This window comes from Humulus lupulus, chromosome 4 (genome assembly GCF_963169125.1).
Source record: "Humulus lupulus chromosome 4, drHumLupu1.1, whole genome shotgun sequence".
NCBI lineage: Eukaryota > Viridiplantae > Streptophyta > Magnoliopsida > Rosales > Cannabaceae > Humulus > Humulus lupulus.
In genome coordinates this window covers 114,396,225-114,468,313 of record NC_084796.1, presented here as the reverse complement: position 1 = coordinate 114,468,313, position 72,089 = coordinate 114,396,225, and positions in this window count along the sequence as shown.

Genomic DNA, 72,089 nt, shown 5'->3' with positions numbered 1-72,089 from the left:
TTTTGGGATCCCATGTACCAAACATCTATTTTAATGAAAAATTAACCGTTTATGTTCAAAATCTTTTAACCCTAACCCGATTGTTGACTCTAGGATCACATTTTTATTCAAATGACTTGATTAGCAAGACCTGCACTATTTTAACTACAAAATGTATCGGTCGTGATTATCCAGGGAGTTGCAGTATTCGGCTTCCATGGTGGAGTCTGCAATACTGGATTGCTTAATACTTCTCCAAACTACAACACCTCCTCCAATTGTGAAAACTTATCCATATGTCGACTTTTGACTATCTTTGTCTGATTGAAAATCAGAATTAGTATATCTAGTGGGGTTCTGGTATCTACCTAAATACATAAGCATGTAATCTCTAGTATGTCTAAGATACTTGAGAATATTCTTTACTTCTGTCCAATGACTCAATCTAGGATTAGATTTATAACGGGTGACTATCCCTATTGCATAACAGATGTCGAGTCTAGTGCATAAAATTGCATACATTAGATTTCCTACTACAGAGGCATATGGATACTGTCTCATGTCCTCCTCTTCCCGAGGTGTTTGTGGACATTGTTCTTTAGAAAATTTAACTCCTGACCGGTAGGCATAATGCCCTTCTTGGAGTTTTGCATGCCAAAGCGTTCTTTCACTTTATCAATATAAGTTGCTTGAGACAGTGCCAAAATTTTATTCTTTCGATCTCTATAGATCTGAATTCCCAAAACATATTTGGCTTCTGCCAGATCTTTAATTTGGAATTGCTCAGCTAACCATTTCTTTACTTTTAATAATATTTCTATGTCATTCCCAATAAGTAGAATATCATCAACGTAAAGAACGAGGAATACCACAATCTTATCTTTGATTTGTTTGTAAACACAAGGTTCATCAACGTTTTGTTCAAAACCAAATGTTTTGATTGTTTCATCAAATCTAAGAATCCAAGATCTCGAAGCTTGTTTAAGTCCATAAATAGACTTAAGAAGCTTACAAGATTTTTTCTCTTGACCTTTAACTGTGAACCCTTCTCATCAAGATAGCCATTCAGAAAAGTTATTTTAACGTCCATTTGACAAATCTCATAATCCATGCATGCAGCTATGGATAATAGTATGCAAATATATTTGAGCATGGCCACAGGTGAAAAAGTTTCTTCATAATCAACTCCTTCTCTCTGTGTGTAGCCCTTTGCTGCTAGCCTTAGATTGAAAGTCCCTACTTTCCTATATGCTCCTTTCTTCTTCTTGAATATCCATTTGCAACCAATAGGTTTAACATTCTCAGGTGGATCTTCAAGAGTCCAGACATAATTTGAATACATCGATTCCATTTCAAGGTCCATGGTGTTGAGCTATTTTTCTTTGTCAGAATCTTCCATTGCATTACTATAAGTCAATGGACCATCCTTGTTTGTGTTAGACACAAGCATCTTAACTTCATGTTCATAGCGTACTCGTTGTTTACCAACCTTCCCACTACAAAGAAGCTCTCTATTGTTTTGACTAGAACTAGTGATATCCTCTGTCTGTTTTTCTCTTGCAATTGTTGGTGATTGGTCCTGCTTACTTGAGACCATTTCCTCAAGTACGACTTTACTTTGAGGTTTGTGGTTATTTATATAGTGATGCTTCGGAAAAAGTAGCATTCGTAGAAACAAACGTTTTGTTATGTTTAGGACTATAAAATATTCCACCTTTAGTTTCATTGGAATATCCTACAAACATGCACACTTCAGTGCGTGATTCCAACTTACCAGTCTTTCCTTTAAGCACGTCTGCAGGACAACCCTATATACGGAAATGGCGTAATCTATGTTTAGTACCATTACATAATTCTAATGGTGTTTTGTGAATAGACTTAGATGGAACAACATTGAGTATGTATAGAGCACATTTTATTACATAACCCCAGAATGTCAAAGGCAATGATGAGAAACTAATAATCAATCTAACCATATCCAATAAGGTTTTGTTCCGCCTTTCCGCCTTTCAGAAACACAATTTGTTGTGGCATTCCAGGTGCAGTGAGTTGGGATTTAATTCCATGATCACGCAAATGGTCCTCAAATTCATAATCTAAGTACTCTCCACCTCGATCTGATCGAAGTCCTTTTAGTGATTTTCCTAATTGCTTTTCAGCTTCTACTCATAATTTCCTAAAATTATCATAGTTTTCATATTTCCTTTGCATTAAATATAGGTAACCATATCTTGAATAATCGTCAATGAAAGTGATGAAATATTCATAACTTCCTTTAGCTTGGACATTTAATGGACCACAAATGTCCGTACGTACAAGTTGGAGCAGTTCTGTGGCTCTTGAACCTTTAGCAGAGAAAGGTATCTTGGTCATTTTGCCTTCTAGGAAGGATTCACAGACTGGGAGAGAACCAATAGATAGTTCTCTTAAAGGACCATGCTTTGTTAGTATATTAATTCTGTCTAGACCAATATGCCCCAATCTTAAATGCCACAAATATGTTTCACTATTGGAATCTGTCTTTTGTCTTTTAATAGATCTTGGATTTGCAATTTTAAATAATTGAGAATTATAAACATGCTCCACGTTGGACTCTAACTTGTAAAGTCCACCTTCAGACTTTGCAGAACAAATGTCAAAACCATATTTCGAAATAACAATCGAATTATTTTTAAAAGAAACATTAAAACATTGTTCATGCAATTTTGATAAGGAAATTAAATTTCTATTAAATTCAGGAATAAAATAAACATTGTCCAAAATAATAAATTTATTATTATCAAAATCTAGGCGAGCTTTTCCAACTCAGGTGCCGAGATCTCCTATCCACTTCCAACTCTCATGGTTACCTCTCCATGAGTCAACTTCTTTGAAGTACTAAGAATCTTCAAAGAAAAACAAACATAGTTAGTGGCTCTGGAATCAACTATCCAAGATGAAAAATAACCTTCCACTAAACAAGATTCTAAAACAAGTAAATCAAATTTACCCTTCTTTGTGTCTTTCAGTTAAACTAGGTACGTAGGATAATTTCTTTTCCAATGACCTTCAACTCCATAATGAAAGCATGTTCCTTTCGGTGCCTACTTTTTGGAGTTCTTTGCAGAATTATTTTTCTTGGAAGATTTGTTGGTCTTCTCTGGTTGTTTGTCCTTTTTCATGTCCTTTCCTTGGACCCTTCCTCTTCTTTGAATTACCAATTGAAGTGGAAGGCTTGGTTTCAACAAAATTTGCCTTCTCAACCTCAATGGTACTTTTGTTCAGAGATTCACAAGTTTGCAACTCATTCAGCCGTTGGGTGATATTGTACTCCAACTTGTTCATAGCATAGTTGGTAGTGAATGCCGCAAAAGCTGGTGTGAGAGATTCATGTATCACACTTACTTGAGTTCTCTCATCAATGGTCGCACCATGGATTTTTGCATCGTGCAGCATGTTGATCATGTCTAGGACATGTTCTCTGACGGAAACATTTTTCTTCATTTTTATATTCATGAAGCATCTTGTAGCATCATGTCTGCACTTATCAGATTGCTGGCCAAACATGCCTTGTAGAGATTCCCAAATATCATAGGATGTTTCAACAGTTTCAAACTTCTTTCTGAGCACATCACTCATACTAGCAAGCATATAACATTTGACCTTATTGTTAGACAAGATTCAATTGTCATACTCCTCTCTAGTAGTTTTGGCAGTAGTGAGGGTAGGAACCTCAAGACATTCCTCATTAAGGACAAACATGTGGTTTTCACATATCAAAACAATGTTCATGTTTGATTTCCATTTCATGTAGTTATCACCAGTCAATTTCTCATTAGCAAGTAAAGTAGTTACAAGGTTTGGATTTGACATATTGCTGAAAATTAAATTAATAAAATATAATGAATTAATGCATATAATAAATATTAGTTTATATTTGGAATAGTAAATATGATGCATGAATGCAAAACATAAAATAACACACAAAATATTTAATTACTAGTCCACTGTAGATTAATTTGAAAAATTAATGGACCACCTTAGGGTAGGTCAGACAAATCCCAAATTAACCTTGAGACAATATATCAACTCCATAAGTGAAAACTTAAAAACTCATTTTTCTCTTTTGACTTATGAGTTACCGTTAGTTTGCTCAAGATGCACTAGTCGCGCTTGAAAGCCTAGATACATCTTTGGAGTGTAACCCATTATTTTTTGATCAATGACTTAACTCAAGAGTGTGCCTTAAGGTCAGTCAAACTTGAAATATATCACTAATCTTATTCTCATATAAGAAGTCAACCTTGAGATAAAATAAACATATTCAAAATCCTTTCCTTAGGGAGGCTACAAATGGAAGCGACATGAGGCCCTTCCTATGTCTCTCGGTGTTCAACCAATAATGGAGACCACGAGACTTATTGTCATAATTCCCTCTCCCACTCACTATTTAAATATTGTGTTTTTGTCAAAATCAATATTTTTCAATTACGTTGTAATACTAATTAAATTAATTTTCCCAAATGATATTCTAATAAATACTAATCCAATTATGTAAAATAAATAATCGTGCCCTAGATTTTATTTTGCTTATTTATATAGAATATCATTTTATTTAATAATTTTTTTTATTAAATTAGAAAATAAACAACTTTAAATTCTTTTACCATCTTAACTAATTAAGACTAAATTAAGTATATGAATTAACACATAAAAAACATATATTTATTCTTAGCATGTTTCTAAAACGTCATGCTTAATATGTACTATGTGGGTAATATGTATGGCATGTTATTATGCATGATAAAGTATTAAAAAATTAATCATGTTCAAGGAAATAAATAAAAAAATGCGGGTAGGGTGTTTTGGGTATTGCTAGAAAATTGCAACACTTGCAAAAAAAAAATACATAAAAATTATTAAACTAAGGCCTAATAAAGAGCAACTCCTTTGATCGTGGACCTTGTCTTTTAGTCTTTGCGCCATTACCATTTTAATTAACCATAATAAGTCAAATAACCTTTTAATTATTTTAAACAAATTCAAAATAATCAAACTTTGGGTTTAATACCCAACAAGTTAATGAGGTTCAATTGGAATTTGGCCTCACCACAATTAACTCAAAATTTATAATTATAACACTTTTAATTATATTGGGCTTAAACATGCCCAAATGGATAATTACTCATCCATTAGGGTTTCCAAGACACAAACCCTAGTGGGTGTGTCAATGGTGGTCGGCGACTGGCAGGGGTGCGACTGGAGGTGTGCTGGGGCACTGGGCCGCAAGGGTGTAGGCGCGGGGCCGACTCAGACTCAGGCGTGTAGAGGCGCTGAGGCTGAAAGGTGCGTACGGTTGCAGGGGCAACAACTCGAGCTTCAGGGTTTATGCTCGGGGCTCGGGCCATTACAAATTTTTTTCCAGAATTAAAAAAATAAATTACAAAATTACTATGCCCAAAAATGGCTTACAATTGTTGTATATCTAAAAATTAAGAACTATTCCTAACCCAAAACACAATGAAAACCAACCCTTAAGAACATAAACATCCATCCTCGCTAGAGTACTCACACCTAGATCTTCCAAGACGTTCTCTATACCTCAAGATGTGGGTGGGCACATAGAGAAGAAGGATCAATTTTGTGAATCAAAAGTATTCTCATCTCATGAGACTTTTGAATATAGGCTAGAGCGAAAAGGTTTTTGCTTTGTGAAAAAGATAGTTTTTTCTTCTCTGCAAAAATCTTGTTTTCAGTTGTTGTTTCTATTTTCTATTATATAGAATATATAGACATTATTACAATAATAATAAAGAAAACTGAATCTCTTTTTATAATAATAATGATAAAAGACAAAGTCTAACATTCCATTTTAAAACCCCTTTCTAAGTGTTTTATTAATTAATTAAAAGAAAAACTTCTGATAACATCAGTACTGCCGCACACATAGAGCAGTCCAAGCCCTTTGTGTGTGGCCTATCCCTGAAAAATAGGATTTTGATTTTTTTCATGTGTTTTTATTTAATTAATTTATAATTAGATATCAAAATAAGATATCATCTTTTTAAGAAAAAGATAACAACTTAAATTTTAGAATTCAAAATTCAAAATTTGAATTTCCATTGTCATGTTATTATTAATTAAATAAATATAATTATCAAAACCAAATTTTGACTATCCATTTTTATTTATTAACACTTAAATGAAATAATTGATTAAAATCAATTTATTCATTTCCTACACAATTTCAAAACTTTACAAAATACAATAATAAATTGTGCAACTTCAATTATCACATAATTACACATTTATCCCGAAGAATAAATATTCTCTCAAATAGCTCATTCACAGTATAACCCTGGTATCAACTCTTACCTTGATAAGTATTGATAGAGGCGCCTCGGGGACCTATGGACCAATAATTCCAAGCTCCAATAAATAAAAGATTATTAAAACTCTTTGATTCAATAATCATATTTATTAATCTCGTGATTATTACACTGAAAATATGAGACTGAACTCTTGAGAATTAAAGACATATTTACTTAGTACTTTATTGTAACCATAAAGTGTCCATTGATATAATCATTACATACAAAATAATCCTCTATTGATGATTCATAATTAAGTGGGAATAAAATTACTGTTTTACCCTTTTAATTATATCTTGATTCTTAATGTACCATTGACTTTAGTAGTGAAGGTTAATTCAAAATATGATTTTGGATTTGACGTCAACAACCTTTTCAGTTCCAAAAGCCAACCGAATAGGGAATCATCATTCATTCTATAAGAAGTTATAGATTCCATATCTGTTAAGCTATGTCCCCAGACATATACACCATTGAGTCCCCAAAACAATAGTTCTTAGCCTGATCATTCTGCAAAACCATAACGCATGAATCAAAGGATCAAGTGACATATATAAGAGTTCATAGTAACTTCAAGATTAATATCACTTTGTATATGATCATCAGTTGATGTGTTTTATAATACTAGGAAACGGTATTTAAACAAGTATTATTAAATCACATATGGTCCAATTCTACATACTCTCAGCATGCAAGGTACCTCCCCTAAAGTGTCCTACTACACTAGTAACCCGGATCTAAGTCACATGTATTCATAATATTAGTGGACCGTACTAGCAGTAATTAATCTAAAGAGTTCAAAACTTTATTTAATTGCGAACTATCTAAGTTCATTATCTCAATCTCGATCCTCTCATAACAATATGAGATTGAAACCACATTGATGAACATGGGAATTTTCTGATATTTACTTAATATTATTAACAAGAATATAGTACGTAAGCAACATATATACAATAATTCAATTCACTCATTTATTTCATTAAAACCATTGTCTACTACAATTGCTTTACGGGCACAATTCCCAACAAGTACTGCTTGTCCTCAACAGACTGATGGACAAACAGAAGTCGTGAACTGGACTATGGTACTTCTATTAAGATGATATAATTCCAAGCATCCAAAACACTGAGATTAAAGTCTTCCATACTTGCAATTCATTTTTAACCGAGAAATTCGTGGTTTCACACTGAAATCTCCCTTCCAGGTTGTTTGGGTTACTTACCCAAAAGTCCTTTTGATATGGCATTCAAAACTACTAAAAAACCACTAAGTGGAAAGGAAGAAGACGAACATGTTTGAGCACATAAATTTCTCGAACGAGTTATAAAGTTTCACTCAGATGTTGAAGCACAACTACAACGCTCCAAACAACGATATAAAAAATTGGCATGACAAACATCATAAGGATTGCAACTTTAAAGAAGGTGACTTCGTATGGTTGCACCTTGGGAAAGATTGGTTAACTAGAGAAGGTAAGAAGCTCAAACCTATCAGATTTGGACTATTCAAGATTCATTAAAAAATTGGTGATAATGCCTTTAAGCTCGATCTACAATCATACATGCGTATGTACTCTATCATTAATGGTGAGAATTTAAAACTCTTTGAACCTTCTTGATTGGAAAATGATCCTGATGAGGACACTCGTCTTCCTTCCTTTGATGACTTGAAGATAAAGCGAGAAGATCTCTTACAAGACTATTGTATATTGGAGCAAATGGTTCGTGAAACTCGACATGGAAAGTATGAGCATTTTTCATATTGGCAGAAAATGTCAACTTCTCAAGAAATCTAAGTGGTGTCTAAAGGTTATGATAACTACAAAGTTTCTTCATGTAACCTCCCTTGAGCAAGAGCTCAAGGTTCCTAAAAAGAAGAGATATGATCTAGGATGATCTTTATCCATAATTAACTATATATAATATATAGATACTTATTATATACATACTTAATTATATATGTATAATATACAATTACTTATTATATATATATACTTAGTTATATATAATCCATATAATTAATCTACATTTTATAACCCATTAGTTAATAATGGCTATAAATAATTATATATAAATTAGTAAATGGTTATAAACCATCTAAAGTAAATGGATTCTAATTATATATAAATTAGTAAATATGTATAAACCATCGATGTTAATAGTTTAACACTATTTACTTTATATTTCTTATTCTCTTTTAGCTTTAACATTCTTTCTTTTCTTGCATAATATTACCTCTATCATATAAACATAATTCACTTCCAAAGAGAAGAAGAAACATCTGTTTCCTACAAAATTTCTGTCTTATAGAAGTTTTAGATCAGTTATGGTCAACAATTTTTAACCACTATGGGACCAATCTTCTGACCTGGGAGTTTTTCGCTAAGGTAGTCATGCCTTTGGCATCTCCCAGCCTGAGTATGAACCTAGTCCAGTGGAGGTGCCTAGAGCTAGTGAGCCTCGCGAGATGGTCCTTTTAGATTCACCCCCACCTCCAACCATTTGTGAATTAGAGGTCGAGTCAAGCCCGGATCAGAATCTGGAGCTAGTTATAGTCTTTTCCCCCTCTAGCTTGGAGGGTAGGATTTTCTCCTTTTTCCTTTGTATTATCTTGACTCATTCCTTGGATCTATCTCTTTTGCTTGTTCTCTTGCAAATGAAAACATGGACCTAAAGAAGGCCTTCAAGCCTGCTTGGACCAGAGATGGACTTTTCGTCAAGAAGCAGAGAATATAAAAGAAAACCACCCTCGGAGCTGGAGCTGCCACTGGATCCCCTGCAAAAGATAAGGGTGCAATCTCCACCCAGAAGCAGCAGCAACCAAAGCAGGAATAAGCTCGGGTAACAGAAGTTACCATCCAAGATACCCATTCGCCTCTTCCTCGCAAACCTGCTCTGATTCCTCAAGTAGTAGAAGGCGAGGCCCCACCAGCGCATCTTCCAATTATGCCACTCGAGGTTGTGACGATCCCAGAGGCACTTCGTTGGACCCTCCATGAGATGGGAAATCTCTTGGTGAGCCACGCCAATTAGGTGATCATCAAGCACTTGAGAGCCATAGAGGATCATCCCTCAGAGAATGTCTTGGACTCGGCCTTGAAAATGACCCTGACTGTGAGTTATCCTCTTTACTTACACATTTTGTTTTGTTTAGTTTCCCTCCTTTTCGCGAGCTAACCCTATTTTTTTTTTTTTTTGCAGTCTTGTTTAGCCCAAATCTGTGGCATCGCCTGGATCCGAGGTGAAAGGGACAACGTTAGGGCCACCATGGTTGAGGTTAAGAACGACCTGAAGGCATCCCAGGACAACGAGCGAATCACCAAGGCACAGGCCACAGAGGTGAGCCAACGTCGAGACTAGCTGTAGGTTGAGATCGACGACTTCAATAAGAAGCTTGAGGAAGTCGACCTGCTTAAAAAGAGGTTATCCGAGGTCAAGGAGAAATACCAGCTGAACAAGAAACTTTGGGGGCGATATCTCGCCATGTTCTAGGACTGATTATCGAAAGAGCCCTTCGAGACCGCGGAGGCTTCTGGGGCTGATGATGGGTGTGAAGAAAAGGAGACATCGCACGAGAAAGTTGTTGGAGCTCAATGATGTCTAGGGCATCCTCTTCTTTTTCTTATTTTTATGTTTCATTCTGGGTTCATTGAACCCTTTGTAATCAGGCTTTAAAAGCCGAGACAATCACATTCAGGCTTAGTTCGAGGTTATTATTCCTCGAGTTATTCACATACTTATGTTGGTACATGTTGTATTAATTTCTGATCTATTTTTTGTTCCCTTTTATCTATTATTTAGTCATGTTTATGAACTTCAAAAAGTCATTGTACATTTGCATAATTATAGGGGTTAACTTTAGATCGAGATAAATGTATGATGGCTCGACCAGTTAATTTTTGTTGATGACCTTATTATATCCAGGAGTTTGGTCGCCTAATAGTGTTATACATGTTAAGAATTAGGCCTTAGACCTGGTTATATCCAGGATTCTTGTACCTAGTTGAATTCTAGGATTTGTTTTACTTTGAATTTTCTCAAATTAGTTCGTATTCGAAATTTCTTCGAAAACTCAAGCTTTAAAAATCCATAGAGTAATCAAATTTTCAAACTCTAAGTTGCGCAATATTTATCTAAACTTTCTGGATACTTCAAAGACTCTTCGAGGGTTATATGCCCCCCAAGCAATTATAATTTAAGAATATTCTAGATTGCTTTTACAAAATAAATTCGTGATAAATTACGAGAATAAGATATAAAATATTGGTTCCATGTTTAAAATACGTAGCAACCCTTTATTATTCAAATTTGATTAAACAAAATGACATTTATAAACAAGCCTTACAAGGAATTAAAAAAATGATAAAAATATTAAAATCCAAGAAAGTCATTCTATTACTGATAGTATTGTTTGAGATGTAGAGAATTCTAGGTCCGTGGGACCGATTATCCACTTAACCAAGCTAGTTTGAAGGTTCATTCACGAAAGATTTCCACAATCTGGTATAGTCCTTCCTAGTTTGGCCCCCACACACAATCTTTAGGATCTTTGTTTGCCAAGAACACCCTTCGGAGTACTAAATCACCCAGTTCGAGTCAACGTCCTTTGACATTTGAGTTATAGTAGCGAGTAGTTCTCTACAGGTAATCGGCGAACTGAATTTGAGACTCCTCCCGCTGCTCTTCGATTAAGTCTGGGGATGCATTAAGCAGGTCATGATTCTGATCCTGGTCAAAAAATTTCTGCCTATGCAGTGTCACTAAGGCCTCGAATGTGAGTATAGCTTCACTTCCAAAAGTTAAAGAGAAGGGAATGTGCCTAGTGGAGGTGCGTTTTGAGGTCCAGTAGGCCCAGAGTACTTGTAGGAGCTGCTCAGGCCATAGCCCCTTAAGCTCGCCTTTAGGGTTTTGTTCACTGCCTTGACCTGTCCATTAGCTTGAGGGTATGAAACTGAAGGAAAACTCTTATTTATTCCATATTGCTCGCAAAAATTTGTGAAAATGTCACTATCAAACTGAGTTCAGTTGCAGACACGATATTTTTTGGGAGTCCAAAACGACATATTACGTTATTAGTTATATTCGCCAGGGGCTTGGCCTCAACCCACTTAGTAAAGTAGTCGATGGCAACAACTGCATAGCGAACTCCTCTCTTTCTAGTTGGCAATGAGCCAAGGCAATGAAATCATGGTTAGTTCCATGGGTGTTGCTCGAGTAATAGTGGCAAAAATGCTGGCACTTATGGTACTTTAGGACATACGAGGCAGAGTCCTTCTTGAGTGTGGGCTAGAAATAACCTTGCCTTAATACCTTTAGAGCCATGTTTTGCCCCTAACATGGTAATGAATGCCCTCGCCTGTAGAGAATTCCATTGACCATAACGTACCGTGGGACCTGGTACAATAATTTTCTTGCATTCTTTTTATCTTCTAATAGTTTATTGATCGTAAGGTACTCGATAATAGGAGTATCCAGGTTGGTTCTGTGCAAATCATTCTGACCTCCACTAACTCTTCCTTGATACTTGGTTGTTCCTAGAATTATACGAGGACCAAATTTATTGAGTCTGCTTCTTTGGTGGTAGCGAGTCGAGCTAAAGCGTCAGCATTTGTGTTTTGTCGGCAAGGGACCTGCTCGATGGAATAGAACTCAAATTTAGAGAACTCATCTATAATCTTAGCTAGATAAGTCACCATTTTGATTCCTCGAGATTGATAGTCCCCTAATATTTGATAAAGAACGAGCTGAGAATCGCTGTAGTACTGAATTTCCTTTGCTTTCATCTATTTTGCTACTTGAACTCTTGCCAGCAAGGCCTCATACCCCGCATCATTCTTGGATGCATAAAATTCAAACCTCAGAGCTGTATGGAATCGGTGCCCTTCAGGTGTGATTAGAATTATCCCAACTCTAGATCCATTCTCGTTGGATGATCCGTCAACGAAAGAGTTTCCAAAATTCTTGTACTAGTTCCCTCATTGGCTCGTCTTGGTAACCCGTGCATTTTTCCACAAAATAACCAAGCACTTGACCATTGATCATTGTCCGCAGCTTGTATAATATCTCAAACTGACTGAGTTCGATGGCCCAATTAAAAAATTGCCCTGATGTTTCAGGCTTTTGCAAGACGTGCCTTAAAGGTTCATTGGTTAAGACGTGGATAGTGTGGGACTCGAAATATGGCCTGGGCTTTCTCAAAGCCAGGATAATAAAGAATGGGAGCTTTTCAAATAGAGGGTATTTGGATACAGCTCCAAGAAGTCCCTTGCTCATATAATATACCAGTTTCTACGCTCATTTTTCTTCCTGAAATAATATGGCGTTGACTGTGTTTTCTGTTACAGCTAGGTACAAGAACAAACATTCTCCAACTTGTTTTTATAATATAGGGGGTTTGGCCAAGTGAGTCTTCAGGTTCTAAAATGCCTGTTCGCATTCTTCGGTCCACTCTAACTGTTTATTTCCCCTAAGTAAATTGTAGAAGGGGAGACAATTGCCCGTGGATTTTGAAATGAAACGGTTTAGGACTGCAACCGCTCTGGTTAGACTCTGTACTTATTTTCGTGACCTGGGCGATGAAACTTCCAACAACGACCTGACCTTTTCTGGTTTTGCCTCGAGCCCCCCTTGCATTAACCATGAAGCCTAAAACTTCCCGGATGAAAACCCATAGGAGCATTTCTGGGGGTCCAGCTTCATGTCGCATTTTCTCAGTATGCCAAAACAGACTTCTAGGTCAGATACATGGATATTGGCAGTCTTTGACTTAATGATCATATCATCGACATACACCTCCATGTTTTTCCCAATCTAGTTAACGAACATCTTGTTGACCAGCCTTTGGTAAGTTGCTCCAGCATTCTTCAGCCCGAATGACATAACTTTGTAAAAGTATACGTTATGCTCGGTCATAAAGATGGCGTGTTCTTGGTCCATAGGGTTCATCGAGATCTAGTTATATCTAGAATACGTGTCCATGAAGGACACGAGCTCATGAACACCTGTTGCATCTACTATTTGATCAATTATAGGTAGTGGGAAACAATCCTTAGGACAGGCTTTATTGAGGTCGGAGAAATCGATGCAGGTTCTCCCCTTTCCGTTTGGTTTTGGGACCAAAACAGTATTAGGGAATCAGGTGAGGTATTTTTCTTCCCTTATGAACCCACATTTAAGTAGGTGATCTATTTCTTCTTCTAGAGCTTCTCCCCGTTCGTTTCCCAAAAGACTTAGTTTTTGCACCTTCGCGGGAACATTTCTGTCCAGCTTTATGGTGTACATCATTATGCTTGGATTGATTCCCACCATATCTTCGTGTGACCAAACAAAGACGTTCAGGTTCCTTCTCAAACATTCGACCAATTCCTTCTTTCTTTCAGTACAAGATTTCTTCCAATCTTTACTTCCATTGAAGGTATCTCTGGGTTGATAGAGCTTAGATCTATCTTCGCCCAATCTTGGATCGATGTCCTTGGGTTGGGCGACCTCATTTCCTTCTTCCTGAGGTTCTTCCACCTCCTTAGAAATTTCCATTACTTGAGGATCCTCATTCTCTTCAATTATGACCATGGATTGCTGCCCCGGTTGTGTTTTTCTCTTCATGGAAATGCTATAGCTTTCTCTGGTAGCAAGTTGATCTCCTCTCACAATACATATACTTGAAGACGATGGAAATTTTATTGGTAAATGATGAATTTAAGTTATGGATTCGAATGTCATTAGCGTAGGTCTTCCCAATATTGTATTTTACGGAGCTGGGCAATCGATTACTACAACTTCTAGCATTTTGGCTACAATTCGTGCTTCATCCTCTAATGTTACCACGAGCTCAATCGTGCCTATAACTGCCATTCTGTCTCCCAAAAATCCACAGAGGGTCATTGAGGTCGCCTTATGATCGGCTATTGATAGCTGAATAAAACGTTTATGAAGCTCCCATTATCTATCTGTATCCTTCGAACTCTTCGATTGGTAAGCTAAATGATTATCACCAGTGGGTCATTATGTGGGAATTGGACGTGGCTAGTGTCCTCTTCCGTAAAAATGAATGGTTGTTTTACCAATCGATCTTGTTTTCATAGCCTTTGTTCTAGCATGAAATCGATGCCGTCATGTGTTTGGACATTTACATTGTAGGCCATCACCAACGTGTTGAAGGTCCTTAGGTGATTGGACAGATCATTGGTTCCATTATACGCAGGGATGGTCGGCATCCTAAAGCTAGTAGGATATGGAGCTACCGCAATATGAGGAGCAAAAGGCTCAAGCTTGTCATCAGAAGCATAGTCATTAATGTTCTTTCTAGACAAGAGTCTTTTCATCTGCTTCTCCATTAAGGCCAGCTGCTCGAGGGTTGGATCCTATGTCTCTACGATATTTGGGAGCTAGTTATTAGCTCCCATCCGGTTGTACGTGTTAGATGGGATATTATCCCTCCAAGCATGAGCTAGGTTAGGCAGTACATTCCCATTGTTGCGTACAATAGACAGATCTCCTCTGGTCTAAGTTTAAATGAAATCATATTGGCGAGCAAGATGCCCTCTTTGCGCATTCAGATGATAACACATGTCGGACTACGGGGTGGAGCGAAATCTATGCGGAGCTTAACTGATTCCTTAGGTTGGTCTTGTGCCTGTAGGAATTCAAATTGTGAGCTTTCCCAAACCTTCCACCGCGCTAGCTCTATGTCCAATATCTCCCATCCACAAAGCTTACAACTCGTAGTTGGGGTCGAGGAGCTAGATTATTGGCATGAGATCATGGGGCATGTGTCTTTTGAGGGGACATGATTTCTCCTGCTGTTCCCTCAAGCTGTAGATTTCCTCTATGGGGATGGCGGCATCGGATGTTGAACTAGCAACGGAGGATGCCTTATTGGTGAGGCTATCCTTGTTCCATCAGGGCGCACTAGATTATCTCACCCTTGATCTACTCTGATTTCCTGGGTTGGAGGTAGTGTAGACTCATTCCTCTATGCCTGAGTTGCTGAACATGGCACGGGTGGGTTTGCTTGGACATTTCCTCTCCTTGAGACGGTTTCAGCTCCCCCTATATAGCTAAGCTAATTCCCGGGAGTGTGAGTTTAATTATTATTCCTGCCAGGATTGGTAGGTTGAGTATTTCGCGGAGTTCGTCCAAATGGTATGAGACTTGGGGTCGCAGTTCAAACAAAATGATTGACGTTAGGTCGATTATTCCGGTAGGATCTGTGGGACCCACTTTACCTCATTCCGACATTAGCATCGGTTGCAGAAGGGGGTATTCGTGCTAAAATATCCTCAATTTTCCTATTGGCTCTGGAGAGATGGATCTTTAGCTGGGCATTTTTCATCTCGATAGTTGTTAGGTACCCCAGATCTGGATTTGGAGGACGTGACACCGAACTTCAAACATCATCCTGGTCCACGTGTTGCTTTCCAGGACGACATTGTACTGATGTTCCTTCTCCAGTGGGGATGGCTGTATGATTATTTTCTTGATCATTAGGCTGATCAGTTTTGCTGTCACGCATAGAACGGGTGACCACCCCGATAATTGTTGGGTTGAAACTTGTGTGAGAATTCAAGCCTAATCTTCTCTCCATGAAAGCACCAATCTGTTGACGCGATTTTTCAGCAATAGGGGATTTAGAAATCCGACAGTAGAGAGACTAGGCTTTTAATAAACAGAATTGAAAGAAATGACCAAAAGCAAGAACAAAAATACTCACAAATTTTTATGTGGTTCATTAGTTAAAATCCACCTAGTACACAAGTCACTCTTATTATCTATTTAGAAATAATTTCACCAGAGTTTAGGCATATAGAAAGTCGATCCCTTTTTCTGTCCATTCCCTTTGTATTTATAGGAGAACATCATGGATAGTTTTGGGTAATCGTACATTAATATGGAACTTACAAATTTGGGTAACTTTAATTTTATACCTGTTATATTTGTAATAAATACATAACAAAATCTAGGCTTTTATTAGGCGTATATGGAATCTCTGAGTATTTTGGGATCCTTCACTGTGCGTCATAAGAAGCGATCTGTAGCTGGGTGTTGTCAGGTGTCTGCAAGCTGAATACATTCCTCGAGCTGGGTGTTGTAGGACCAATACGAACTGACTCGGGTCATGTTTGGAGTTTCACGAGGGCGATCTAGGCGATGTGTACCTCAAACTAAGTTGTTGGTATAAGAAGCAATCTGGAGACTCTCTAGTTGTCATAGGCTGTCAAGTAAGCTTGAGCTGATCACTCAAGAGTTAACAAGATACTCTGCTAGCTGTACCTCGTGCTGAGTAATTCAACTCGTATTTTTAGGGTACAACAAACTCAAGTGAAAGAGATAAAGTGCCAAAAATAACATATAATGGAAAAGGAAGATCACCAAAACAAAGAGTAACTGAAAGCCAAGAGAGAAAATTCATACCAATGTTCATTGAGAGTCTCAAATTCAGGGGAGAGAGAGGGAGGGAGAAAATTGGGGAAGAAAAGAGAGAATAAAAAATAAGGGAAAAATCGCGTTTGGAGAGTTTTTAAAAAAACTCTGATCTGTTTCAGTGCAGTTGCGCCCCTCATAGCGCGGTTGCGCTACTAGTCCCAGAAGCCTGTGCCAAACGACGTCTGGCGCGATCATGCCCATCTTGGTGTGGTCACACTACCAGGTTTAAACACCCTAGAGCTCTGTGAGCGCGGGCACGACAAGGTCTAGGGCGACCACACCACCCACTCAGAAATGGCCCTTTTTTAGCATTTTTCATAAATTAAAAGTAAGCATTTGGATGCCTCCAAAATGCGCTATCATTAACATCATTTAGTTGGTCGCTAACCTCCTCTTCAGAGTGGCTTTAAGAGGAGGGTAGACTTTTCTTGATCATATAGAATCCACGCAACTATGGCTTAACTCATTGACCATTAACCTTCAAAGTATCCTTATCTTTATTTTGTAATTCCACCGCTCCATAAGGAAAAACTTTCACCACCTTTTACGACCTCGATCATCTTGAATTCAAATTTCCTGGAAAAAACTTCAACCTTGAATTAAACAATAATACTTGTTGCCTACATTGAAACTCTTTGCGAACAAGGTTTTTATCAAGCCAATACTTAATGCACACCTTATAGATCTTGGCATTCTCATAGGCCTCATTACGAAGCTGATCAAGTTCATTCAATTCATTGGGCCTATTTTGTCCACATATGTTCAAATCCATATTCAAATGTCTCATTGACCAATAGGCTCTGTGCTTTAACTCCACCTGTAAATAACATGGTTTACCAAAAACCAAGCGATAAGGAAACATGCAAATGAGACTTTTAAATGTCGTCCTATAAGCCCGTAGTGCATCATCAAGCTTTCTAGACCAGTATTTCCTTAAGCTATTGATGATCTTTTCAAGAATATTTTTCACCTCCCTATTGGACACTTCCGTTTGACCATTGGATTGGGGATGATAGACCAAAGCTGTTCTATGCCTTACTCCATACCGAGAAATTAAAACATCGAAATAGTTATTGCAAAAATGACTCCTTTTATCACTTAGAATAGCTCAAGGAGTTCCTAATCGAGTGAAGATATGCTTTTGTAAGAAATTAAGAACTACCTTTCTTCCACCCATTTGGACACATAATCCACAATGAGCAAGATGTACTAATTATTGTAGGATGACCGAAAAGGTCCAATAAAATTGATCTCCCACACATCAAATATTTCCACCTCTAATATGGCATGTAGAGGCATTACATTCCTCCTTGAGATATTACCAGTACGTTGACAATGATCACAAGCATTGACAAAGGTATTAGAATCTTTAAATACATTAGGCCAATAAAAATCACGTTGTAATACCTTGGCCGCTGTCTTTGTAGCTCCAAAGTGACTACCGCTGTGAAGAGTATAGCAACGAGTGAGAATTGAAAACATCTCATCCTCTAGTACACATCGACGAATTACTTGATCTGCACAATATTTTTATAAAATGGGCTCCTCCCAATAATAGTGTTTTACATCAGAATGGAATTGTCTTGACATCTCTGGAGGGACAACATTAGTTGCCAAATAATTGACATAATCTGCAAACAAAGGCACCATATAAAGTTGCTCATCACGAAAGTGATCAATAATTTGCACCTCCTTAATACCTTCATTTTCTTCCACATCAAGTCTAGACAAGTGATGTACTACAAGGTTTTTCGTCCCCTTCTTTTCACGAATCTCCATGTCAAATTTTTGAATCAATAACAGCCATCTATTGAGACAAGGCTTTGCATCTTTCTTGGTCATAATGTATTTGATAGCTGAATGGTCGGTATACATAATCCCCTTATTTCCAATTAGATATGGTCAAAATTTGTCAAAGGCAAAAACAATAGCTAGAAGCTCCTTATTGTTGCAAAAATTATGCTACACAAGTACACGTAATCACAACTGTATTAAAATTTGATAAATTTGATTATCGTCCAACGAAGACTGAATATAAATTATCAAACAATTAACTTCTTATTCTATTTGGCTAATGAAAATTTAAATCTTAGAACTTAAAAGATAAATGCATAAAAAATATATAAAACTTAAATTTGAAACTAAAATACTACCACAAGAAATTAATATAAGAAATCATCAAATTAGGGAATTTAATCTCATCAACTATCCACTCTAATATTTACTAATGCAAGATTCACAATGTTTCTTCTTTCTTAAGATAGCGAGTTTACCAAAAAAATTTATATTCAGTTTATGAAATAAAAAATTCAACCTAATTGAGAATTTTCTATATTTCTGTGACAAATTCACATAAAGGAAGCATTAAAATTGAAAACTCACAAACTTCACAAATAACCATGATACTCTTGTTCAAGATTGAATTTATGTGTTATCAATTATAGAATATTCAAATCTCACTTTTCAAATTTTGATTCAAACTCATATATATTATGTAAAAAAAAAATGGTCATTCAATTACATATTATAGCCACAAATTGACAGATCTTAATAGAAAAGAAGAAATCATAAAATTTACATTAATTAATAATAGAGGTTCAAGACATTCAATTAAAACCCCTAGTACTAAAATTAGTTCATAGACATGGCAAAGAAATCCATAATACCAGAGTTTAACATAAAGAAGGGTAAAGAAAAAGGAAAATAAATCTAAATCCAATCTCTAAAATCCTCCCCAAAGCGTTCTAATTGCCTCCTCTAATATAGTATACTCTCAAAATCGCACTCAGTGCACTTTTATTAAGATCTCTAATGACTCTCTATGAAAATACCTTTTCACCCCTCTCAAAGTGCTAGTTTGCGACATTCGTATAGACAATAGCGTAGGGGCGCTTGTTTGATGGCGCTGGTGTGTTGTTCAAATCATAAAAGCATGCTCCCTGGAACTCTGCAGCGTAGGGGCACTAGGAACGTATCGTTGAGGCCCTAATTATATAGAATAAGACTAAAACTCAATTAGAACAGCCTATAGCACCACCTCATCATATTTTGGTCATAACTCTCTCAATATTACTCCAAATTGGAACATTCAAAAGATATGGAAAGCTAAGAGAAACATCTAAAACTTCTTTTTCTAACTGGTTTTCCAAAAAGTGAATAAATTATGATAAAAATGCGGCTTCAAATTTTAGACTTGCATTACAGAGCATAAACGACGTGTGTTGAACATCTTCAATAAAGTATTTTACACCCATAATATCTTGAAACTCCACACTCAACACTAAATCCATCTTATTTGTCATATTTAACATGTTTCTTCTCATTTTACTCCATATTTTGTATTCGACCATTAAAACGTGAAACAAGAACAAAATAAGCATATATTTGTACAAAACAATCCTAAATACCTAAAATATAACCTAAAAAAAACATTAAAGCGAGTCAAAAACTCGCTTATCAAACTCCCCCAGACTAAACATTTACTCCCCCTCGAGTATAAAAGAGCTAAGCATTAGTCAAAACAAAAGACAAACAAACAATGACACATTAAGTTAACAACAACAAATCAAGCCTCAAAATTATAAATGTCATGTTCATATAGCTTTTAGAGACTCAACCATAATGACAATCCATATTTTCCACCAAAATGTTTCCCCATCTTACCCAAGTCCAAACAAAGAAAAGCTCTCCTAACCATGATCAATAAATAACTTGCATTTGAATTACTTTATACACACTAAATTCTTATCACACAACGAATTTCATAATCATATATGCTTGCATTACTTACTAGCCTCCACTAATGTAGACCATACATTTTAAAGAATCGAGAAGACTATTAAAACTCATAATGAATGGCTTAGGTAAAGGCAGATGAAATGTCATTTAGGCTCAAAATTACCATAAGCATACAAACCAAACAAACCAATCGTATAATAATCTTACAAACCCAAAAACATTCCCAACATTCCCATTCTTTCTTGTTTTGAGAGAAAATTCATAAACATAATTTTTTTTTCTAATGATACTACACTGCCCGAAACATATTGCTTTGTATTTTCAACTGGAGTGTAGTTCATTTTCCATATTTTCCTTTTTTTTCTCTCAATATTTTTATTTTTCTGTTGACAACTCTTCCAAATACATACTCCATTACAAACAAATCCCCCAATCATTTTTCATATGCTCATGGTACAATCAAAGTAAAGGATATTTTTAAGGGTTCAAATAGACTCAACATTGGTGTCAAACAATAAAAAGAATCTCATTAAGGTCAAATTGGGTAACTAGGGATTTAATACATCAAGGTTGGCTTGAAAGGCTCAAACATTCCAAAGAATTGCCTAAATCATCTTCCTAAGCATGCATGATCTACGATCTCATCTCAAACATAAAGCAAGCAAGTTCTAGAATATATTTGTACAACTTTTCACAAACAAAATTCAGCTAGCATAAATGCTTTTCAAACATAGGAAATTTATTCAAAAATCATGATTGAGCTCTCAAATATTTATAAGGACCCAAGAAATTTTAACGAATTTTGTTTTCGTCCAACTATACAAACAATTCATTCAATCATTCTCGTCGACTTATCATTGTCAACTTGATTCAACAAATACCACGCTCTAAACATCCGAGACACAAAAACAAAATAAATTAAATACTAAAAAGATACAAGACACAAGTAAAACACAAACACCACTAAGACAAAAAACTCAATATATACAAAACGAAAGTAAATCTCCTCGCCCAAACTTAACATAAACATTGTCCCCAATGTTCAAAATAAAAGAAAAGTAAAGAAGACATACCTGAAATCCAATGCTCGTAAATAGGGTGGTGGTAGTGGAGGTGGCTAAGACCATAATGGAGAGAGAGGAGGAGTGAGTATCAAGGTGTTTTAGAAGATGTGAAATTTTTTTGGACCCAAATCCTTTTTTAATAGAAAAAAAAAATCCTGACCCCCCTGACTTCGCCATCGCAGAAGTGCTTCCTACGCAGCGCCTAGGCGCTTTCCCTTGGAGCAAAATTCTTGTATTTTCTTATTTTTTATGTTTATTTTTTTTTCATGTTTTTATTGGTTAAAAAATAGAAGAAAAATTATAGAATAAGGATTGAACCTAAAAAATAACAAAAAATAGTTTTCAAAAATTCAAATTATTCAAAAAATAAAATAAAAAACGAAAGCGAAAATCAAAGTAACCATTGGGATGCCTCCCAAATGCGTTGTCGTTAACGTCATTTAGTTGGGTGCTAACCTTCTTATTAAGTTCAACTCGGATCCAAGCCACCTCTAAAGTCCTTGAAAGCCACAGTGTCATGAGTGGACACTTGTTTCTTGATATTACAAATTGGTGGGACTTTCCACCGCTCAAGAGCCGGTTGAACTATCCCACTAATGGACCTTTTCAAACAATGACACATTGTTCGATTACCAACTTGAGCAATGAATTTTTTAATGCCCGAATATAGAGCCATTACACTGTGTGTTTAAAATAGTGCTTAACTTGTTAAGCGAGTCATTTGGACTTAAACGTGTAATTAAAGTTAGCTAATGGTTTAGGTATTAAAAATTTTGATAAAAGAAGTAATCAATTTCATTAAAAAGTTTTAGTCTATACATGGGAACCTAGAAAGAGTATAACAGTTAATTAGAAAATACAAAATGAGTACAAAAAGGTCGGCCTAAGTAGCAAAATAAGGCTCAAACATTGTTCCTTAATATCAATCCCGGTCGCGGCGATCGAGTAGGCTTCATATGTACACACCTCCCCCGAAGATCTCCAACTAATGGATGGTTCATCTTCTCTTTGCCCTTACCTGCACCACATGGCCCCTGCGACCAAGGCTCATAAAGAAAACGTAAATACACATAAACAGATAATCAACATATTCTATATAGCATGGTTAGTTTAAATAACCATACTTAAGTAGGTATTCAACATAACTATGCGACCATAGAGTGACACGAGTGCATATCGAACTCCATTCATTCGAGCAGCCTTACAGCCAGACAAGTGCATATGGCACTTTCAGAGTTGCCAAGCCATGACATCCTACATTCCTCATGCTAATGAAAACCACATCTTATAAGTCGAGCTATTTAATCAAACATAATAAGATATGCAATTCACATATATCATAATCATGCAAAACACATTTGTTCATGTTTAAATAGATATTCCAAAGCATGGTTATAACCACGTTCAGTAACCAGGGCTCAAGCCCTAATCTTAAACCAACTGTCGTTTTATTACTTCAGGTCTTCTACGAATAATGGTACGACCTCGAGCACAATTCTATTTCCACCGAGCCTTATGGTAAACCTAGTAACAACCATAAATGGTACTCCCGTTAAGAACTAAATCCAAATATTGAATCTGCGACCAATCCCATACTCTCGAGACTTCGAATACCATCAATCCGGGTGATGGAACTATCCCCTGAGCCCCTAAGCTCTTCCAAAAACCCTAAAACTAACACATCTTGTAATGGTAGTAGGGTAGGGGCACCGCCCCCTAGGCCGGGGGTTCCCAGAAGGCAGAGACACACCTAAATTTTCCCCTGCAAAGCGTAAGGGGGCCCAAAACTAGCACAGGGGTGCTACGACACGAACCCATAATTTTGGGTTTCGTTTCCTCCAATTTCTTGGGCCACTTACACAAAAATTGAACCAAGACCCTCAAGAGTTATAAACCGAGTTTCCTAACTCAATTTCAACGTAATTTGACCCCAATACAAGTTACCCAAGTGTCCAAGAACTCAAAAAGAGGTTCAAAACATTAAAAACTCAGAAACACCAAGAGTCAAAACATGAGTTCTCAAAACCCATCTTTCTCCTTTTTTTTCCAAGTCTGAGAATCCAAAGCTTCAAACCACAAATCCAAGTAGTAATTAGTGTCCAAAACATGAAAAACTTCAGTTCTATCCTCAAGATACTTAACCCAAATCAATCCACCCATAAATTTTGAAAATCAACACCAAGAACAATTGAGAAAGGCTTACCTCTGGTATGGAATTCGAATTTCTCTTGATTACAGATTATCCTAGCTGCATCTACCTCTTTTCCTTGAGCTCGAAGTCCCTCCTAGAATCTTGAATGTGCTAGAGACTTCACTTAGCTTCCAAGCTTCTAAGTTTTGGTCTGTTATAATGTTTCAAGATAACTTCAAGAGGAGAAAAGTGACTTAGTGTATAGGAAATGGTCCCAAAACGTGGCTGTCAAGGGCTTTGGTCAAACATATTAAGCATTTGATCAAATGAACAATTTGCCCTTATCTCCTCATAACTCTCCAAAGCATCCAATGGGTGAAATAGTCATTTTAGCCTAATCTCCCATTAACCTCAAATTACACCACGTGTTCCAAATTAAATCTACCAAAGCCGAGTACTAACCAAATCAATTCCTATTACCAATAAACCCCGGTAATTTTCCAAATTACCAAAATACCCCCTAGCTCATCCCGGGCTCAGTATTTAACCCCGTGTTGACTTTTACACTAAATTTCTCAATAGGATCGACTCGTGCCGAGTATCCCAAATATATCCACATAATAATGTGGTCTCAAACACATAGTATATAAAATTACAATTACGAATATGTGCTCACAAGCATTTTTAAGATACATAAATATGCATAAGCAGTCATATCATAATATAACTCATACAATTCACATAATCACATATTTTTATATCACAAAGGATCACAAATATGCAAAAAAAAACTAGTTATGCCCTCCTCGCACACTAATCAAGGCACTAAGCCTCATTAGAGATTTTGGGACATTACAAGTATCTCCTCCTTACAAGAATTTCATCCTCAAAATTTACCTAAATAACTTAGAATATTGATCTCGCATATCTGACTCTAACTCCCACGTTGCTTCCTCAACCTTGCTATTCCTCCAGAACACCATAAACAATGGTAAAGTCTTGTTCCTCAAGACCCTATCCTTCTTGTCTAATATCTGAGCTAGTTGTTCCTCATAAGACAAGTCTGTCTATTATTCTAAATCATCATAGCTCAAAACATGAGTTCATCAGATACATATTTATGAAGCATCGAGACGTGAAACACATTGTGAACCATTGAGATTGATGGAGGTAAGTCTATCCTGTAGGCCATCTGTCCAATCCTCTCTAGGATCTCCAAAGGTCCTACGAACCTAGGGCTCAACATGTCCTTCTTCCCAAACCTTTTTAGCTCTTTTTGCGGTGAAACTCTAAGGAAGACACAGTCTCCCACCTGGAACTCTACGTTCTCGCACCTCGGATCAGAATAACTTTTCTGCTTACTCTATGATGTGAGCATCCGAGCTCTAATGTTCTCAATGGCCTCATTGATCCCCTGAACTGCTTCAGGGCCTAAGTATTTCCTTTCACTCATTTCATCCCAATGAATGGGTGATATACACTTCCTATCATGCAACATCTCATATGGAGCCACTCCAATCGTCATTTGGTAATTGTTGTAGGAAAACTCTATCAAAGGTAGATATTTACTGCATGACCCTTCAAAGTCCAATACACACGCCTGAAGCATGTCTTCCAATATCTACATCTTCCTTTCAGACTGACCATCTGTTTTAGGATGATAAGCTCTACAAAATTTCAACTCTGTACCCATAGCTTTCTGTAGACTTTCCCAAAACTTGGAAGTAAAAGTGGGGTCCCAATCCGACACTATAGACTTGAAAACCCCACGAAGACGTACTATTTCTCGCACATACAACTCAGCGTATAGATCCACTATAAAATTTGTCCTCACAGGAAAATAGTGAGCTGACTTGGTGTACTTGTCCACAATCACCCACACTGAATCATGTTGACCCACTTTCCTGGTTAATCGAACCACAAAGTCCATGGTGATGTTTTCCCATTTCAACTCTGAAATACCCGAAGGCTGTAATAATCCTGTTGGTCTCTAGTGTTCAGCCTTTACTTGCTGACTTGTTAGGCACTTGCCCACATACTCAATCACATCTTTCTTCATCCCAGGCCACCATTACAAAGACTTAAGATTTTGATACATCTTCGTGGTTCCTGGATGCAACAAATACGGTGTAGTATGCGATTCATCCAAAATCTCCCGTAGAATACCAGCATCTATCGAAACACAAATTCAATCCTTGTATCTCAGTATTCCTGTCTTAGAAACATCATATTCCTTAGCCACTCTAGCTAGGGTGTCCCTTCTATGCTTCATCAACTGATGATCATTCAACTGACCTTCCTTTATCCTTTCTAACAGAGTAGAATGCAACGTGATGTTGAATAGCTAGACCACCACCAACTCTATCCATGCTCTGGTCATATCCTCTACCAATTCTCTGGATATCTTCTTTGAACTGAATAATTGTCCCAATCCTCTCTGACTCAAAGCATCTGCCGCCAAATTGGCTTTCCCTGGATGTTAAAAAAATCTCATAGTCATAATCTTTTACCAACTCCAGCCAACACCTTTGTCTCATGTTCAAATCTTTTTGTGTGAAGAAATACTTCAAGCTCTTATGATCAGTGTATATCTCACACCTTTCTCCATAAAGATAGTGTCGCCACACCTTCAGTACAAATACCACTGCTGCTAATTATAGATATTGTGTAAGGTACTGCTGTTCATATTCTTTCAACTATCGTGAAGCATAAGCAATCACCTTCCCTGCCTACATAAGAACACAACCCAATCCCTTTCTAGACGCATCACAGTAGGCCAAAATCATTTCTTTATCCGATGGAAGACTCATTACCAGAGAAGTGATCAATTGTCGCTTCAACTCCTGGAAGTTATTTTCACATTTGTCTGACCATCCAAACTCTAGATTCATGTGTGTCAACTCTGTAAGTGGTGTAGAAATTCTTGAGAACCCTTCTACAAAATCCTGGTAATACCCTGCCAATCCAAGGAAACTTCTAATCTCTGAAGCATTCCTTGGCTTTGGCCAATCTCTAACTGCCTCATTCGTTGTTGGATCCCTCTTAATTCTATATTTTCTGAAAATATGACCGAGGAACGTCACCTAACGTAACCAGTACTCGCACTTCTTGAACTTGGCATACAATATGTGCTCTCTTAGTCTCTAAAACACCAACCGAAGATGATGATCGTGTCTACTTCTGACTGAGAATAAACAAAAATTTCATCGATGCAGACAATCACAAATCTGTCTAGATAATCCTTGAACACCTTGTTCATCAAATCAATAAATGTCGTTGGGACATTGGTCAATCCAAAAGTCATAACCAGGAGTTTATAATGCATGTACCTCATACGTAAAGTTGACTTTGGAATATTCACCTCTTTGATCCTCAACTGGTGATAACAAGATCAAAGATCAATCTTCAAAAACACTCTATTGCCTTGTAGCTGATCAAACAAGTCATCAATCTTTGGCAATGGATACTTGTTCTTGATAATCCACTTGTTCAACTCTCTGTAGTCGATACACATTCTTAGCGACCCAAGCTTCTTCTTCACAAACAAAACTGGTTCACCCAACGGTGAAAAGCTAGGCTTGATAAACCCCAAATCAAGTAACTCTTGTAACTGTACTTTCAGTTCTGCTGGAGCCATTCTATGCGATGCCCTGGATACTAGTTCCGCCCCCAGTGCCAACTCAATAACAAACTCAATTTCTTGGTACGGTGGGAATCCAGGTAAATCCTCAGGGAACACATCTAAGAACCCACACTCCAATCTAATCTCCTATGGTATAACTGGTACAACTTTGGTGGTATCCACCACTCTAGCTAGGAATCCTATGCTACCACCTCGCAATAGGTCCCTAGCCCTCAATACTGAAATCACAGGATCGTGGGGTCCATTCACCATTTCCACAAAAACAAATGGGTCCTCATGCTCAGGCTCAAAAGTCACCATCCTCTATTCACAATCTATTGTTTCCCCATACTTGGCCAACCATTCCATGCTCGAAATCATATCAAAGTCTTCCATAGCTAACTTAATTAAATCTACTCATAACTATCTACTGTCAACTTCTACTGGTATTGATCTGGCCCATCTCCTAGAGACTACCAACTCCCTAGTAGGCAATAAGGTCCCAAATCCCACAGCGTAATAATCACATGGTCTACAAAATCTATCAATGACTCTACTAGATACAAAAGAATGTGTAGCACCAGAATCAATCAACGAAGTATAAGAGGTGCCAACACTAGAGATGGACTAGCCATAGCCTCTGACTATGTCAGTGCGAACATTCGAGCTTGAGTCAAGCTGTCCGCCTTCTCTGGTTTGTCTTTCTTCAACCTTGGGCAATCCATCTTGAGGTTCCCAACCACTCCACAAAGAAAACATGCCTTCACTCGACATTCTCCCATATGGTATCTCCTACATCTGGCACACCTGAACACCTCGTGGCCTCATGTCTAGGCCTGAGACTGTAGAAGTATCTGGTGTCTTCCACTTTTAATCACAAGGGCCTCCACCCCTACCAACAGCTGTAAAGGGAGGTCCCACCATCCTTGTATCTTGCTTGGCGACGCTCCCCCTCCAATTGTTGTTTTCTGCGCCCTCAGTAGTAAGGGCCTTCTCCACTATCTGCGCGTAAGTCATCACTCCAGCTACATAGGTGACTTTGACATCCCGAGGTATCATAGCATTCAGCCCCTGAAGGAATCTTTCTTTCCTCGTTACATCTGTGGGTACCAAGTCTGAAGAAAACTTGGCTAGTCTGTCAAAATTCAGGGCATACTCTGTTACGGACATGTTACCCTAAATCAAATTAGTGAACTCATCTGCCTTTGTAGCTCTGACTAAATCATTGTAATATTTCTCATTAAACAGATCCCTAAACTCTTCCTAAATCATTGCAGTCACATCCCAAGTCTGGGATACCACCTCTTACCAGATACGAGTATCATCCTGTAGCATGTATGTGGCAAATGCCACCTTATCATTACCTACCACCCTCATGAAAATCTAGGATGTAGGTAGTAATGCTCATCCCCTGATCAGCCTTGAGTGGATCTAGGTCTCGCTCAAAAGTTGGAGGGTGTTGCTTTCTGAACTGCTCATATAATGGTTCCCATCCGTTTTCAACCTCTGGCACCTGCTGTACAACTTGTACTCAGGAAGGTGGTATGAATGGTGCAACATTCCCTAACAGAACCTGCTATCTCAACAAGCGGATCTCATCCTCTTATCTCTGTAGTATGGCTTGCATCTCAATAAACATCTGCTGCCAGTTCTCAGGGACTGGCGGAGGGTTCTGACCCTGGTCATCATTTCTAGTCTGAATTTTAGCGCTAGCTAGTCTATCTAATTGTATTGGAATCAAATTCCAAGTCTATCTGCAATCAATGAATTGACTCATCATGAAATGACAACGGTACCCGAAACCGCCCACGGTCCAAAATTGAACAAGTAAGCATACATATGCATCAACAATGCTAATAAGCATTTCAATAGCTTCCACATACAACAACCATGCTAATAAGCATGTCTTTTCATATTCATGCACAACCATAGTGTCAATTAGCATGCTCTTAGTATACAAAAAAAAAAAACATTGGTGCTATTAACCACATCTTCAACATTCACATAGCAGGGGCCAGGCCCCCTCATTATAACTCATGCTCCCTATTCAGGCATGCAAAAAAAGCAAATATATATTTCAATTAAAAAGTTAAAAACATAACCACATTATTAGTTACCGAACCTCGAGTCGCGCATATCCTTAGCGGGAAATGTACATGCCCGACCTGTCTTCAGGATCCATTAAACCTTGGCATCACTTTGATACCAAGTTGTAATGCCTTACTAATCTAGGACTGTTACACCGTGTGTTTAAAATAGTGCTTAACTCATTATGGGAGTCATTTGGACTTAAACGTGTAATTAAAGTTAGCTAATGGGTTAGGTATTAAAAACTTTGACCGAAGAAGTAATTATTTTCATTAAAAATTTAAAGTCTATACATGGGATCCCAGAAAGAGTTTAACTATTAATTGCAAAATACAAAATGAATAGAAAAAGGGCCAACCGAAGCTGAAAAAGGGTCTCCGCCCTAGTTCCTCAATAGAAATCTGGATAGTGGAGGGAGAGCAGACTGCATAAGTACACACTGCCCCCGAAGCTCTCCAATGCATGGATAATCTAGCTTATCTTTCCCCTTACATGCACCACGTAGAACCCGTGAGCTAAGGCTCAGTAAGAAAACTAAAATACACAGATCATATAGAACATGGTTAATGGTAATAACCATACTCAAGCAGGTATTCAACATAACTATGCGACCATAGAGTCACATGAGCATATCTCTCTCCATTCATTTGAGCAGCCTCAGAGTCTGACAAGGGCATATCGCACTTCCAAAGTGGCCCAGCCATGAAGGCCTCCATTCCACATGCTAATGTTGACCATGACTTATAAGCCAAGCCATTTAATCAAATACAATCATATATGCAATTCAAAGATATCATAATCATGCATAACACATTTATTCATGTTTAAATAGATATTCCAAAGCATGGTTATAACCACGTTCATTAACCGGGGCTCAAGCCCAAATTTGAACCCAGGTGTTGTTTTATTACCTCAGGCCTTGTGCGAATAATGATATGACCACGAGCACGGTTCTTTTTCCACCGAGCCATGCGGTAAACATAGACACAACCATAAACGGTACTCCCGTTATAAAGTAAATCCAAATACAGAATCCACGACCAATCCTATACTCTCGAGAGGTCTAATTCCATTAATTCGGGTGATGGAACTGCCCTCGAGCCCCCAAGCTCTTCCCAAAACTCAAAAATTGACACATCATGAAATGGTCGTAGGGCAAGGGAACCTAAAAGGTTGAGAGACCCCTCAAATTTCCTCTGCATAGCGCAAGGGTGCCCAGAACTAGCGTAGGGGCGCTATGACACGAACCCAAAATTCTGGGCTTTGTTTACTGCAATTTCTCCACCCCATATGCTAAAAATTGACCCAAGACCCTTAAGAGTCATCAAACCACATTGCATAACTAAATGTCAAAGTAATTTTACCCCAATACCAGTTTAATAAGTTTCCAAGAACTCATAAACAAGTTCAAAACATTCAAAACTCAGATACACCAAGAATCACAACTTAAGTTCTCAAAACCCATATTTCTCCTTTTTTTTCCAAGTCTGAAAATTCAAATTTCAAACCAGATATCCTAGCTGTAATTAGTGTCCAAAACATGAAATAAGTTCAGTTCTATCCTGAAGATACTTAACCCAAATCAATACACCCATAAATTCCAAAAATCTACACCAAAAGTGAAATTCCACCATGAACACCAAGAAAAATGGAGAAAGGCTTACCTCTAGTATGGAATTCGAATTTCTCTTGTTTATAGATGATCCTAGCTGCAGCTCCCTCTTTTCCTTGAGCTCAAAGTCCCTCCTAGAATCCTCAAAGTGCTAGAGACTTCACTTAACTTCAAAGCTTTGGTTTGGTGTAATGTTTCAAGACAACTCCAAGAAGAGAAAAATGCCTTAGTGTATAGGAAATGGTCCCAAAATGTGGATGCCAAGGCCTTTGGTCAAACTTATCTACCATTTGACCAAATGACCAATTTTACCTCACCTCCTTTTAACTTACCAAAGCACCCCAAGGGTAAAATAGTCATTTTAGCTTAATCTCCCATTCATCTCAAATTATACGACATATTCCCAATTAATTCCACCACAACCAAATACTCACCAAATTAATTCCTATTACCAATATACCTCGATAATTTGCCAAATTATCAAAATACCCCCTATCTCACCCAGAGCCGGGTATTTAACCCTATTATGAATTTTCTGCTAAATTGCTCAATAGGATCGACTTGTGCAGAGTATCTCAAATATATCCACACAATAATGTGGTATCAATCATATAACATATAAAATTATATTTATACCCCAATGGGCCAAAATTACGAAAATACTCTTTCTAACGAAAATGGGCCCATAAGCATATTTAATACACATAAACATGCATAAGCAGTCATATCACAATATAACTCATACAATTCACATAATCACCAAGGATCAGAAATATACAAAAAGATCTAGTCATGTCGTCTTGACACACTAATCAAGGCACTAAGCTTCATTAGAGAATTTGGGACGTTACAGCTTTTCTCTTGGTAACGTCCACCTTACTACAACCTCATGTTATCACATTCGCTCTATAACAATTTGGAATTTCTATTGCAAAAACATTAAATGTTAACTCATCTTATTACATGAGCAGCTTCAATTCCCCGTTTTGTACATCAATTAACGCCATTCCAGTAGCTAAAATTGGTCTCCAAAGAATAATTGGAATATTTTCATCTTCTTCCATATCAATAATAATAAAGTCTGCAGGAAAGATGAATTCGTCCACTTTCACCAATACATCCTCAATCACTCCCTGATGATGTTTAACTAAATGATCCACCATTTGTAAGGACACGGTAGTAGGGTGAGCTTCTCCCAATTTCAACTTCCAGAAGATCGATAGAGGCATTAGATTCACACTAGCCCCTAAATCACATAAAGCATTTGACACCACTTAGCTCCTATATAGCTTGAAATAGTGAAACTACCAGAATCTTTAAGCTTTGGAGGTAATTTCTTTTGAAATATTGCACTACACTCCTCTGTAAGTACAATTGTCTCGTATTCCTCCAAATTCTCTTTTTTGATAAATTTCCTTCAAGAAAAGGTAAGTTGGAATTCGCTCAAGTGCCTTAGTAAATGAGATATTTAGTTATGCTTCCAGAAAACTTCTAAAAATTTAGCAAACTGCTTGTCAAGACTATTTTTGCGAAGCCTCTATGGATATGGAATTTTTCTTTGTGCTCAAAACTCATTGGCGACTTGTTCTTCTCAAGGTTCTCAATAACCTTTTCTTCTACCTTACCCTCATTCTCACAATCCATTTTCGGTGGAAGACTAGACTTCTCAACTGGCTCTTCCAACTTTTTACCGCTCCTCAAGGAGATTGCATTGCACTGCTCCTTAGGATTAACCTCAGTATTACTTGGAAAATTTCCTTGAGTTTTAAATTCCTGATAGAAGATCTTGTCTCTGTCATGAATTGAGCTTGTGTGTTGGTGAGAGTCAATAAAGCAGCTTGTAATTCACTAGACTAATCTAGAGGAGCTGATGGCCTAGGATGTTGAGAAGATGAAGCTTGTTGTGGGGCTTGAGATAGAAGATAATGATACTGAGGTTAGAACTGAGGTTGATGGCCTTGATTATTTCTCCAAGATAAATTAGGGTGATTTCTCCATCCTTGATTAAATGAGTTAGAGAAAGGATTGTTGTAAGGCCTCTGAAAATTCTCAATAGCTTGAACCTTAGCATGATCAAGGGGAATATTATTATGATTGTCTGATGTTGTACACTGATTAAAAAAATGAGGACCCCCACAAATTTCAAAACTTGTCTGTAATTGAATGGTATTGGCCGATATTTTATTTTACTGCAATTGCCTAGTCATCGTTGCAACTTGGGCAGTCAAAGCAGTGATTGTTGGTATTAAAAGTGTAAATCAAAGATACGCAACAGAATGAATTTTTTTAAAAAAAATTATTAATACCAACAACGATCATACATATATAGATATATTAAATCACATACAAATAGATTAGAGATTACCTCTTGAAGCCTGTCAAGTATCCACAAATTTTTTGGTATAAATCAACGATCTTCCAATCCAGATTCTGAAAGTTCAAACCTTGATCTTCTAGATCATTCCTCAAACACACGAGGAAGTGTGTGGGCACATAGGATTCAACATGTGAGATCTAAAGAGATTTGATTGAGGGAAGATGTATTGAATAATTTTCTAGGTTTACGAAAACTGTCACTTTCTTTTCACAGAGAGAGTCTAACAGTCTATAAAAACCACTTCTTTAAAAGTATCGCTTCTTTTCAGATTTATAAAGATAATTAAATAATTTAATTATTCTTTATTTTATTTGAATTAAAACTGATCAGTTATAACCTATTTAATTATGTCATTTTAATCATATTTAAAAAAGAATAATTAAATATATATAATTAAATAAAAAATTATTTAAAATTTAAAATTCAAATCCCAGGGATAGGAAATCCCTGTATGTGGCTCCACACTCACTATACATTGAGTGTGTCTCCCCACATATTAGGGTTATCTCTAATCTTCTTATTTGTTTGTTTAATCAATATTTAAGACAATGTATTAATCCCAAAATAAATATCAGTTAATTGAAAATTAATTTTATCTTGAAATATCACTTTTAAATTAATAAATTAATATCTTATTATAAATAAGATAATTATTAATCTCTCTTTTTATATTAATCCAAACATGATTAATATTTATTTTAACTTATAGCTTTCCAAAATAAGAACTATATAGCTAAATAATTAATTAATTCATAATTATCACATAATTATTTCCTTGCTTTGGAAAATTAATTCCTTTGCAATAATGTCCTTCTCTCTACAAATATTAATTCATTAGAGATTAAGTAATATATAATCAAATTATAGATTTGAGCTCAATAACTATTCACTTGAAGAATTAATCCTTAAGGGAACCAATATTCGATCCGAGAGGAAAGTATGGATTCCATTATTGTAAATCATGTTCCCAACCATTCATGATATTGAATCTCCACAAAAAAATCATTAGCCTCATTATACTAAGAAACCTTAACGATTGAATCAAAAGAACCAATAAACACAAATAGGAGTTCATGAATACTCATGATTTAGACTGATCTACAAATGTTCATCTATTATGATAAGAATCAAATCTTTATGTCAAACGACAATTTTAGAAAGATAATTAATTCTCATTGGTCTTGTCAAATATATTATCTATTATATACAACACCTTCAAATATGTCTATCCACATTAGTAATTCGAAACTAGATCACTTGTACATGCATGCTTAGTAAACCGCACTAGTAACCATTCATTAAAGATTCCATACTTTAATATGTTGTTGACTATTTTATTCATTATATATGATCTTAATTCTCTCGTACTAATACAAGATCATATTCTCAAGAATGAATAAGGCATTTTCTTGATATTATTATATAATTTATTCAAACAATTCAAATATAATAAAATTGTACTTTTATTTAAATCAATAAAATGTCTTTACATGCTTTTAGGGCATTAATCCTAATAATCTCCCAGTTGCCCTCAAAACAAATGAAACATCTCCCTTAATCTCATATTACGTACATGACCCATAACCGATTTTGTAGGAAGTGTTTTGGTAAATGGGTCTGCCAGGTTTTGTTCCAACAATATCTTCATAACAATCACATCACCTCTACGCACAATCTTTCTAACCAGATGGTATTTCCTTCTGATATGCTTTCCTCTCTTGTGGCTTCTAGGTTCCTTGGAATCAGCTACTGCTCCACTATTGTCATAGTACAAGATTAGTGGCTCCACTACTGCTCCACTAGATCAGTGTAGAATTTCCTCAACCAAACCATTTCCTTAGATACTTCACAAGCCACTATATACTCGACTTCCATGGTTGAATCTACAATACAAGATTTTTTAATACATATCTAGACTAAAACATCTCCACCAAGAGTGAATACTGACCCAGACATCGACTTACGACTGTCTTTGTTTGATTTGAAATAAGAATCAGTATATCTGGTAGGGTTTAACTCACCCTTTGAATATACAACCATATAATATCTCGTTCTCCTAAGATACTTGAGAATGTTCTTTACTACAATCCAGTGTTCCAAACCTGGATTTGATTGATAACAACTCACAATCTGTACTGCATAGCATATGTCAGGCCTAGTACACAACATAGCATACATAAGACTCCAAACTACTGAAGCATATGGATACTTGCTCATGTCCTCTTCCCCTGAGATGTCTATGGACATTGCTCTTTGGAAAGAGTAATTCAATGTCTGGTTGGTAACTGACCTTTCTTGAAATTCTCCGTAGCTTGTTCTTCCTATCCCTTAGGATTCAGATTCCTAGAACATAGCTCACCTCGCCAAAATCTTTCATTTGGAACTTTTCAGCTAACCACTTCTTTATGTTTGACTGTGTCTCTACATCATTGTCAATGAGGAGAATGTCATCCACATAAAGAACTAAGAAACCACCACTTTTTCTTTGATATATTTATATGAACATGCTTCATCGACATTCTGTTTGAATCCATATGTTTTAATTGTTGCATCAAATGTGATATTCCAAGATCTAGATGATTGCTTTAATCCATAAATGGATTTCAACAACTTAATCACCTTTTGATCTCTCTCATTCTTGATGAACCATTCTGGCTGTACCATATAGATAATTTCATCAAGATAGCCATTACAGAAGGTTGTCTTGACGTCCATCTATCATATCTCATAGTCATATGTGGTAGCTATGGATAAGAGAATGCGAATGATTTCAACATGGCCATAGGAGAAAATATTTCTTCATAATCAACACCTTCTCTCTGAGTATAACATTCGGCTACTAGCCTTGCTTTGAAAGTCTTCACTTTTCCATGTACACCTGTTTTCTCCTTGTATATCCATTTGCACTTAATGGGCCTAGCATCTTTAGGTGGGTCTACATGTTCCCAGACAGAATTGGAATACATGGATTCCATTTCTTGGTTCATGGCTTCTTGCCATTTCTCCCATTCAGGATCATCCATAGCCTCTTCGTAGGTTAATGGATCATCCTTGTTTGTATTAGAATCAAGGACATGTGCCTCATGTTCGTAGCGAACAAGTTTGTCTCACAATCCTCCTACTTTGGCATTGCAATGGGGTTTCCTTTTCAGCAATAGTGGTTTCCTTAGTTTGTCGTTTATATTTTAATGATGACAATCATAGTGATGGAATCTTATCAGCTGTGAGTTTCTCCAATATTACTTTGCTCTGAGGTTTATAGTTACTCGTATAATCGCATTCAAGGAAGATCACCTTTGTAGAAACAATACCTTTGAGTCCTTGAGACCGCCTCTTGTTTGTGGAGTGTAGCCCACAAAAATTCACATTTCATACCTCGAATCAAGTTACCTTGATTTAGGTCTATGAACATGAGCAGGACAACCACAAATACGAAAATGGTGCAAACAAGGTTTGTTTCCATTCCACAGTTCCAGTGGTGTTTTTCTTATGGTCTTAGATGGGACCACATTAAAAATGTAACTCACTGTTTGAAGTGCATATCCCCAGAATGAGAAAGGTAGTGAAAAGTAGCTTAACATAGACATGACCATGTCCAACAAGGTCCTGTTTCTTTAATCTGAAAACACCATTTTGCTGTGGTGTTCCAGGTGCTATGAGTAGGGATACAATACCATGCTCTAGCATGAAATCTTTGAATTCGAAATCAAAATATTCACAACCTTGATGTGATCGAAGTGTTTTAAGAGTCTTACCTGATTGCTTCTTAGCATTAGCTTTTTATTCTTGAAACTTACCAAAGGTTTCAGATTCTCTAAGCATTAGATGAGTATTGCCATATCTTGAGTAATCGTCAATGAAAGTTACGAAGTACTCATACCTACCTCATGCTTGTACATTTATTGGACCACATACATTGCTGTGTACATGCTCCAAAGGTTCTTTAGCTCTATTGCCTTTTGATGAGAAATGATGTTTGGTCATTTTGCCTTCTAGAAAAGATTGACAAATCGGAAGAGTTCCAACTCATTATTCTCTTAAAGGTCCATCTTTTTTATAACTACTTTATCATGTCTAGTCCTACATGACCAAGTATAAGATGCCAAATAGATATGTCATCTTCATTTGAAACTTTTGTCTTTTGTTTCCTTGGGGTTCTGCTACATTAAATAATTCTGAGTGATTTAGCCTTTGTTCATTAGGTTTGAGCATATACAGTCCATTTGTATGTTCTGCTTGACAAATTTTGAAACCATTCTTCGAAATAACAGTTGCATTGTTATTAAAAGAAATATAGAAAATTTGTTCATGCAACATAGATAAAGAAACGAAGTTTCTAGAAAATCCAGGAATAAAATAAACATTGTTCAAAACAAGATAATTGTTCCCAAAATGTAAACAAACTGTTCCCTTTGCTCTAGCTGAAACGAGCGATCCACTTCCAACTCGCATTGTCACCTTGCCATCAGTCAATTTCCTTTACGACTCAAGTATCTACATAGAAGAACAAACATGGTTAGTGACTCCTGAATCTAAAACACAGGATGACATATCGTCTTCCACTACACAAGCTTCAAGTACAAGAAAATCAAATTTACCTTTATTTTTCAGCTCAGTGAGATACTTTTTACACTTTCTCTTCCACAGACCTTCAACTCCACAATGGAAACATTTTCCTTTTAGTTCTTTCTTCTTGGAGTTATTTTCATTCTTGTTCTCCTTGGCCTTTGGTTCTTTCTTACCTTTGTTGTACTTCTTGTCCTTACTTTTGTCCTTGTCATTGTTCTTCTTCCTCTTCTTAGTTTTATCCTTAGAGTTTGAAGGTTTCTCATCTGCCACATTTTCCTCAGTCTCTTTGGTTATGGTTTTGTTAAGACATTCAAATGTCTGTAGCTCATTCAACAGCTGGGTCATGTTGAATTCCAACTTATTCATAATATAGTTGGTTGTGAATGCAGTGAAAACATGAGTGAGTGATTCAAGTATGATGCTTACTTGTGTACTCTCATCAATGACGACCCTATGTATTTGCTTCATGCATCACGTTAATCATGCTTAAGTCATGTTCATGCACAGAAACACCTTTCTTCATAATAGTAGTCATGTAGGTTCTAGTAGCCTCATGTCTACTTTGATCAGATTGCTGCCCAAACATGGCATACAGAGATTCTATTATCTCAAAAGCAGTTTCCATGGGTTCATTATTTTTTCTCTGAACATCATTCATGCTCATAGGCATGTAACACTTAGCCTTATTTTTGGATTCAATCCAGGCATCATATTTGTTCTGAATATTTTTAGGGGCATTGGGAGTGGGCTCTTCAAGACATTCCTCAATCAGGACAAATTTATGGTTCCCATGGATTAACATCAGATTCAGATTCAATTTCCATCTTATAAAATTATCACTATAAAACTTTACAAGAGAAAGTAAATCAGTTATTGGATTGCCACCGTTCAACATTACGGAAAAAATAAAATACAATAATATTACTATTTGAGAAAATATTAGTCATTTGGAAAGTAAATATGATACATTAATGCAACAATCAAAACACATAAATAAATATTTACTATTCCATGATAAAACTACCCAACAAATAAAGTGTCGCCTTAAGGTTAGTCAAGTTAAATTCAGATATTTTATAAAACAATTTTGTCTTTGTTATTTAAACTTAAAATAACTCTTTAGTTTCTCTTTTAAAAATAAAGTATTGCTGGTTTGGTCAAGATGCAATTATCCACTGCAAAAGCTTAATTGCATCTTTGTAAGTGTGACCCATTATTTTGGAATTCATGACTTAACTTAGAGATTGCCGCCTTATGGCGGTCAAGCCTACAATACGTCACTCCTTCCTATCTTCGTTAGAAGCCAACCATGATATTAATATTTCTAGAAACTTCCTTAGGGTGACAAAAACAATGCAGCCTCGATGTCCTATTCATATCTCACGGTGTTGCACTAATGATAACTTTACAAAATAGAGTTATTTTACCACTTTTTATGTGTTAATTATTGCTTAATTCTTGAGTTTTTAATTGATTTATTAAGTTTTTAAGTAATTTTGAATTTATTAGTCTTATTTTTATTTTATATATTTTTGTCTTTTTTATAGTTATTTTGTTGTAAAATATTGTAGTTAATTATTTGAATTATTGTTGTTTAATTTGAGGTAAAAAAATGTTGTATTATTGAACTTAAATGTGAAATATAAATTAAGTTATAATTAATATTTTCAAAGAATTAAATTAATTTATTTTATAGTTGGAAATATTTTATTATGATTTATTTAATATTTATTTTGTAGAAAATGATGTTGCATTTTGGTACTTTGGAAAGAAGAGGAAAGACAAGAATTAAAGTTGAAAAAACTACGGAGAATATGGTATTTTTCAAAAGCCCAACACTTCAATCTCCACCAGGCCCACTGGCACCTCACTCAGCCAACATGCCCAGGCCCAGGCGCAGCTTTCCACTCTGCCCAGCCATTCGGCCAGCTCCAGCACAGGCCACTGCCCCAACGCCACCTTCAAGCTGCCTCAGTCCACGCCTGCCTCTAGCTGAAGCCTTCACCATTCGGATGTCACCCAGCCTCAGCAAGAAGCCCCTTCACGTGCCTCCTGAAGAATTTCCCCCAGTAGCTCCACGGGCCAGCCAAGCTCCAACCCGCCAGCACCAGGCCCAACTCACCAGCCAGCCCGCCTGGGCCTTCCTTTCTCCAGCCGGCCCACCATTTCAGCCAACAAGACCAAGCTTCTCCATGCCGCCTGCCTCCTTCCTCACTCAACCCAACGCCCCATATGCCACCAGCAGCCAGCACCTGCCACAGCCCACAACCAGTTTTCTCTTCATTTCCCCTTGAGCCCAACAAAAGCTCACTTGTCCCCTATGTCTAAATATGCCACATTTTTTTACCCAAACTTTTCTACACATTTTACCCCAAAACATTTTACCGCTCCATTTTCTTCTTCTTCTTTTTTTCTTCTTCTTCTTTGTTGTAAATTTTCTATGTGTTTTTAGAGGAAAAATTTGGGGGTTCATCCTCCAAATTATTCTATTTATGTTTGTAATTTTTTTTGTTTGTATTTTCTATTCTAGTTATGAGTTTCTAATCTTTTTAAGATTATTAAGGTGATGATAAAACAATATGTAATTAAATAGTATTTATTTTGTATGTTGATTTCCCATTTTGTGCAACAAAGTTTATGGAATTTTCTTCTTCAAATATCTTCTTTCATCTTAAATATCATATATTTTGGATTGTTAGCACATATTTACACTTTGTTCTTCATTAGTGCAAAAACATAATATTCTTTGTGTAAGATGTGTCATTAAATTGTACACATCCATGCTTAGAACAAAAGTATTATGTTTTGCCTTATAAATAATGTTCATTGATTTATTTTTTATTTCATTAGATTGATTTACACTAAATGCTTTGAAATTATAATTTTAAAAGTGAAGATAAATCCTATATTTTTATGAAAACTTGTGCTTAAATAGAATATCTAGTTTGAATAAGTGATAGTTTGATTAATTTCTACTATTACTAAAACTTGGGAATCAATGTATTTTTAAATATTATTGAACTTATATTTTGTGGATTCTATTATCTTAATAATCTTTATTTTACCATCTTGATTTCTAATATTAATTTAAGTATATATATATTGTCTTTAATTTCTTTATTATTGTCTTTTATTTTATTTTCATTATTCAAAAATCTCTTTAATCTTTGGAGCTAGGTTAGAATTTGTTAATTTTGGTTTAAAATAATTTTCTTTTCGATTTTAGACAACTCCTTTGGGTTCGTCATCCTTGCTTACACGATCACTATTCTATATGAACGATTCGTGCGCTTGCGAGTTATAAATATTTAAAACATACCCATTTTGGGTCCATCAACTAATAATGGAGACCATTGATGACATTGAGATGTTCTCCTTCTCCCACATACTATTTTAGAAATAATATGTTTTATTAAACTAATCAATTAATTCCAAATTAATTACTAGTTCATTAACAACCCTATGAATGTAACTAATTACAAAATACATATAATTATAAAAGAGCATGTTTCTATAATTACCCATTACATTCATCTAACTTTACGAAAATACTTTTTTAAATAAAGTTGGTTATCTTAAAGACCTATAATAACTATTTCATTTATTATGGTGTGAGTTACCATGTTTTAACTAATTTGATACTTAGTAGTTTACATGCAATTGATTTCTCCAAAATAATTCATATAAACAATTAGGACAATCCAAAATAATTATGTTTCTAAAAGGTGCATGATTAATGAAAATTGTGTGGGGTTTCATGAATGGCATGTAATTGACTAATGCATGATCATGTTATCAATCAAACATTAATTAATATTTATTTAAATAAATACAATAAAAAAAAAATTACCAATAAATGATGAACCGAGTACTATTAGGTATTTATAAATTTACAACCTTTGAAAAAAATAGAAATAAAATGTTAAGGTTGTTTTGAAGACTCCAAGAATGTTTCTCCTCTCTTGTCGGTTTTCTTGCTAATCTTTAGGAATTTGTTAGGCCAACAAATTAATTAGAAACTAACTTTCCAATTAATGTATTTAATTAAAAATAATTTTTAATTAAATAACCATTTTTGTCATTTTTTTAATTTAGTTGAATTTAAATAATTAAAGAATCAAATTCAAATAAATATTTAAACTTAAGATAAAATCTTAACCAACTAAAAGATATTTATTTTTCCAACCAAAATAAAACAAGATAATTAATCTTTTCAATTCAAACAATTTAAAAATTATTTAAACAAAAGATTAATTGCACTAAAATAGGATCTAACTTGGCTCAGCCAGAGCCTGGCGCATGCATCAGGGGAGCTGCGGGGCTTGCACGCACATGAGGTAGGGGAGACGTGGGGCTGGTGCACTTGGCTGGAGGCTCGGGCCATGTACCTCCTAGGTGCATGGCTCGGTTCCTTTCTTTTCTTTGTGTACATAATTTTCAGATCTTAATTTAAAAAATAAAATTTACAAAAATCCAATTCCCTTTATGGCTTACACAAGATCTAGAAATGTAAATTCCTAACCCAATAACACCATATAATCAACAATCCATCATTCAACCGTACAGTCAAAAAACATATCCATCCATTCAATATACATATTCACATATATATAAGAAATGCAAGAAACCCGCACAACATTTAATATAATTATATACATATGTAGACGACTTTGGTACTAATTTTTGGAATTAAAAGTGTAAATTAGAGATACACACCAGAATGGGTTTTTGAAAATATTTATTAATACCAGCCAAGATCATACATATATATATATTAAATCACATAGAAACAGATTAAAGATTAGTTCTTGAAGCCTATCAATTATCCACAAATCTTTTTGTATAAATCAACGATCTTCAAATCCAGATTCTGATATCTCATACCTTAATCTTCCAGACCAATCCACAAACACACAAGGACGTGTGTGGGCACGTTGGATTAAAAAGGATGATTTAAGACTTCTAGATGTACTCGACACATGAGATCTAGAGATGTTTGATTAAGATATGATTTATTAAATAGTTTTTCAGGTTTAGAAAAACTATCGCTTTCTTTTCAGAGAGGGAGTCTCACAGTCTATGAAAACCACTTCTTTGAAAGTATCACTTCTTTTCTTGAAATTCAAAATTCAAATCTCAGGGATAGGAAATTCCTGTGTGTGGCGCCACACTCACTGTACAGTGAGTGTGCCGCCCCACATAGTAGAGTTATCCCTAATTTTCTCATTTGTATGTTTAATCAATATTAAAGACAATATATTTATCCCAAAATAAATATCAGTTAATTCAAAATTAACTTTATCTTAAACAATTAATTTTAAATAAATAAATAAATATCTTACTTTAAATAGCATAATTATTAATCTCTCTTTTTACATTAATCCAAATAATTAATTATACTCTAAATAATTAATTAATTCATAATTAATCAATTTCCTATAATTATCACATAATTATTTCCTTGCCCTGGAAAATTAATTTAATTGCAAGTAAGTCTTTCTTTATCCAAATCTTTCTTTTGACATCCGTACCCTTGACAGTGTAGAGCAGATGTGATTTGGGGACCATGGACCTATAATACGAAGCTCAAATAAACCAGATTAATAATTAAATATTTTGATCTAATAATCTTATTTATTAATTTCATGAATATTCCACTATAAATATGGAATTGCACTCTAAGTATTTATAGAATTATATTTACAGAGTTTTCTCTTGTATTCCATTGACATAATCAATAAATGTAGTTATGTCCTCCATTTATTAGTTCATTAATTAGAGCTAGTCAAGATTATCATTTTACCTTACTAATTACGTCTTGATCCTTAAGTACCATTAATTCACTAGCGAATAATTAATATATAATTGAATTATAGATTTGAGTTCAATAACTATTCAATTTCAGAATTAACCCTTAATGGAACCAATATTCGACCCGTTAGGAAAGTATGGACTCCATTATTGTAAATCATTTTCCTAGCCATTCATGATATTGAATATCCAAAACAAAAGTCATTAGCCCCGTTATACTCAGAAACCTTAATGAGTGAATCAAACGATCCAATAAACACAAACAAGAGTTCATGAATACTCATAATTTAGACTAATCTACAAATGATCATCTATAATGAAAAGAATTAAATCTTTATGCCAAACGACAAGTTTATAAAGATAATTAATTCTCATCGATCTGGTCATACATAATCTCAATTATATAGAGCACCTTTACTAATATGTATATCCACATCAGTGATTCGAATCTAGAACACTTGCATCATGTATGCTTAGCAAACCGCACTAGTAACCATTCATTAAAGATTCCATACTTTAATATGTTACTTACTATTTTATTCATTATAGATGATTTTAATTCTCTCGTACTAATACAAGATCATATTCTCATGAATGAATAATGAATTTTCTTCATATTGTTATATGATTAATTCAAACAATAATTATAATATTCAAATATAATAAAATTGTACTTTTATTTAAATTAATAAAATGTCTTTACACATGCTTTTAGGGTATTAATCCTAACAGTGATTACATCTAATTCATGAACCCCAACTACCTTTCTGTTACTAGGTGCACGCTCATCAAATCATTAATGGTTGTTTGTAGCAGTTATCCAAAAAATAGGCACGGATGACGTGGCAAGTGATTTCTAGACACGTGGCTGACACCTGGTAGAATTCTATTAGAGTATCAACCAGTAAAATATTGCAAGCATAGGCAGTTGAGCTTTTCCTACGACTAGCATGGTCGTACACTCCGCATAATTCAAGATAATTTTAAAAAGATCCTAGTCAATCCCGAGATTGTCTCCAATAATTCCTGATTATCCGATTAATTAGGAAAGAATATCTGTAACAAATTAATGTAATCTTCCTTGAGCCTATAAATAGAGAAAGATAGCTTAAGGAAAGGACTTTTGGCTTTCTAATTATTTGAGATTAGAGTTTTACAAGTGTATTAGAGCTATAACATTCGATACATTGCTTTGTTCTTCAGAGGTTTGTGAAACTCATTGAACCCTAGTTCTTTGATCACTCCTTTGAATCTTATATCAATAACAGCTCAAGTGGACGTAGGTTATTACCAGATTCTGGGGCCGAACCACTATAAATTCTTGTGTGCTTTATTGTTTTTGTCATCATTCTCATTTCAACATATCTGTCCACATCAAGCAATTTCGACTTCGTGTCAGTTGACCAAAATCAGGGTCAACATTCTGGTGCTTTCATTGAGAGCTTGATACAATATTGTTGAAATATCAATGGCAAAAACAACCAAGAAGACTGGACAGGCGGCTAGCGCTGCACCATCTCAGTCGCCTCCTCCTCCTCCAAACGTGACTGAAGATGAGCCACATCTGGAATTTGACGAGGAAGAGTTACATTCCGAGGCGCTGAGGAATACCCTGGGGGTATTGCAGGATGAACTGGCCAGTCTGAGGGCCAGCCAGGAAAGTGTTGCCGAGATTATTGCATGGCAGCAACAAGAGATTGAACGACAACGCCTGGAACTGAGTGAAAGGCAGGCAAAGATGGATCGTCACCAGAGGGAGGCCATGACAGACCTTGAAGCAGCCCTACAATTGGCTAGGAATCAGGCGGTACCTGCATCGCAGACTGATCAACCTATGAATGGGCTGCCCTAAAGGGGTCCTAATCCTAGCCCGCCTATCCAGCCCTCGAGCCCCCAATGTCTCGAGCAGCCACCGATGCCTCATGACGATGTCCCGCTAAGGGACCCTGAGGCACAGCCTCCATCCCAGGCTGGTCGCGACAATCCCCCGCAACCAAGGCAGAATAGGGCTGGGCAGCTGCCCCGTAGTCCTAGATGCCATAGGGGCGACGAGGCAAAACCTCCGAGCAAAGGACAGCGTCCTTCTGGAAACAGAAGGAACTCAGAGACAGGCTCTGCGGTCCAAGGCCCCCCACGGCATGATAATGCACGGGGACCTACCGACCAACGCAGGCCACCCTCTAACGCTCGGGAGGTTCCAGCCCGGGAAGGCAACCGAGGGAACAGTCGATCCCATCATAGCCAATCAAGTTTCAGAGACGGCCATGACTATAATGAGCCTGACTCAGGCAGAGGAAACGCCGGTCGGAGAAATGAGGAAAGAGGTGGGGGCAGAAGCCTACCGCCTAGGGATGACCAACCCGAAAGATGTGACGCTGGGGGGCAGCCCAAACAAAATAACATCTTTAACCGACTCAGAGCTAGCGAGCATCGGAGGAGAGATGAGGATTTAAGAGACGTACTCAATGATCGCCGGGAACGGCACGACGAGTACGTTCCCCCAGCACCTAAGGCCCCAGCGATTCCTGGCGCTGTGCAGGCCCAGATAGATGCCCTCCACCAAGTAGTGCAACAGCTGGTCGGGGGAAGAACATCTTTTATCGACCACGATAGGAGAAAGGGTACTCCTTTCGTCCAGAGGATAACTATGGAAGAAACTCCTAGCAAGTTTAAGATGCCTACGCTTCCGAACTTTGACGGGTATGGTGACCCGGTATCTCACGCCAACAAATTTGAGATACAAATGGACATTCAGAAAGTGTCTGAAGACGCTCGGTGCAGGATCTTCCCTGCAACACTTTCTGATGCTGCATAGGAGTGGTTTTTCAAATTCCCTCCTGCAAGTATAGTTTCCTGGGAAATGTTCATGAAGGAATTTTATGGACAATTCTATGTGGGTCGTGTGCACCCAACTGAGGCAAATCAGCTGGTCGAAATACGCCAACAAGACGGAGAATCACTGAAAGATTACGTCCAGCGTTTTATGCGAGCAGCTGCTGGAGCAAAAATAATGGGAGACGAAGGCAAGATGATGGCCATAACTGCAGGTGTTAAGCGCCGCACGCCTCTCTGGGTCAGCCTCAGAAAGCATGGGGTCAGGACTTCCCAGGAATTTTTTGATCGAGTTGATTGATATATCAAGCTCGAGGATGTCATCGCCAATGAAGGAAAGCCCCCAGGCAAAGATAAGGGGACTGCCGAGACTGCCAAAGGGTCAAAACCCAACGGCAAAGGCAACAGAAACGACAATGGAAATGGCAAGAATGGGGGGAAACGGACACATAATGAGCGTTCCACCTCTGACAATAAACGAGCCAAGGGTAATCGTTATGAACCTTGGTTCACTAACTACACTACCCTTATTGAGTCTCGGGGAGAGGAGTATCAGGCCACGAGCTCCAGTGTGCCTTATAAGGAACCTGCCCCCATTCGAAAGGATATTTCGAGAAGAGACACTACCAAGTTCTGTCGTTATCATAACGACTACAGACATGATACAAAAGAATGCAACCAGCTAAAGGATGAAATCGAGTTCCTTATTAGACAAGGACACTTGAGAGAAGATATATACAGGCCTCGGGAAATTCCCAACGAGAAGCTTCAGGTGGCAACGAGCATGCGCTCACACTCCAGCGCTCGCCACCTTTGCAGCCTGACCCCGTAGCTGGGACTTTACTCACCATCTGTGGAGGCCCGCACCTCGCGGGAAGCAGTGGAAAGGCGAGGGAACGATATGCTCGGACCCTACGTCACGACCAGGACATCGAGATGATGACTGTGGGGGACAGGGCATCGAAGAAGGCTCGGTCAGAGGAGGATGAAATAACCTTCTCTGATAGCGACACCCAGCATGTCCGGTTCCCACATTCCGATCCGCTGGTCGTGGACGTTCAAATCGCCAACATGATGGTGAAAAGAGTGCTAGTTGATACAGGAAGTTCAGTGAACATCCTGTACAAATCTTCGCTGGAACGCATGAAGTTGTCCGTTAAGGACTTGGATCCCTGCAACCAAACAATTTACGGCTTCTCTGGTTAGGGACTCGCCCCAGCGGGGTCAATCAGACTTCGAGTGACAGCAGGTACAGCGCCCGCTACCAGGACATTACTCGCTACTTTTATAGTAGTCGATTGTCCTTCGGCGTACAATGCCATCATTGGAAGGCCCATAGTGGTTGATCTTTGGGCCGTTACTTCAATATGGCACTTGGCCATGAAATTCCCGACAGACGCAGGGGTAGGACGCGTGTTGGCAAGTCAGAGGGAAGCCAGGGAGTGCTACAATGCCTCAGTCACAAAGGCAAAGAAGGGAACGTCAAAGAGCACTCCCTCAGATAGGTTGCAGATGGCTATTGATACACAAGCCCAATCCAGTGATGGAGTCACCAAATAGGGTGTTGCCCAAAGTGAGGACAGGGATTTAGACCCTCGCTTGGGGATTTTGAGGAAAATGTTGGACCCATCGAGGTCCTGGAAGAGGTCAAACTTGACGAAAAAGACCCGACCAAAGTTGTGAAGGTCGGGAAAAACTTAGAAGTAACCACGAAGCATGCACTGGTGGAATTTTTGCAGAAGAACCAGGAAGTCTTTGCCCTAGTCGCACAAAGACATGGCTGGGATAGATCCTGAATGTAGACAAGAGTTTTCCACCCGTGCAACAAAAAAGAAGTATACTCGATAAGAATAGATCGAAAGCCTTAAAAGAGGAAGTCGAAAGATTGAAGGAGAATGGATTCATCCGGGTGGCGTTTTATCCATCATGGGTCTCTAATCCCGTACTGGTTCCCAAGTCTAACGACAAATGGCAAACTTGTGTGGATTTCACAGACCTCAATAAAGCCTGCCCAAAGGATTGTTTCCCACTCCCAAGGATCGACCAGCTGGTCGATGCAATTGTAGGACATGAGATCCTCGCCTTCATGGATACATACTCAGGATACAATCAGATTAGTATGCATCCCCTTGACGAGGATCACACCAGCTTTCAGACCGATACGGGGTTGTACTGTTATAAAGTAATGCCCTTCGGACTGAAAAACGCAGGTTCGACTTACCATTGATTGGTTAACCACATGTTTAAGGAGTTGATAGGAGTAAACATGGAGGTGTATGTGGACGACATGCTGGTAAAGTAAAAAAAAAGCAGAAGGACATGTGAAGGATTTACAAGAATGTTTCGATGTGTTGAACAAGTACCAAATGAAATTAAATCCTCTCAAATGTTCCTTCGGAGTCGGATCAGGGAAATTCTTGGGGTTCATTGTCAATTCAAGGGGAATCGAGGCCAACCCCGACAAGATAAGAGCCTTGATTGACATGAAATCGCCAGAGAAGATCAAGGATGTGCAAAGTTTAACTGGAAGAATTGTCGCACTAAGTAGATTCATTTCCAAGTCGATGGATAAATGCATCCCTTTCTTTAATCTACTTAGAGGCAACAAGAAGTTTGAACGGACAGGAGACTGCGAGCAAGATTTCCAGGCCTTAAAAGCCCATATGGCACAACCTCCTATTTTATCAAAGCCTATCGAAGGAGAAACTTTGTTCATCTACCTGGCGATCACCGAAGTTGCTGCTAGTGCAGTACCAGTACGAGAAGAAGAAGGCGTACAAAAGGCGGTTTACTATGTAAGCAAGAGGCTAATTGGAGCAGAGTTGAGATATCCTCCCATCGAGAGGTTAGCCTATTGTTTAATCTTGGCCTCAAGGAAACTACGTCCTTACTTCCAAGCCCATCCCATCACAGTCTTAACTGACTAGCCCCTTCGGCAAGTTCTGCAAAAATCAGAGGCGGTTGGGCGTTTGTTAAAATGGGCAGTCGAACTAGGGCAGTTCGATATTACATATTCACCGCGAGCAGCAGTAAAAGGAAAAGTCTTGGCTATTCTTATTGCCGAGTTCACTGAGCTCCCAGACAACGAACAGTGCGAAGAGTCTAGTGCGCCTGAGCCCTAAGATGAAGCTCCTTCGTGGAAGTTATTCACGGATGGATCGTCCAATGAATCTCACGCATGAGCGGGAGTGATATTGATAACGCCAGAAGGGCATCTATTTCACTGCGCTATTAGGTTCGACTTCACTGTGTCAAATAATGAAGTCGAATATGAAGCACTCCTCCCTGGATTAAGATTGGAAAAAGACATGAGTATAAAGGTGATGGATATTTACAGTGATTCACAGCTAGTAGTGAAACAGGTCCTAGGGGAATATCAAGCACGAGGCCTCAAAATGGTGGCCTACTTGAACAAAACTAGAGATCTGTTGGCTCAGTTTGAGAATTATACCCTCCAGCAAATACCTCGGGATCAGAATTCAAACGCAGATGCCGTAGCCGAACTCGCGAGCGCGAAAGACGCTCACACTTTGAATATTGTGCCAGTAGAAAGATTATGCGAGCCGAGCATACGAGCGGATGAGATTAATATGGAAATCCGGATGGAGGATACATGGATGGCACCTTTCTTGGAGTATCTTACAAATGGAGTACTACCAGCAGATAGAAACAAAGCCAGAACCCTCCAAAGGAAGACTACTAGGTACATATTGGTCGATGCTGTTCTTTACCGAAGAGAATATTCCATGCCATTGCTCAGATGTATTACACCAGAAAAGGCTAAAGAGCTGATGAAGGAGGTACATGAAGGCTTCTGCGGGGATCACGCTGGGGGGCAAAGTTTGGCAAAAAAGATTCTAAGGCAGGGTTACTTCTGGCCGGCTATGAACGAAGACGCAATGGAATTTGTGCGAAGATGCGATAAGTGTCAGAGATTATCCAAAATCCCACGCGCAGCTCCCAACGAGTTAAAGTAGATGCAGAGTCCTTGGCCTTTCACAGTATGGGGTATAGACTTGATTGGATCCCTGCCAACGGGAAAAGGCAGAGTGAAGTACGCAGTCGTAGCAGTCGACTACTTCACCAAATGGGCCGAAGCTGAGCCGCTCGCTACCATAACAACCAAGAAAGTTCTTGACTTTGTCATCAAGAAGATTGTTTGCCAATATGGTTTGCCTCTAAAAATTGTCTCAGACAACGACACCCAGTTTGACAGTGACTTATTCACAGACTTCTGCAAAAGACATGGAATCGTCAAAAGCTTTTCTTCAGTCGCACATCCACAAGCAAATGGACAAGTTGAAGCAGTGAATAAAACGCTTAAGGACACCCTGAAGAAAAGGCTCGAAGATGCTAAAGGAGCATGGCCAGAATAGTTGCCCGAAGCCCTCTGGTCGTATAGAACTTCTCATCGAACAGCAACAGGTCATACCCCGTTTTCCTTAGCATACGGGTATGAAGCTATGTTGCCTGTCAAGTTAGATCCCCCCTCACACCAACGAATTACATACGACCAGGACCAGAATAGTCAACTGATGGTGGAGTCCCTAGACTCACTTGAAGAGAAACGGGAAAGAGCCCAACTCTGAGTAGTTGCGTACCGGCAAAAGGTCGCCCGGTATTTTAACTCGAAAGTGAAAGAAAGAAAATTCAACGTCGGAGATCTAGTACTACGATGAGTTTTCTTAAACACCTGTGACCCCACTGCTGGAGTGCTCGGACCGAACTGGGAAGGACCTTACCAGATTGAGGAAGTCCTTCATCCAAGCATCTACAAGCTTGCACACTTAAATGGAGATCTCGTTCCATGATATTGGAACGGAGAACACCTGTGCAAGTATATCAATAAACAATCCTTTTTAAAGGCCTGGCTTGTATTAATTTTCACTTTATACAAGTTTCGAAAAAGGGTTAGCCACGTTGTATGGCTAATCGCTTATAAGTGTAAGATCTTTTTAAGATCACTCGTAAAGACATGTTTAGTCCATTTTTAATACGAGATTATAAGGGACTGTGCGCAGCCAGTCATTCTTGCCAACCTTTGTAAATTTATTTTTACAAGTATTTGTTCATTACATGTGTTGTTTTGCTGTATTATAAGTGTTACGTTTTCTACCGAGCAGTAATGTTCGCACAGGTCGTGGTCAAGGCAAGTAACCAAGGACCTAAAGCTCCTCGATCACTTGGGGGGCATATAAGGTACATCGATAGCAAAGCATACCAAGGGGTATGTAAACACATGAACAAAATGAGTGAAAGCATGCTACAGTACTTAGAGTATTTTTCAAAATTTATATTTTGTTAAATCAAGCCAAAGTACTATGCTAAGTTCGGTCATGCGAACAGATGTTATAATAGACAAAAATATTATAATGTCAAAAGGTAATCTTTTACACCGCGAGCAGTACTGCTTGGATGTAATTGTTTAAAGTAAAAGGAAAGTTTGCTGCCCATGCAGCAAATTTAAAAATAAAAATTTAGTCTTTACATCACGACCCGTGGGTCGTGTAATTAAAGAAGAGAAAAAGAATAAAAAAGTTTAAGGAGCATTAGGAGCAGGAGGGTCTTGCTCAGCATTCTGGTTGACCGCATCCTCGACAACTTCTCCTCCCTCCGCTCCAGCAGCTGGCTGAATGTTGGGGGAAGCAGGAACTCTGGCTCTTTCTTCTTCTGCAGCCAGCCGAGCAGTGCAGCGGGCTAACTCAGCGTTCCTGACATCCTTTGGAAGGTAGTTAAAGTTGGCACTCCGGTTATGTTTCCAAAAGTCGTAGAAACACTGAAGTGTCGCATTCTTGTACCTCTCCAGATCTTTGGCGTTGGTGAGCTTCAACTGCTCCACCTAGCTCTCAAGAACCGCTATGGTCTTGTCCTTAGCAAGGTGCTCCTCCTTAAGTCTCTTGACTTCATGATATTGGATTCGACTGGACTCCTGGAAATCATCCTTCTGCTTCTTCAAAGTTGCCTGAGAAGCTTCACTCTCCGCCAGCTTTGCCACCAAAGCACCCTTCTGCTGGGGACCACCTCCAACTCCCCAACATGCCTGGCCTCTGCAGCCTGAAGCTCCTCGATGGCTTTCTCCTGAAACTCCTCGATGGCCTTTGCCCGAGCCTGCTCGATGCTAGCACTGGCGCGAGTATGAGCGACAGTTATTGTCAGCATGGCCTGCAGTCAAGGAATAGAAGTTAGAATACATTACAAGAAGGAAAGGTAAAGACCAAGAGGAAGAATACTTACACTGGCCACTTCGTTAAGAGCCTTGTTAAGGATCTGGTCGACCCCCATGCTCTTAGCTTCAGCCATTGCCTCCCTGCAATGGTTGTGCTTCAAGATATGAGCAAGGCGATCTTTAGTTGATCGCAGGGAGCGGTACGAGAGTTTGGTCCCGGGAAGTTCTGCTTGCGGGGTCTATTCCCTTCGGGCCACAGGCGGAGGGTTGGCAGCAGGAGCAGTCTCCTTTTCGGCAGGAGCAGAAGGTTGGCCAGTAGGCCCGTCCTTGGAAGGATCTTCTGTTCGACCCTTCTTGGCCAGGGGTGCTTGGCTTGATTCGCCATAATGCATCCTAGCTGATTTCCGTCGAACCAGGGGGACCTCCTCTTCCTCCTGGGTCTGATACAGATCGAAAACGTTGGGGGAAGCCATCTCTGCAGATAAAGAAAAACATGCAGACAGTAAGACAAAGGTGGATAAAAAAATCATGGCAAATCAGTAAAGAGGTCATAAAGTTTAATACCCGAGCTACAACTACTGGTCGCTATACTATTGACTCTATTAGTCATACACTCACTATCTGGCACGAAGAAGTCTGGCCCTAGATTTGGAGTATACATAAAATTTTCGTCCTCGTCAAACAAGTGACAGGGAATTGGAAAGCTATTTAAAAGAAAGATAACAATACCGTTTTCGTCTGAGGATTCATCCAGGTCTATGATAGACTCTGTTGCCTTTTGTTTCCCCTTGCCTTGGGGCACAGAAGGCCTCTCTGCTGAAGGGATGCCGGTGGGTTCCCTGATCGTAACCCTCGTTGGCCTCCTTCGGGGAGGAGACGCCAGAGGTCCTCTTGTTTCATGGCGAGGAGTCAGGAGGCCAGTTAACCTTAGATTTTCATCAGTAACCAGGGACTTAACGCTTTTTTCAGCGTCTGCCATCCTGGCTAGTGCGTTGGACCTCAACACCATGTCTGGTGTTGGGTTCGGACGTAACCATGCTCCTGAAAGGCATAATATACTTTAGAGAAGTGCAGAAGAGTTTGCTAAGAAAAAGTTTCGACCAGTGAAAGTAGCATTTACCTCCTCGAGCGAAGGCCAGGTTGTTCGTAGTCATGCCTGGCGTGAGGAAGTACTCTCTATTGTATTGCCCCACGTTGGAAATATGAGTAGTGTCACTCAGGAACTTTCGGCTTGTTTCCTGGTGACAGGGATGAAAAAAGCCCGTCCCGTATTGTTGAGGGTTGGACTTTAGGTCAAAGAGGAAGTTGACCTCATAAGGAGTGGGTTCTGGCCATTTTTTGAGTTTATAAAGGATATAGAGTGCGGCCAACATTCTATATCCGTTTGGGGTAATTTGAAAGGGGGCAACACCAAAGTAGTTGGCCACCCCCTAGTAGAAAGGATGTAGAGGGAGGATTGCCCCCGCCTCTATGTGATATCTGGACCAAGCGCTATAGACGCCCCCAGGCAGGTTAGCTCTTTGGTCAGCAGCAGGGATTGTGAGATTAACCCCGGTAAGAGGATACTTCCTACGATATTTGGCAAGCATCCGAGGAGTCACCTGGCTGGTAGGAGAAAGATACCACTCGACATCAGGAAGGTTTTGATGCAGAGGATGAGCCCTGACTTGAATACGAGGGTCTGGGGTAGCGTTTTCTCAACCACTGGTCGAGGGAACCCTAGCTTGTGAATCAGGCTGGGCAGGAGAATTTGGATTGTTTTCAGGGTTTTGTTTTTTCTTGCCTGGAGACTTAGAACGGGCCATTTTAGGTGGTGATGGTTGAGGTCTAGAAGAAACTCTGGAAAATGGAATCTCGTGAACTCGGTCGGTCGGTTGTTCTTCGCCTTCAAGCAGTTGTGCAAGAAGATCGTCGTCGATGGGCCACTCACCTCCCCTCAAATCTGGCATTAAAATATGCGAACAGAAGAATGGGGAGGTGAGGAAGAAGAATTTTGAAAGTTTTTTAGAATAACACTGGTCGAGTATAAAAGTTAAGCTTTTATACAACATCATTCTAACAAAAAACTAATTTTTTTGCACGAACAGTTTGAGAAACAGATCAAAAAGTGAAAGCAAAAAGTTTTTTGAAAAAACTTTTTCAACTCCTTTTAGGGCGGGAAAAACTTGGTTTTTCAACTGGCATAAAAATCAAAATTTTACTTCGGTTTTACGTCTTAAAGTCGTAATCTCAACTATCAAACTAACTCATGACTCTTTAATGGTAGAAGAAATATCATCCTATACAGTATCACCCATAAAACCCCCTACTGTCATGCATCTCAACCCAGAAACAAATGAACTCAATAGCCAACCCACAGAAGCATGCACGGCAAAAATATAGAGCATAAAAGTTCTGAAACTTACCAGAAAAAAGATCGTGGAGATTGGAGAGAGTTTTCGAGGATCGGAGAACTCACGGACTGAATCTTGAAACGCTGAAAGACAGTCTCTAGAAGAAAATGGAAGCTCTGATTTTAGGGTTTCTTGAAAGAGTAATAGCTTGCGTAAAAAGAAAAAGAAGACTTTGGAGAGACTATATGTATTTTTGTCTGTGGCATTAAAAAGGGAGTAATCATCAGTTTCCTCTTTTTCGAAGCATTGGGAAGGGTGATAGCAGCCGAAAGGTTACTTGGGAGCCAAAAAGCCATGATTAGACAATGGTAGGTTACTTTTCCCAAGATTGCACGAATTATTTTGACAGGTCTGGTGGGGTAACCGAAGGGTCGTTTCCTTAAAAGTTTATTTATTGCTCGTAATAAATAAACTTGGGGGGAAAATATTATCCAAAAAACAGGCACGGATGATGTGACAAGTGATTTCTGGACACGTGGCTGACACCTGGCAGAATTCTGTTAGAGTATCGACCAGTAAAATATTGCAAGCATAGGCAGTTGAGCTTTTCCTACGACCAGCATGGTCGTACACTCCGCATAATTCAAGATAATTTTATAAAGATCCTAGTCAATCCCGAGATTGTCTCCAATAATTCCTGATTATCCAATTAATTAGGAAAGAATATCTGTAACAAATTAATGTAATCTTCTTGAGCCTATAAATAGAGAAAGATAGCTCAAGGAAAGGACAATTGGCTTTCTAATTATTTGAGATTAGAGTTTTACAAGTGTATTAGAGCTATCACATTCGATACATTGCTTTGTTCTTCAGAGGTTTGTGAAACTCATTGAACCCTAGTTCTTTGATCACTCCTTTGAATCTTATATCAATAACAGCTCAAGTGGACGTAGGTTATTACCAGATTCTGGGGCCGAACCACTATAAATTCTTGTGTGCTTTATTATTTTTGTCATCATTCTCATTTCAACATATCTGTCCACATCAAGCAATTTTGACTCCGTGTCAGTTGACCAAAATCAGGGTCAACATTCTGGTGCTTTCATTGAGAGCTTGATACAATATTGTTGAAATATCAATGGCAGAAACAACCAAGAAGACAGGACATACGTCTAGCGCTGCACCATCTCAGCCTCCTCCTCCTCCTCCTCCTCCAAACGTGACTGAAGATGAGCCACATCTGGAATTTGATGAGGAAGAGTTAGATTCTGAGGTGCTGAGAAATACCCTGGGGGTATTGTAGGATGAACTGGCCAGTCTGAGGGCCAGCCAGGAAAGTGCTGCCGAGATTAGGGCACAGCAGCAACAAGAGATTGAACGATAGCTCCTGGACCTGAGTGAAAGGCAGGCAGAGATGGACCGTCGCCAGAGGGAGGCCGTCCCTGCTGGAGAAGACTCAATTACTCAACGTCGTCCTGGAAAGCAACATGTGGGTCAAGACGACACCAGGAGCTCGACATCACGGAGATGGAAAATTCCTAGTTAAGGGGTCATCTCGCTCAGACTAACAAGCAGATTGAGGAGATCTTGACTCGAATTCCCCCTTCTGCAACAGATGTTAACATCAGAAAGAGGCAAAGTGGGTCCCACAGGTTCCACTAGAATAATTGACCCAATCTTAGTCGCTCAATCAGAACTACAACTCTAAGCTCCATACCTTCAGAGTGTATTCAGGGAAATACTCAATTTGATAATACTCATAGGAATCATCGACCTCATGTTAGTCGATCTGCTACCCTGAACTCTGTGGCTTCTGAAAAAATCGCACGAAATGCTCAATCCAACCCCACAGGGCGAGCTGGGACCAATTTGAAGAGGCAAAACACCCTAGCAAATCCATCCTTGCCACAATTAGAGCCTCCGACACAGAGAAGTGAACTAGTCCTACCTCCAACTCGGGAAGTTGGGGTAGATCAGGGACGAGCTAACCTAGTGCGCCTTGATGGAACAAGGATAGCTTAACAAATAATCCTCCTCCATAAGAGAACGTCTATGTCCCACGACCCCGTGCTAATAATCCAGCTCCTCGACCCCAGCCACAAGGTGTAAGCTTCGCTAATGGAAGTTACTGAGTGAAGAGCCAGCACGAAGGCAGGCATGAGAGCGATCTGAGGAATCACTTAAGCTTCGCACAAAGTCTTCATTCTAACCAACATCTTGACTTGCGAGATCATCTAAATTCACAAAGAGGATATCCATCGCCATGAGCATTTGAGTTATACTCAGCCCAGGGGAGATCCATCTACCGTACGCGACAATGGGAATGTCCCACCTAACTGAGCTCAAGTTTGTAAGTAAAACATCCCATCTAATGCGTATAATAGGATGGGGGCAGATAAGCAACTCCCAAATAACCTAAACGCCAAGGATCCAACCCTTGAACGACTGACCTTAATGGAAGAACTGATGAAGCGACTCTTATTTGGAAAAGGAGTCGACGATTAATAATCTGATGAGGAGCTCGAGCATTTTGGTCCTAACATTACAACAACTCCTTATCCTGTTGGTTTTAGAATGCCGACCATGCCCGCATATGATGGAAACACTGACTCGTCCAACCACCTCTTGACGTTCAACACATTAATGATGGTCTACAACATCAGGTTTGATGTAGCGCCCTCCCTTGGGTGCTATAGCGCTAGGACCAGGCTGAATCAGCCCTGGTTCTTCCTCCTTCGAGTTTTCCAATTCCAAGCTTCACAAACTGATCCCAAACAATATTCAAACTCCCAAATGAACCCAAATATCAACTCTACAAGTCATATGCATCAAAACCTAATCAACCTTTGCCAAAAACTCCATTGAATTCTCACCATCCAACTCAAAATCCGAACTAAACATCAAAAGGAAAACTGAGCATAAACTAAAGTTTCAATGGTTAGAATCTTACCTCAAGCTCAGAATCACACCATCTTCAATGGTAGAACATAACCCTAGACCATCAAGGCTCAACTCCCTAGCTTGGTTCCTCAAATGGAGCTTCAAAATTCAAAGAGAAAAGAAGGCAAAATGATGATCGAGAGAGGAAGAAACTATGCTCTATTTTCTTAAGCTTCCTACAGCTTCTTAACTGATATATATCCTTTAGGTCAAAAGACCAAAATGCCCCTAGGTCATTTAAAGTCCTCTTAAGGCTACCAAGGGTAAAACCGTCCTTTATCCTCTAATCCCGCTAATCATAATTAACACCCTCCAATTCCCATTATTCCCAATATTCTCAAATGCTAATAAATCATATCCGATTACCCTTTAATTCTCGGTAATGTACCAATCCTCAAATTACCCCGAGACTCACCCCGAGGCCCGAAATTAACCCTGTTATGGCCAAACTGATAACTTGCATTCAAAGATCGTCTCATGCCGAATGGCTCAAAAAAATCCACATTATGATGTGGTCTTACTCATAATTCACCAACATGCATGAAAATATACAAATATGTCCTCAATGGGGCAAATTACCAAATGCCTTTATAATGAAAATTGGACCCATATGCATGCATTTATCATCATATAATAATATAATTCACATAAACATGGATATAATCATTTAATAACATAATAAATCTATTATAGCCCTCCCGACCTCCTAATCAAGGTCCTAAACCTTATTAGGAAATTTGGGTCATTACATGTTTCCACATAATCAATTCCTTCTCTTTGAGTGTAACCTTTGGCTACAAGCCTCACTTTGAAAGTCTCTACTTTACCGTCTACACCTCTTTTCTTCTTTTGTATCCACTTACACATTATTGGCCTGATATCTTCTGGTGGATCCACAAGTTCCCACACAGAATTTGAATACATTGATTCCATTTCATAGTACATAGTTTCTTTCCATTTTTCCTTTTCAAGATCATCCATTGCTTCTTTAAAGGCTAATGGATCGTCCTTATCTATATTACAAACAAGGACATGTGCCACATGTTAGTAGCGAACAGGTTGTCTCACAATCCTCCCACTACGACATTGCACCGGGGTTTCCTTTTCAATAATCATGGTTTTCTCAGTTTGTCGTTTATCACTTAATGATGTAGATGATTGTGATGGAATCTTATCAGTTGTGAGTTCCTCCAATGCTAGCTTGCTCCAAGGTTTATAGCTATTCATATAGTCATGTTCAAGGAAGGTCGCATTTGTGGAGACAAATACCTTTTGTTCCATGGGACTATAGAAATGGCTGCCTCTTGTTTCCGTAGCAATGCCAACAAAAATGAACACTTCAGAACTTGAATCAAGTTTTCCTGATTTAGGTCAGAGAACATGAGCAGGACAACTCCAAATGTGAAAATGGTGCAAACAAGGTTTTTTTCCATCCAACAGTACAAGTTTCCTTGATGGAACTACATTCAAAATGTAAGTCTTCGTGTGAAGTGCATATCCCCAGAATGAGAGAGGAAGTGGAGAGTAGTTATCATAGACCTTAGCATGTCCACCAAGGTCCTGTTTCTTCTATCATAAACACCATTTTGATTTGTAGTTCCTGGTGCTGTGAGTTGGGATAGAATACCATGCTCCTGGAATAAATCTTTGAATTCTAAATCTAAATATTCTATACCTCGATCAGATCAAAGTGTCTTTGGATTCTTACCTAAGTGCTTCTCACCCTCATCTTTGAATTCTTGAAACTTGCCAAAGGTTTCAGATTTCCTAAGCATTAAGTAAGTATGCCAATATCTTGAGTAATTGTCAATAAAAGTGACGAAGTACTCATACCGATCCTTTGCTTGTACATTGATTGGACCATAGACATTGTTGTGTACAAGCTCCAAAGATTCTTTGGCTCTATTGACTTTCACTAAGAAAGGACGTTTGGTCATTTTCCTTCTAGAAAGAATTCAAAAACTCGAAGAGTTCCAACTCATAGTTCTCTCAAAGGTCCATCTTTTGTTAGCCAATTTATCCTATCTAGACCTATATTACCAAGTATAAGATGCCAAAGTTATGTGTCATCCTCGTTTGAAATTTTTTGTCTTTTGTTACCTTGATGTTTTGCTACTTTAAATAATTTTGAATTATTAAGCGTTTGTTCATTTGGTTTAAGCATATACAGTCTGTTATTATGTTCTACTTGACATATTTTGAAACCATTCTTCGAACTAATAATCGCATTATTACTAAAAGAAATATCAAAAAAAAAAAATCATGCAACATAGATAAAAAAACTAAATTTCTAGAAAATCCCAAAATAAAATAAACATTGTTCAAAACAAGATAATTGTTCCCAAAAGTTAAATGGATTGTTCCCTTTGCTCTTACTAAAACAAGCGCTGCACTTCCAACTCACATGGTCACCTCACCGTCTGCCAGCTCCATTGATGACTCAAATAAATGCATAAAAGAACAAACATAGTTAGTGGCTTCTGAATCTAAAATCAAGGATGACATATCATCTTCCACTACACAAGATTCAAGTATAAATAAATCACATTTACCTTTCTTTTTCAGCTCAAAGAGGTACTTCTTACTATTTCCCTTTTAGTAACCTTCAACTCCACATTGGAAAACCTTTCCTTTTGGTTCTTTCTTCTTGGAGTTGTTGTCATTCTTCTTCTCCTTGGCTTTTGGTTCCATCTTTCTTTTCTTGGATTTCTTGCCCCTTCCTTTTTCCTTATCATTGTTCTTCTTTCTCCTCTTGGATTTCTCCTCAGAGTTTGAAGGTTTCTCCTATACAACATTTGCCTCTTTATTTTTGCTAGTGGATTTGTTAAGAGATTCAAATGTTTGCAGCTCATTCAACCGCTGGGTCATGTTGAATTCAAACTTATTCATAATGTAGTTGGTGGTGAACACAGAAAAGGAAAGAGTGAGTGATTCCAGTATGATGCTTACTTGTGTGCGCTCATCAATGACGACCCTATGTATTTATGCTTCATGCATCACATTAATCATGTGTAAGACATGTTCACGTATAGAGATACCTTTCTTCATCTTAGTAGTCATGTAGCTTCTAGTCGCCTCATGCTACTTTGATCAAATTGCTGCCCAAACATGGCCTACAGAGAATCCATTATCTCAAACACAGTTTCCATAAGTTAATGGTTTGTTCTTAGAACATCATTCATGCTCACAAGCATGTAACACTTTGCCTTATTATTGGATTGAATCCAGGCAACATACTTGTCCTGAACATTCTTTAAGGCAGTGACAGGGGGCTCTTTAGGACATTCCTTAGTTATGACAAATTTATGGTTCTCACAAATTAACATAAGATTTAGGTTTGACTTCCATCTTATAAAATTATTACCATTAAGTTTTTCAAGTGAAATTAAAGCATGTAATGGATTGCCACCGTTTGACAATACTGAAATAAATAAAATACAACAATACTATTATTTGAAAAATATCAATGTTTTGGAAAATGAAAATGATGCTTGTGTAGCGTCCCAAATTTGCTAATAATGCTTAGGACCTTGATTAGCGTCCCTGGAGGGCAATAATTGCTTTATTGTGTTAATATGTGAATTTGATAAGTATGTGATTAGAAATGCATATTTAGGTGAGTTAAATATGCATGTTGGCCAAATTTGGTTATTAGGGTCATGTTTGTAATTTTAGCTCGCTGAGGGCATAAATGCAATATTTGTGTATATTTTGGTTGACACCATGTGTGGGTGGTGATATAATTGTGATGCATGATCCGAGATGGTCCTAGGGAGCAGTTTAGCTGGAAAGTCACAACAGGGTCAAATACTCGGCTCGGGAGGAGCCTAGGGGTATTTTGGGGTATATAATATTAGTTTGGGATTTATTAAGTATCGGGTAGTAATTTAGTAATGATTTGAGTATGTCGGGATTAACGGGGATGTTTAGGTGTACTCGAGGATTTAGCGGGATATGTCAAATGACTAAACTACCCCTGGTGTTATTTGAGAACTGAGGTTAACTTAAGGGGGGTAATTCAGTCATTTTGGCAAGTGGATATACTCAATGGGAGCTGGGGGTTCTAGAGGCATTTAGACAAAAGCAGATAAAGGAAAAAAGAACAGAAATTTCTCTCAGCTCTCTCTCATCCATTCGGTTCTCTCTCTCTCTCATCATTGGGCTTGATTTTGAAGGATATTAGGCCAGAAATTCAAGTGTCAGAAGCTTAGTTAAGATCAAGGGTAAGTTTCCTAGTCAATTCTTTGTTGATTGTAGTTTGAAGAGTTGTTTTGGTGAGCTGAATTTATGTTTTCTTGGTGGACTTTGGGATGAAGTTTTGTGAAGCTTAAGCTTAGGAATTTGTGGATTTCAGCTTGGAACTGGATTTGAAAGCATCTCAGGTCGAATTCCTACTTGAGGTAAGAATTCCATTGATTTCTAAAGTAAATATTCTAGTGTAGTTTAAGTTTTGTGGAGTTTTAAACCATTAGGTGATTTTTGAGTTTGGCTGAGTGTTTGAGTTTGTTCCTGGTATATCTGAGTTGCTATACTGTTTATTTGAAGTTTTAGGTCGAATTGAGACTTAGGTGTACTCTGGTAGTGATTTGGATGAGTTTTGGCTCGGGAAAAATGTTAGGAAAAACCTAGTTTTCTGGGTTCGCTTATTAGCGTCACAGCTCTGTTCTTCCATGCAGTGGCGCTGGGTTGAATCAGGACAGTGGAACCCCTCTGGGCGCCGTGGCCCCTATAGGGCTGTGCTGTGGCACTAGGCCATTTTCAGGAAATGGGATTTTGTGCTTTTAGGGTTTTTGCTCAAGGGGCTCAAGGGACGCTTTCGCCACCTTATGTGGGGAAACGGGAGGTCCCGAGAGCAAGGGATTTGTTCCGGGGTACAATTATGAATTGGTTAGCAACGAGAGTGTTACTTGTGTGTTGTGACTAGGTTTTCAGCAAGGCTCAGGTTAGAGGACTGTGCTCGAGATTTCGGTGCTCAAGAAGCTCGGGACACAGGTAAGACAACTGTTGTACCCGTAGAGCAGGGCATGGCCCTATAGTTTGAATTGCAGGGCACGACTGTAACGCCCTAAACTCCAGGGACCGTTATGGTGTGCCCTGTAAACTGTGCTAAACTCGCTAATCGAGTCATTTGGCCAAAATCGTGTAACTAAGTATGATTAGCGGTTTAGGGATTTAAAATTTTGGTCAAGATGTAACGTCTCATTAGAACGTTTAATATATATGTTGGGATCCCAAAATTATAATTCCAGAGTCTACTACAAGAAAATATTTACAACAGGCCGTTCTATGCGGCAAAACAGGGTTTAACCCTAGTTCCTCTTTAAACCTCGGCCATGGCGGACGAGCAGCTGCATATGTACACGTCATCACCTAAGCTCTCCAACTCAAGAATGGTTCAACTTCCTTTTGCCTTTACCTGCACCACATAGCACCCACGAACCGAAGTCCGGCAAGAAAACACAATATAACATGATATAATATCAACAATGATCATATTAGTTATTCAGGACCAACAGTCCAAACAAATAGGTGACTATCACAAAAGTCACAAATATAGGGACAGCACCCTCTAGCCATGTGATGATAGGATCACCAGTGCTTAACAAATAAGTGAGCATCTCACTAGATTTAGCAGGATAGGTGCATGGTGTTTAGTCACCAACATAACCTTCCTCCCGACTCTAGAGTCGTAACTATGGAACAGCGTTCCCTAGCCATGTGACAAACAGTCAACTGGGCCATATGCCCTAGCTCTGAATAACCAGTCTCAGACTAGCCAAGCGCTTATAATTTTCATTGACCTTCCGGTCGGTCCAGCATTAATACCCCATATGAGTCATTCAATGTTGATATCGATTAGATCTAATCTTCATTTGGCTCGGCGTTCACAATGCTATGCCATTTCTGACTCTTAGGTCAGTAAAACACGACCAGTGTTCAACTCATTGTGAACTTGACTAATAAATCACAGTCTCACAGATGGATCTAACACCATTTCCAATTCTGGCTAATAAGCCAGTGCCATACATAAGTAAGTCATGCCACCAAACATATATCACATGTCCAATATCCATATACAAGGTATTCAGCATGCTTACTCAACAAGTACTAGTACAATTAGGATCATGCATAAACACAGAGGCTCAAGCTCTGAACAATAACGTACCCAATATACAAAGCATGTCCTAATCACATGTTTCTCATGCATCATATGCATTATATTTAGCAATCCAACATGCACCGATAATAGCCACGCATGTCATGTATAATAATCAACCAACATGCATCAAGAATAGACATGCATGTCACATATACACAGGGTGCAGTTTTCTTACCTCCGGTTCGAGTGAGAGTTAGAGCAAGAACGACCCCTGAGAACGATCGATCCTTCATCCTTTAACGGTCACCTAGTCATAACCAAAACAATCCCCAATTAATGAAAATTACCAAAGATAGGGTCTTAACCTAAACCCCACTCTCAGGACCTCGAAACTTGCCCACACGGTGAGTAGATTCGATCCCGGGCCTTAAGGATTGAAACCCCGAGCCAAAAACCCTTAAAAACACCCAAAACAGGGTTATGAAGGAACAGGGTAGCGCTGCCCTTCTAGCGCCCCGGCGCTCAAGAAAGAACCACAAACTGCCCAATAGAGCCTTGTGTAGCGCTATAGCGCCCTCTGATGGGCTCTGTAGCGCTGCCCCCAGACAGAGCCACCCCTGAAACTTCCTTCTTCGACTTCTTCAATTCTAACTCGATTTCTATGCTTCCAAATCCCATTTTTGGTGCCAAATGAACCCAAAAACCATCTCCACATGTCCTAGGGACCACAACCCCAAGAACCCTAGCCAAAACTCCAACCATTTCCCAAGTCCCAACCCATAAACAAGCTGAAACTTAACTTAGAAAACAAAGCAAAAGCAAGAGTTCTAGTGGCTAGAAACTCACCTCAATCTCAGAAACACACCCTCTTCAATGGTGGAGCATAACCCTAGCTTGGCTAAGCTTCGTTCCTTGGCTTGATTCCTCAAACTGAGCTTGAAAATCCAAAGAGAAATGAAGCAGAAAATCTATCGGGAGAGAAGGAAAAGAAGCTATGTTTTTGTTACTCTTCTACAACCTTAATGGCTGATATATATCCTTTGAGGGGAAAGGACCTAAATACCCTTAGGTCTAAAATAACACCTTAACAGCCACCAAGGGCAAAACTGTCCTTTCGCACCTATTTCATTAATCACAATTAACACCCTCCAATTCCCGCTATTCACGATAACCTCAAACACCAATAATCCATTTCCCATTACCCTTTAATTCCCGGTAATGCTCTAACAATAAATTCACCTCGAGCCTCGAACTTAAACCCGTTATGACTAGACCGAGCACTTGCATTTCATGATCGTCTCATGCCGGATAGCTCGAACCAATCCACCTCATAATGTGGCTATATTAATTAATCACAAACATGCACCAAAATACATAATTACGCCCACAGTGGCCAAATTACCAAAATGCCCTTATAATCATAAGTACTCCCATATGCATGCATTTACCATCATATAATAATATAATTTACATAAACATGCATATGATCATTAAATAGCATCATAAGTCAATTATGGCCCTCCCGGCCTCCTAATCAAGGTCCTAACCCTTATTAGGAAATTCGGGGCATTACAACGACCCTATGTGATTGTGTTGCAGGGCATAGCCCTATTAATTATGTTTTTTTTTTGTTTAAGTATTTTTTAAATTTATGCTATGTGTTACATATTTGTAAATGAACGGCAAGGGCCGGGAATGGAGAAGGCCGAGAACGGCAGGGAGCCGGGTATGGCAAGGGGCCGAGAACGGCGTTAAGCACGTGCAGTGCAAGGCCAAGTACGGGAATGGCCGAGAGCGGTGTTAAGCACGCAGAGTTCAAGTCGCTAGGGTGAGACCCTCCTCAGATGCCTGAGTCATCCTCACGGTGTAGACCGCGAAACTAGGGCCTGATAAAGTACCTGGGACGGCATGGCCGTTATGTGTTTAGCCTGTTGGTTGCTTGTTGTATGCTAATTGATAGTTATGCATATGTTGATTACTTGTGTTGAGTTTTCTTGCTAGGCTTCGGCTCACGAGTGCTTTATGGTGTAGGTAAGGGCAAGGGAAAGGTCGATCAACCATGAGTACGGAGAGCGTGAAGGGCCGTGTACATGTTTGGCCTGCCTGGCTGCCACGGCCAGGGGTATTTTTGGGAGACGTTATGTATTAATCATAGTTTTTGTAACGCCCTACTACCTTAGAGCCGTTACTAAGTGAGTTTAAAATGTGCAATTAACTTGCTAAACGAGGTTTTTAGAACAAAAGTGTGATTAAACAGAAGTCAAGGCTGTAATCTTTGAAAATTCCTTAATTCATTGAAAATCTCAAGTGTCTTATATTTGGGATCCCAAAGTAAAGTTTATAAAGTGATTACAATTCCAAAATAGGTTTACAGGTAATTAACCATCAAAATCAGAGTTTAATACAACCATTTCTCAAAATGCCCCCAACCAAAGCAGTCGGGCAGGCCAACACATGTACGCGCCGCCCCATGCTCTCCGTACTCATGGCTGGTTGACTTTCTCTTTGCCTTTACCTGCAACATAGAGCACCCGTGAGCCGAAGCCCAGCAAGAAAACTGACACAGCACATAAGATAAGCATATCATACAACCTTTATAACATATAACTCATAGATAAACAGATAGTCCATCAGATTAAACACATACTCGGCCATGCTATCCCAGAAGCATTACCAAAGCCTGGTATCTCGGTCCTCACCATAAGGATATCCCATGTATCCATTGGGGTCTCACCCTAACTATAAGCACTCCATGTGCTAAGTGTTATTCCCGGCCCCACTGCCGTTCTCGGCCTTTGCTGTTCTCGGCCCTTCATCGTTCTCGGCCCTTCGCCGTTCTCGTCCCTTCGCCATTCTCGGCTCCTTGCCGTTCCCGGCTCCTTTGTCGTTCATTCTACTATAACCACATATAGCATTCTCAAACAGCATTCAAACATATAATAATTCAATCAAGGCTACACCCTAACAATAATACAATCTAGGGTCGTGCCCTGCAACAACACTATGGGCCCATGCCTTGCTCTACGGGTGCTACAGTTTTCTTACCTGTATCCCGAGCTTCACAATGCACCAAAGTCACGAGCACGGTCCTCTATCCCGAGCCTCTCCGAAAACCTAGTCACAACACACATGAAACACTCTTTAATACTAACCAATCCAAAAACATCTCTCGAGACTAATCTCATACTCTCGGGATCCCCAAATTCGTAAAACAATGTATCGGAAACATCCCCCGAGCCCCTGAAACAAATGCCCAAAAATGCAAAATTCCCTGTCCTGAAAATAGCCTAGCGCCGTGGCGATACCCTTGAGGGCCGCGGCGCCCCTTCGCGAACCCAGAAATCTGGGTTTTCCCTTGCATTTTCCCCGAGCCAAAACACTCCCAATTCAACCCCAATGCATACCCAAGTCTCAGAATTAATCCAAAACCTCAAATAAACCATCTAACAACCTATAGACACCACCAACAAGCTTAAACACACAATCACACCCAAAATCCACACTTGAGTTTCAGATTTCAAACACTTAAACCAGAGCTTGAGAAAAATGTAAACCAGACTTCTAGATTCTTAAACCATATCAGATACGAAAATTCAAACATGTTTAAAACTCTTACCTCAGTCAAGAATTCAACTTTGAGCTGCTCTTCACAATCAAGTTCCAAGCTCAAATCACAACCTCCTACTGAACCTAACCTCAATTCATCCGAAGAATTTACCAAACAAAGCACATAACTCAATTCTCAATTCCATGATATTCTTAGCTAAATTCTACAACATATACACAGAATTTCCTTACCTCAATTCACTGAATAATCCTCCAAGTTCCCTTAGCTTTAATTCTCTTCTTGATCCCAAGAGATTTGCCCTTAGTTTTCCCTTTCCTCCTCTAGGTTTTCTTTCAATTTCAGCAAAAGCAGAAATATGCCTAAGTGTAAAACATGAATGACCCTTTTCCCTCAGCTGAAGGTTCCTATATCCTGCCAAAAGACCATTCTACCCCTCCAAGTAGATCATTTCCTAAATAAACCTCAAGGGCACTCTTGCCATTTCACCAATCCTACAAATCTACCACTTTCTCATCTAAACTTGTTACCCTTACTAATTACCAATGGTTACTCAAGTTACTCAGTCACCAATAACCATTAACCACTTATTCTCAACCCAATTTACAAGATTCCCAGAATACCCCTAGGCTCCTCCCGAGCCGGGTATAAAATCCCGTTGTGACTTTTGAACTAATTAGCTCCCTAGAACCGTCTCGGCACGTGCATCACCATCATATCACCACTCACACGTGGTACAAATCATATAATACAATTATCACATTTATGCCCTCAGCGGGCTAAAATTACCAATTTACCCCTATCATACAAACGGGGTCAACATGCATATTTATACCACCTAAACATGCATTCTAATCACATACTCATTTAAGTTCATATATTAACATGCCAACTCACTTATTGCCCTCTAGGCACGCTAATCAAGGTCCTAATCCTTATTAGCAAATTGGGGTGTTACAGTTTTGTCGTTTAGTCGACTTTAATCATATTTTTGAGTTGTAAATATTTCAAAACAGTAATTTTGGGATCCCAAATGTATAACTCTTTATAATTTCAATGAATGAGTACGTTTTCAAATTATATGGCTTTTATTACAGTTTAGCTACACTTTTAACCTAAAACCTCGATTAGCCAGTTAATTGCACATTTAAAACTCACTTAGTAACGACTCTAAGGAAGTAGGGCGTTTCACATGAAAGCAACAATTAAAACACATAAATTAACATTTATTGTTCCACGATAAAACTACCTAACAAATAAAGTGTCGCCTTAGGGTCGATCAAGTTAAATTCAGATAACTTATAAGATAATGTTATATTTATAATTTAAAAACTTAAAATAACTCTTTATTTTCTCTTTTAGATATAAAGTACCAGTGGTTTTTTCGAGATGCAATTATCCACCGTAAAAGCTTAATTGCAACTTATAAGTGTAACCCATTATTTCAAAATTCGTGACTTAACTTAGAGAGTGTCGCCTTAGGGTTGGTCAAGCCTAAAATACATCACTCCTTCCTATCTTCATAAGAAGCCAAACTTGGTATTAATATGTCTAGAAACCTTCCTTAGGGGAAGAAAACAAAGCCTCCTTGAGGCCCTATTCATATCTCACGGTGTTGTACTAATAATGGAGACCATAGGTCACATTGAGATGTTCACCTTCTCCCACTTACTATTTTGGGATTAAATGTCTTTTATAAAAATAATCAATTAATTCCAAATTAATTACTAGTTTATTAATAACCATATGAATGTAATTAATTACAAAATATATTTATAACTATAAAAGAGCATGATTCTATAATTAATATGATCTAAATAATTACCCATTACATTCATCTAACTTTACTAAAAATGTTTTGTTGTACCCTAAAAATTAGCATGAGTTCAATCACTCAGCTTAGGGTACAACTGGCAGATGTATACATGGAAAAGCAACCAAGTAGAACCTCTGGTTAGCAATGATGTACATAGCTCGAGTTGGGACTCGACAACACGACACACAGGTTATTAACAGAACGCCTCTCAGGATAACAATCCAGTTCGAGAACTATAATGGCCTGATGCACCTTTGGGTGCTCTGAGCTTAATCCAAAATAAGGTTCGGATAATCTTTGATCACCAGCTCAGATGAGATATTCAGTTCACAGAAACCTAGTCAGAACGCATAGTGAAGGATCCCAAGAGACTCGAAGGCTCCTTATATGCTCATTAATGCATAGGTTGTATTACATATCTATCATTTATTATCCGAGATGGCAAGAATATATTCAGCGTTGGGAGTTCAGCGTCACTCCCACTGAATCCTAATCCAAGATATTTTACTATCATCGAGATGGAGAATGCCCAATGAAGGAGCCATCTCGCTAGGGCAAACATAAAAATTGAGGAGGTTCTGGCTCAGTTACCCCTTCTTCCAACCAACAATAATGTCAGAAAGAGGCAAAGTAGGTCTCATAAGTCCCACAGGAATAACTGGTCCAAACCCAGTCTTCCTGTAAGAACTGCCACTCCAAGCTCTCTACCTTCATAGTGAATCCATCAAAGTGCTCAGTCCATTGGTCACCACAGGAACCATCATCAACATGTCAGTCGGTTAGTCAAAACTGTGATCCCCAACTCCGTTCCTTTTGCACAGATTCCTAGGAGTGCTCACAACAACCAGCCAGGGTGAGCTGGGACAAGTTCATGGACACAAAACGCCGCAACAAATGCACCTTGCAATGAGCAGAACCCCAGGCAAAAAGTTCTCGTGATATTAGTGTATAGCCAAGATGGGCAAATTTGGTTTGTCTTGATGGAACGAGGATAGCCTCACTGATAAGACATCCCTCGTCGCCAATTAGACATCCTACACGACCATGCCCACAATGTGCTCGTGCTAGGAATATTAGGAGAAATACTCCCCCGTCAATAGACACTTACACCCCACGGGCTCGTGCTGAGAATCCAGGTCCGCGTTCTCAGCCGCGGGCTATAAGTTTTGCAAATGGAAGTTACTGGACGGGGAGCCAGCGTGGAGGTAGGTCTGAAAGCGACTGGAGAAATCATCTTAGTTCTATGCAAAGTCCATGGTATGATCCACAACCCGACTTACGCGATCATTTGAACTCGCAAAGAAGGTATCCATCTCACAACGAAGATATGAGCTATACTCGACATGAGGGAGGTCTGTCTATCGTACCCAACGAAGCTCGAGCTTGGAGGGACAACAACCCTTCAAACGTGTACAATAGGATAGGAGTTGTTGAAAAGCATAGAGCTAATCTAGAGACAACGACCTACCCCTTGAGCGACTGGCCTTGATGGAAGAGCAGATGAAGAGGCTCTTATCTGAAAAGGGATTGATGATTGTGACTCAAATGAGGAGCTCGAACCTTTCGCTCCAAACATTGTAGCAGCTACGTATCCTATTGGCTTTAGGATGTCGAACATGACGACTTTTGATGGAAACACAGATCCATCTGACAACCTCGGGATGTTCAACACAATGATGATTGCCAACAATGTCGGGTTCGATCTAAGATGTATCCTATTCCCCGCGACTCTGGTCAGACCTGGCAGAAAATTATTTAAAAGTACAAGAAGCATTCGATAAGCTCGTGGAAGAAGTTGCCTTCCGAGTTTAAGAGAGCATTGTGAGCTTCACAGGCAGCTCCTGTAGAGGCCGTTTCATTGGCCAATGTGAAACATCAACCTGGTGAATACCCAAAAGCATATCTGAGCAGATTCTCCAATGTTGCAGCACGACCTAGGGATGCTAATGAAAACTCCAAGATCGTGGCAATGAGGACAGGAATCCTGGTGGGAGGCGACCTATGGAAAGAACTCCAAAAAAAAAGAGTTAAAAGTGTAGATGAGTTCTTGGCTCGAGCTCAGGAGTGGATAGACGTAAAAGAGGTATGATCTGCTATCACAGGAATAAAAAATACCCTTATCCAACCAACTGAAGCGGTGACAGGTGTTGCAGCTACTGCTCAACCTGTTACCCAGACTAACCAAGTAGGAAACAATAAGAGGACGTGGAATGGTGAGGTCGACCAGAACGGCACGAAGAAGAACAAGTCTGTGGAGAAATTTACACCCATTTATGCCACCTACACTGACCTAACGAACACCCAGGAACATATCTTCCTAGAAAATTCTAATCGCCTCCTGTGCAAGAATCCAAAAATTTTAAGGCATCAGAGGGCGAAGAGAGATCCCTCAAAGTTGTGCCGATTCCACAATGACGTCGGTCATAACACCGGCGATTGTCGACAACTGAAGGATGAGATTGAGACTCTCATTCAGGCTGGACCACTAGCCCAATATGCCCGAAATCGGGTTGTTCCCAGTCAACCTTCCGGGTATAATTGTCATCCAGCTCCGGAAGCCCCGATAGTTCAG